This window comes from Mustela putorius, unplaced genomic scaffold (genome assembly GCF_011764305.1).
Source record: "Mustela putorius furo isolate JIRA1106 unplaced genomic scaffold, ASM1176430v1.1 tig00000127_pilon_pilon_pilon, whole genome shotgun sequence".
NCBI classification, from domain to species: domain Eukaryota; kingdom Metazoa; phylum Chordata; class Mammalia; order Carnivora; family Mustelidae; genus Mustela; species Mustela putorius.
The window spans coordinates 1,103,327-1,175,415 of record NW_025421288.1 but is presented as its reverse complement, the minus strand read 5'-3'; the positions used below and the strand labels follow the sequence as shown (position 1 = coordinate 1,175,415).

The following is a 72,089-nucleotide window of genomic DNA, read 5'->3' as shown; positions in this document are numbered from 1 at the left end:
TTTTATTTAAATATTGAATCACAATTATCTGGAGTTATTGTAAAAAGTGGACAAAATGCTCTCCTATTTGAAATTATGTAATATGAGTTTTAAGACCAAGGTAGATGAAATTATTCATTATGTAAGGGACTTTGTGATTGGTATTAGAAGAATACAAACCATCTGCCTGGGAACAGTGCAAATTCCCAAAGAATAGATTGACAGTAAAAAATTCATAATTATGTTAACTAGACAGGTTCTAAACCAGATTTTCTGAGATGCAGCTATTATAAAGAAGAGCAGAGAGGTAGGTGAGCTCCTCTGTTAGCACCTAGTGCATAGAGGCTGAAGCCAGACAGCCTAGATTCATACCCCATCCAACTGCCCACTATGGTTCTATGTTGAACAAGTCCCTTGATATCTCTGAGCTTCATTTTCTTCACCTGTAAACACTAAAAGTAAAATAACCTATTCCATAGGGTTTTTAATGGAGGCTAAATCAGTATGCATAAAGCATGGGAGATGCAGGTCTATACTCCCTGCAATTGAAATGGTTACTTGTATTATGATTATTAGTATCAATTTTCCACTATGATTATTAATATTTACTTTCAAAATTGTTAATCTACCTTGCTCATTTACCTGTAATAGAGCTTCACAATGGTTTTACACACAAATTTCCTTTGCTTGATGGCTGAAATCATATCGTTACTGTGGATCATGCCAATTGGCTCATGGTGGTCAGAGCCTGGGAATGATGTCTCCAAATGCCTTGAATAAAAACAAACAAACAAACAAACAAACAAAAAACATAGAAAAGGGATATAACAGCTTCATTATGTGGGATCCATGATGAGAAGAAAGTAGAAATAAAATAGGCCCTTACTTGTAAAGAGTTTGTGATGCAAAGATATGATATGAAAAACAGAGGGGAGAGTATTTGAGATGAAAGAAATCAAATCAAAGTATTAGTAGAGATAATAGGGAAGAGAGTCAATATAAACCTCAAAATTCTACCCATTTTCTAAAGTCATAGTGGAAGAACTTGGAAAATCAAGTTTTCCTCAGCCAAAGGCCATGTAAACCAGGTTATGAAGTTTTAATATATTCTTGTGGTCAAGTATACAATTTGGAGACACAGAGAATATGAGAGCTGATTTTATTATGATTTATTCAGCACCTAAGAACAAAATTACTCAGTTTGTTTTTAAAAAACAAACAAAAAAACAAACTATTTATTTATTTGACACACAGAGAAAAAGAGAGAGAGAAAGACTTCAAGTAGGGGGAACAGCCGGCAGAGAAATAGAAGCCCGACACAGGGCTGGATTCCAGGAACCTGAGTTTAAAACCTGACCAAAAGGCACCACTTAACCCGCTGAGTCACTCAAGTGCCCCGTAAAAACCATTTAGTTGTTTAACAAAATTTAATCATCTTTTTTTTTTTTTTTTTACAAATGTAGTCCCATTGGAATTTGAGCTTTTCTGTAATGCAGTGCTTACGTCCTTTAAGATGTTTGAGTTGCACTAAAGACATCCATCTTTGTATCCCCTGAACTAAGAAACTCAGGGAAAATGAAACAGGTGCATTTGCTGTACCCCAACAAAATGAATCTGTGGTGACTTCAGGATTGTCACATCCCCTCATAGTGAAGGACCAGAAGTGCTCATTCTCAGCTGTCTCTGGGGCAGGATGGGTGCCAAGCATAGACAGCAGCCTTCAGTGTTATTAACAATCATTCTGTTTTTTTTGGCTTGTTTTGTTGTTGCTGTCAAGCCTCTTTTTTTAGAGCAGTGTTAGATTCACTGCAAAGCCTAAGAAGGTACAGAGTCCCCATATAGTCCTGCCTCCACACAGATATCACTCCCTGCCATGATCAGCATCTCCCACCAAAATGGCACATTTGTCACAACTGATCATTTAACCATGACACATCACCATCACCCAGAGGCCAGAGTTTACCCCAGGGTTCACTCTTGGTGTGGTACATTCTACGGAATTGGAATAATGTTAATGCCCTGCATCCATCATTATATATCATGCAGAGTATTTTCGCTGCCCTAAAAGCAGGGTCATCTCAGATTCCCAAAACATAGAAGATAAAAATTATTTTCACACAATGTCTAGTATTTGTTAAATTCTAAATAAAATGTCTTGCATTATTTTGTGTAAGAAAAAAAGAACACACTGAGTGAGAAATCTATGTGAGATTTCATTATGAGAATTATCAGTTCATAGACACCACAGAAGCAGGTTGGTATTTCATAGACATGAGTATTATAAATGGCCAATTCTAGTCCATTAAGTGGACTTCCTAAGTTTCTAAACAGAATGAAAAAACGTCAGATATTCCCTCTCCTTCTCCTTTCTACCCTCTCCCTGTTTTTAGCTCCTTGGTATAACTTGGAAAAGGAATCATTTTAAAAATATGATGAATCATAAAAATGATAAAATAGCTACTATTATTTTTCAAAAGCAATGGCTGAAAGACTCACCATGACTTTCACAGACCTCAAATGCCATGTCAGAATTTTTCTTACCACCTTTCCTCTCATGGCCTCTGGATATGCATGCTCCAGCCACGCCTGACACTTGATATCCCTCATAAATATGCCCATACCATCTCATTCGATGAGAATTCAAACTCATCAAATTTTCATTATTCTTTAGTGCATAAATGACCTGCCTCTGAAACAATCTCCAGTCTCCATCATTACTTGTGCCCAGAGTACCAGTTGCAGATACAGTGTCCTCAGCAAAGCCTTCCAAGATTTCCCAAACCACTTTCTTGCTAAAGAACTTAAACTGGTAAAATGTATGTGTGTATATGTGTTTAATGAATCATGCAACCCTTAATTATAGCCTTCTTTCTTTTGTTTTCATATCTTTGTTCACTTGAATTTATATCTCCTAAGGCAAGTTCACACTAATCTATTTTGTGCAATATAGGATAGGCTGGCAGGCAGTTTAGCAGAGAGCAGTCAAAAAGAAACCAGTACCAGATCTGTAGCTTTTGTGCTCCATGGCAACTTCTCCATCTTGTACACTCCACCCTCCAACACCATACAAAACATCAGACTACAACCATAACAGTGTAGCCAGTATAAAGTCAGAAACCATAAACAGGTAAGGAAGAAAGCCATTGGTGTGTCCAGTACATGACCTGACTATCAAATGGATGGAAATTTTAAGATGTGTCAAAAAAAGAGACCAACACTTACATTTATACTTAAATACAAAACCCCAGTGCAAGGCTAAGTAAAGAACCTTGCTAGAGATGAAGAATGCTTCCTCCTAGGAATTTCCTAAAGACTTTGCTTCTCATTCATCCTCTCCATATATCATTCCTTACTCCAAAACCAGTAAGAGAATGTAATTCATAGGTGCCAGTGGGTTTTGGCAGTCAACAGTATCATTAATATCAGAACAACCAGGATCATAGTGTCATAGAATCATGGTATCAACAGTATCAGTGCATACCGATTGCATGTGGTTAGTACACATCCTTTCTTTCTCCTGACCTTCAACTTTGCAAATAAGAAATCTACCAGCAGAGGAGACTATATCTGCCACTTCAATGGGCCCTGTTTTCCATAAGAATTTCTCCTGAGGCAGTGCTGCATCAAGCAGAGGCCAGTGAAAGCCAGGAACCCTGACACATCAGAATCTTCTCATCAATGAGAGAAATATGTTTCTGGAACTTCATGCTTCTCAGGAGACAGAACTACAAAATGGCAACTGCCCGAAATACCCAGTCCCTAATGAGACTAAAGGACAAGATAAGGGACATTATTTAGTTGGGCTTGAAAACATACCTTATTTCTTAGACAGAAGGAGATGAGGTCCAATAGAGAGATCATAGTTTTTGCTCTTACAATTCTGATTTATTTTGAAGATGAATCATGTGCAATGTGTTTGCAACATGTAAACTGTACCTCAAATACGTCTACTTGGCTTTCCATTGCAGGATCTATGGGGAGAGAAGATACTCCACAGCAACCAGTCTTTTCTAGAAGGCTTGAGTTACACTCTTCTGAAGGGTCTGTAATACCAGCAGAAAGTTTATTACTGCTACTCTTAGAACTTTCTAGAATAAAAAGTAAATATCCTCACTGCTCTGTGACAGAAACATCTCTAAAGCCAGCTGTATTACCCCAGAACAATTCCCTGGCAGAACACATGGATGAAACATTTCTTCCTCAATCAGATAGTTATAGAGACTTTAGAGAGGTTCACAAATACCCAGTCGTTTTTGTTTTTAATTTTTTTCTATTAACATATAATGTATTATTAGCCCCAGGGTTACAGGTCTGTGAATCACCAAGTTTACACACTTCATAGTACTCACCATAGCACATACCTTCTCCAATGTCCATAACCCAACAATCCTCTCCCTACCCCCTCCCCCAATGACCATTAGTTTGTTTTGTGAAATTGAGAGTTTCTTATGGTTTGTATCCCTCCTGATCCCATCTTGTTTTGTTTTTTCCTTCCCTAACCCCCAACCCTCCCACCTTGCCTCTCAACTTTCTCATATCAGGGAAATCCTATGACAAATACCCAGTCTTTGGAGGGATAAGAACTCTGTCCCTCCCACCCAACCCTAAATGATATGCTCTATAAACTACTTAGCTCAGGCAATGCTGAATCCCAGCAAACCATGGTGCCAAGGAATCCTGGACAAACCTGTCAACAGGCTGATTCTGTCCCCAGAGCCCTTCTCCTCTCCTAGTCCCGCGAAGGGAACCCGCTCATTTCATTTACCAACTGCTCCACTCATGTCCCTGCTCTAAGGAAAAAGGACACCTTTAAAGTCATTCTGAGGTATAGACTACTAAAATTTTCTAAAGACTCTGCTCTTTCTAAATAAACTGTCCAGACTTTTCTAAATAAACACAAATCTCTTAGCCCTAAAAAAAAAAAAAAAAAAAGCCCTAGTATATTTCAACAAAAGTGACAACATTCAATTCTAGTTTCATGATTTATGTCTCTGTGACTTTAGGGAAGTTTTTTAACTTCTCCCAGCTTCCTATTCTAGAAAATCTTACTACAGATATAATAATTATTATCCATTTTAATGATGCTAATAAAACATAGATTATTACAATGGAAACTACTAATTAAAATTTCTGTATGTTCTAAAATATTTTGAAGTCATTAAGTTAGTAAGTAAGGAAAAAAGGTAAAGAAAGGGGAAATAAAAATTCTTTTAAATTTTTTCTATTTTAAAATGAAGTTGTTAAATGTAGTGATCCGAAGGGACACGAGCACCCATATGTTTATAGCAGCAATGTCCACAATAGCCAAACTATGGGAAGAACATAGATGTCCATCAACAGATGAATGGATAAAGAAGAGGTGGTATATATATGCAATGGAATACTATGCAGCCATCAAAAGTAATGAAATATTGCCATTTGCAATGACATGGATGGAACTAGAGGGTATTGTGCTTAGCAAAATAAGTCAGTTGGAGAAAGACAACTATCATATGATCTCTATTGATGATAAATATAAACTATAATGTGATCTGATATGAGGAAGTAGAGATGCAATGGGTGGGGTGAGGTGGGGGTTAGGAAAAGAATAAATGAAACAAAATGGGATCGGGAGAGAGACAAACCAAAAGAGACTCTTAATGTCACAAAAGAAACTGAGGGGGCCAGGGGAGGGGTGCAGGGGGAGGGTGGTGGGCTTATGGACATCGGGGAGTATATGTGCTATGGTGAGTGCTGTGAAGTGTGTAAACCTGGTGATTCACAGACCTGTATCCCTGGGGCTAATAATACATTATATGTTTATTAAAAAAAAAAATGAAGTTGTTATAGTTTAAATACAATAAAATGCACCTTTTTTTTTTTTTTTGGATTGAACAATTATATAGATTGCTCAGTGCTTGCCATGACTGGTTTATTCTCAAACCTTTCAATGTTTCACCCATTATCCACCTTGATGCCCTACACCAAGTCTTATCTCTTCTCTGATCAGTGCTCTCCAGCGGTACTCCATTGTTGCTCTCATCAAAAATGAAGTCATTAAATGTAACCTACAAGACTCTGCATGATCTGGACTCACCAATAATTCTCTGACCTCATCTAATACTCTCTGTGTTCCCATCTCACTGGATTCAAACCTTCTAACACATTTCTGCTGTGTATATCCACACGGGTGACGTACTCCCCTTATTCAACTATCTATTCAAATGTGATGTCCTCCATGAAGACTACTCTGACCACATCTGTAAAGCTGCAGATTGGAGATAGAGTTAAGACGGTGGAGGAATAGGGGACCCTAATTTCATCTGGTCCCAGGAAATCAGCTAAATAGATATCAAATCATTCTGAACACCTGCAAAATCACCTGGAGACCTGAGAAAAGAAATGTTACAATTCTACAAGTGGAAAAGTGACAGTGTTTTGCAGGGTAGGAGCTGCAGAGACATAAATCCAAGGTAATCTCTGGGAAGATAAACCCTGGGAGGAGGAAGCCTCTGTAAGCTGGGTGCTGGAAAATGGTATAAGCAACAGAGCACAAAATTAAAACCTTTAGAAGTTTGCCTGAAAGGCGCTCAAGTGGTGAAGTGGGGCAAAATCCCTTGTGGGACAATGTGGTCTCAGGATCCCCAGGGTCACAAAAAGAACGGGGATGCCTTACTGCACCTGAGTTCCCAGGTAGTAGCAAACAATGAGCCCAGGCACCAGCTTTCTGCTCAGTATTGCCATATACTGCAAACTGCAGCACATTCTGGTGACCAGTCTCTTGTCAGGGGTCCAGCAAGTGGGAGAACCATGGAGATATTTCCCCTCTCCCCTCCCTGGTAGAAACAGCAGTGGTGGCTCCTGCTGCTGTCCCTAATGTTTGGAAACTAGAAATGGGGTTTGGTGCCTGAGATAGAAATTCTTGGTCACAGACTAGATGAACACAGTATGTGGACTGAAACCAGGCAGACAGGAGTGATTGAGTGTTCTTCTCTGAGGACTCACTAAAGGGTGAAAAGCATGAACTTTTTTCAGGCTTCTGCCATTTCATTCTCATCTTCTAAAGCCGTGGGAAAGTCTTCATGGAACAAAACCCACATAGAGCAATCTGGTGCCACTTAAACTGAGCCTAAACCCCTGGCAAACTTGGTGCAATTCCACCCTGGACAAAGACATCTGAGAGTCAGAATAACTTGACTTCCCCCAGAAGACCAGCAGGATTATCCAACTAACATCAAGTTTCTTGATCAACCAGAAATGCAAAAACCCAGTGCTAGAGGAAAAACATATATAGGATTTGTGGTATTTTCTCATGATTCTTTAGACCTTTGATTTTTTTTTTCTTTTCAACTAATTTCTTGTTTTATCCACACTTTTTAAAAGTATTTTTTAATCTTTATTTCCATATGTATAGTTTATCTTTTCATTGTATTTTATTTTATTTTTATTTATTTTATTTTATTTATATATATATGCATATATATATATATATATATATATATATATATATAAGTTTTCCTTTCCTGAAAATATGAGGATCTAGTTTCTTCTAACATACAGACCAAAATACACCCAGAATGCAGTGTATTGATTTGTTCTGTTCAACCATCTCATTCTCTTTTCTTTCTCTCTCTTTCTCTCTCTCTCTCTGTTTTTTTCTCTCTCTTTTTCCAGTTTCTGTCTCTTCTGAACAGGTGAATAGTTTAGTGTACATTTCTCTGGGGTTATTGCTCTTTTAGTATGCTGTTCTTTCATTAATCTATCCTACTTTGGACAGACTGATAAAATGGAAGAACTAACCCCAGAAAAGAGAACAAGAGGCATACTGACAGCCAGGAACCAGATCAGAGTCTACATAAGTAGGATGCTGGAAGTAGGGTTCAGAACAATGAATATAAAGATACTAGCTGGGGGATTCCAGGAGGCTTAGTCATTAAGTGTCTGCCTTCCACTCAGATCATGATCCCAAGGTCCTGAGATTGATTCCTGCATTGGCTCCCTGCTCAGCAGGAAGCCAGTTTCTGTCTCTCCCACTCCCTCTGCTTGTATTCTCTCTCTTGCTGTCTCTGCCTCTGTCAAATAAAAGTAAATAAAATCTTAAAAAGAAAAGATACTATCTGGGCTTGAAAAAAAGCATAGAAGATACAAGATTATCCCTTTCTGGTGAAATAAAAGAACAAAAATCTAACCAGGTATAAATTAAAAAGGCTATTCATGAGATGAAATAAAAAAAATGGAGACTCTAGCTGCTAGGGTAAATGAGGCAGAAGACAGAATCAGTGATATAAAAAACTAAATGATAAAAAATAAAGAAACTGAGAAAAAGAGGGATAAACTACTACTGAATCACAAGGAAAAAAATCGAAAGAAAAGTCATATCATAGAGCAAAACCATATTAGAAGAATGGGGTCCCAGAAGAAGAGGAAAGAAAAAGAGGGGCAGTAGGTATTTAGGAGCAAAGTATATGAGATATCATTCCTACTCTGGGGAAGGAACAGACTTTCAAGTCCAGGAGAGAAAGAGAACCCCCCTCAAAATCAATAAAATAGGTCAACACACCACGCTATATGTAATAGTGAAATTTGCAAATTTCAGAGACAAAGCAAAAGTCCTGAAACCAGCTCAGAACAAGACTTCCTTAACCTACATGGATAGAAACTTCAGAGATGGGCAACAGACCTATCCACAGACACCTGGCAGGCCAGAAAAGGTCTGGCATGATATATTCAGGGTGCTACATGAAAAACTATGCAGCCGAGACTACTTTATCCAGCAAGGCTGTCATAGAAGCAGAATAAGATAGGAGAGATAAAGAGAAGGAGAGATAAAGGGCTTTCAAGACAAACAGAAACTAAAAGAATTTGTGACACTAAACCAGCCCTTCAAGAAATATTAAAGGAGATCCTTTGTGTGAAGAGAGAGCCCAAGAGTAACATAGACTGGAAAGAAATAGAGACAATATACAGAAACAACAAGGGGCATGGAACCTGCTTAACATTTTCTCTCTCCCTCTGCCCCAAATCACTACCGCTCTGAAAGGGGGGGGGGGGAGGAAAGGTAAAAAAGAATAAAAAGATCATGGGGTTATGGACATTGGGAAGGGTATGTTCTATGGTGAGTGCTGTGAAGTGTGTAAACCTGGCGATTCACAGACCTGTATTCCTGGGAATAAAAACACATTATATGTTTATAAAAAAATAAAAATTTTAAAAAAGAATAAAAAGATCAGGCATGCTAATAAGAATTTGGTATTAAATAACCATAAGAAAGACCTCACTGAGGAGAAATTAGAATAATGTCATACGTAGATGAAGCTATTGGGCAATCTCCCATATCTTAAGTAAGGAAAGTCTGCCTGATGTCCTAGAAATTGCAAGAAAGCCAACCAGTATGTCTGTAGCTAAGGGAGCAAGTATCGAAACACCAGAAGGTTCAAAGGGGCAATAGAAGGTCAAATCATTGTAAAAATTTGGTCTTTTTCTATGAGCAAAATGGAATCACTGCAGGGTGGAAGGAAGGAGAATTCTGAGTTCATGACTATGATGGAAGTGAGAGATGATGGCAGCTCACAATAGATGGAAGGAGACGTGATGGTAAAAGAGATCATATTCTGCATATATTTTGAAGGCAAACAAATGTTTTTCTAACAGGTTAGGTGTGAGCTGTGATATTCTCAATTGTTTGGACTTCCATGATTTTGGCCTGAGAAACTAGAAGGATGGAATTTTCTGGGGAAGGCCACAGGTGTTTGACTGCAACAACAATCAGTCACTGTTGATCTCCCTGGCTGGGATGCGGCCAGTAGATGTGCTCAGCCTGGTGGTGGTTCCTGGGGAGGGGTCCTGGAGACACAGGGAGTCTAGGACCTGGAAGGGACACAGGGGCCATCACTGCACCTCTTCCCCTGCAACACCATGTCTACTAAAAGTTTAGTAACTATTCACAGATGACCTGGGCCTTATTTCCAAGTGGACTCCACCATGGCTGGGAATCTGGCAGACATGATTTTCACCGTTGTGATACCCCTAACAGACCTGATCAAAACCAGGGTAATCGTGTAGAATGTGCTGGAACTATCTTACGGGGGGATCCTCTATGCTTTAAGCCCTTCTCAGAGAGGGGTCTACTTCTCCCCTTCCTCTACCCTTTACCCCCTGCTTTGCTCACTGTCCCTCTCTCCCCTACATAAATAAATAAAATCTTTTTAAAAGATTTTATTAAAAATAATTGTTACTTATTAATATTACTATTAATATAAAGTTATTTATTAATATAAACATTAATATAAATTAATATTAATAATAATTTTTTTAATTTAAAGAAAAGAAGTGGGGGGCACCTGGGTGGCTTAGTCAGCTAGTCATCTGCCTTCCATTCTGGTCATGGTCCCAGGATCCTGGAAAAGAGTTCTGATTCAAGCTCCCTGCTCAGTGGGGAGCCAGGTACTCCTTATCCCACTCCCCCCTTTTGTGTGTTCTCTCTCCCTCAAATAAATAAATAAAATCTTAAAAAAAAGAAAAGGAACAGAAAAAAAAAGGAAAGAACAAAAAGATGTGTACTGAAGGCATGCTACAGTCACAGGTAGATGTTGCATTATAGGACACACATGGAGTGATGAGAGGATACTGATTTCTCCTGCTCTTGGAAATGTAAAGATTCAGCAATACACCACCTCAGAACAATACACCACCTCAGAGCAATACACCATCTCAGAGCTCAAACCACCTATGAACACCTGCTCTTCAGGAAGCTTCCCCAACATGACTGTCTCATGAAAGAATTTCACCAGATTTGATAGCAAAACCTAGCAGTAATGAAATGTGCATTTTCATTCTGAATGTAAATTTGCAATTTACACAACACTAAAGAAAGGTAATCACCCAGAGCACCAGGGTGGCTCAATCATAAGTGCCTGCCTTTAGCTCAGATCATGATTTCAGGGTCCTGATTTCCAGCCACACCTCAGGATCCCTGCTCCAAGGGAAGCCCAACTTCTCCCTCTCCCACTCCCTCTGCCTGTGTTCCCTTTCTTGCTGTGTCCCCCTCTGTCAAATAAATAAATAAAATCTTTAAAAAAAAAAGAAAGAAAAAAGAAAAGAAAGGTAATTGCCCTGACACCTCAAAGCAACAAACAGTTGATGTGGCTGAGCAGATACCACATCATGAGCCCAGCCAAGGGTCACAGCTTGCACTAAACCACATCAGCCTAGTTTTGCTCAATTTGACCTAAGACTCCTCAGTACAGTCACTCTGGAATTCATCATCTTTGCTGTCTTCTGAGTACACACACCACAGTATAAATTATGCCTTAAAGAAACTAAATGAAAATAGTTAACATTTTAAAATTACATTATTCTGGCACCAGGGTGGCTCGGTGGGTTAAGCCGCTGCCTTCGGCTCAGGTCATGATCTCAGGGTCCTGGGATCGAGTCCTGCATCGGGCTCTCTGCTCAGCAGGGAGCCTGCTTCCCTCTCTCTCTCTCTCTGCCTGCCTCTCCATCTACTTGTGATTTCTCTCTGTCAAATAAATAAATAAAAATCTTTAAAAAAAATAAATAAAATAAAATAAAATAAAATAAAAATTATCATTATTCTAGTAGAACCATGCTTCTTTATGTGAAAGTGTAACAGCCCAGGCTCAGATGTTTCAGGAATCTTGTGTTTCAGGAAGGCAGTTTTTACCATGACTGTTTAATTATGCTAAAAAGATCTTCCAGGTGAAGTCATATACAACTTAAGTGGACTAAATACTATGCCATTTAATATATATATATATATATATATTTATTTAAGAAAGGGAAAATGAGAGAGAGCATGAGAGGGGAAAAGGTCCGAGGGAGAAGCACAATCTCCTTGGAGCTGGGAGCCTGATATGGGACTCAATCCTGGGACTCCAGGATCATGACCTGAGCTGAAGGCAGTCACCCAACCAACTAAGGCACACAGGCACCTGAATACTACGCCTTTTCAACATGCTTTACATGTCTACTCTAAAAATAAATTGTTTAGTCAAGTTGCTAGAAAGAATCAAATAGAACATTTAACACAAATCAGAAAGAAAAATGTAACCTGACAGAAAAACTTTAGGCTAATCATCTTTACTAGATTTTTTAAAAATCAGAGTTTAGATAGTTCCACCCAGAGGGACTGTATGTCAAGATTATATAACTGTCCTTTCAAAGAGTGCCTATCTGTGAATTTAAAATATCTAATATTGAGTTGTTAATTTATACACACACAGGTTTCTAGAATATTAAACTGACTTTTGAAAGGGAAAAAAATCAGTCATTAAATATAAAGATATCTATAAATATATGAAAGCAAGTATCAAGCAAGTGGTTGAGTGTACAAGTCTGGCATTCAAGGAGGAGGTCTGTAGTGGAAATGCAAATTTGTGAGTCATCAGCATAGAGACAGTATGTAAAGTCACAAAGACCCTTGATTTTATTTTACTTTTAATATAACATAAGGAAATGAAAATTTTCCTCTGAGCTTTAGTTTCCTAAATAAAGGTACTTTCAGAGAAATCTCAGATAAAGAGAACTGATTAAAAAAAGAAAAAGAAAAAAAAATGCTTCCTGATTATCAGTGATCTTCCACAAACATTCACCTAATGAAGTTCCTAAAACTGAAGCTGAAAAGCCTTCTCTCCTTCAGAATCTCACTTTCATCACTACTTGTTCCTTCTCCTCTTTTCTGTTCTTCCTCTCTGTTTCTATAGCAATACCAAAATATAGCAATTAATAGCAAAGCTAAATTTGTGGCAAATGTGGTAAGGCAAGTAGCTTATTGATGCCTTATGTTACCAATCAAGAAATTCCTGTCTCATCATCTACAGGATTTGTACTTTTCTAAGATTTATTTATTTATTTGAGAGAGAGAGAGCAAGCATGAGAGCAGGGGAAAGGACAGAGCTAGAAAATCTTCAAGCAGACTCCCCACTGAGCATGGAGCCCTAAAAGGGGCTAGGTCTCACAACCCATGAGAAAATGACCTGAGCAGAAACCAAGAGTCAGATGCTTAACTGACTCAGTTACCCAGGAACCTCTATAGAATTTGTACATTGAGAGATTTTCCAGTACAGGAGATGAACTTTAAGTAAGTCTTCCAAACTTTCATTGTCAGAGTATGAAATTTGACCTTTCTCCTCAAGGAGGCTTATTTAACCAAAGCCTCTCAGAATGGATTTATATGGATTCATCTGCCATACTTCAAGCTCCATCTGTAGCTTCTTTGCTACAGATCTGTAGCAAAATAGTCTTGATTATATTTATTCTCAGAGAGATACTCATTGCCCACTCTCACAGGAAATGACTATAGTTGTCCCTACTCATTCATTAACAGTACCTGAAATAGAATGTAAGTCTAATGACATACATGAAAAATATAAATTAAAACACTAATGTTCTTATTCTAGTCATTAGTCAAGACTTTTCTCTCCAAAGAGGGAAATCTCTATAGAAAGTCAAATTACCATGCAAACTTTGCTTAATAAAGGTAGAATTCAAGAAACCATAACCTGAAACATCTCTCTCAACCCAGAAATGTGCATGCCATGCCAGGCAACCAAGTAATCTTATCCACTAGTTATGAAACAATCCCTTGTATATTCCTTTTTTGGATGAAATATTGTAACATTAGCTCTATTTTCTCTGTCAGCTGTTGCTTTTCTCATATGTGTGCTCATCTGTTTTTATAATATAACACTCAGAATTGGATAAAATTGTCCCCAATTCACCAACCAACAATTAGGAAAATGCTTGTGGACTTATATGAGAAATGTATATGACATTAAAATTTGAATAAATAATGGTAAGCATGAAGAACAAAGAAAAATGATATTAAAGTACATAGAAATTGTGGATCAACACAATGAATTTATTTGTTATAGCCAGAATTATACTATTTGAATAGAAGGCCATGAGTTATATCCTCAAACATGCTCAAGAGACAAGAAAAAGAAAAGGCCAATTTTACAGAAGTTACAACAGGAAGACAAGGGCCAAATAGCTTAATTAGTTGATATGTATGGTCCTGTGGCATCATTAGCTTCTAGTACTGACTTGAGGATATTCATCATTGAGCCAGAAAAGAAAAGATCAAGATTTAGTAGTGTCAAAATAGATTTCCAACAAAATAGGCCAGTCAAAATTAGGGACCAGTCTTTCAACCCAGCTCAGAACCATGGAAAAGAGAAACACAACCAAGAATAATGTACAAAGGAGGGAGCTAAGGTGATAGATGAAACAAGGGCTACCTCACAATCTGCTGTGCAGACAGCAGAAAGGTGAATTGGGCTTATCTCCCACAAATACTACTGTATTTGGTAGTGTGGCAGTGTATGATGCTGACTCAAAATGAAATGGGTCTGTGCTCTGTAGTCATTCTACAATTTCTACAAAGAACCTACTGGGAGAAGATTCAATTATCCACACTGGGATGAAAACATAGAAATGATTTCTATTAGCCCAATTTTATTTAAGCTGTTACAGAATTAGAAATTGGAGTCCTCTGTTTTGTTGTGTTTTGTTTGTTTGTTTTTCCATTTCAAGTCAGAGTTTGTTGCACCATAACTTCCTCATTGCATTTTTCACTTCTGCATTTCTCAGAGTGTAAATCAGAGGGTTGAGCAAGGGTGTCCCAATAGTGTAGAACACAGCCACCATCTTGTCCATTGGAAATGTAGTTACAGGACGATCATATGTGAATATACATGGGACAAAGAATAAGATGACAACGATAATGTGGGAGGTGCAGGTAGAGAGGGCTTTCTTTCTTCCTTCTGCACTCTGGTTATTCAGAGAATGTAAGATAAAAATGTAAGAGGTAAGCAGGACAATGAAACTTACCATGCAGATAGCCCCACTATTAAAAACTATGTGTAAATTAATTAAATGAGTGTCCATGCATGCAAGTTTCAACAAAGTTGGCATATCACAGAAATAATTATTGATAACATTGGGTCCACAGAATGGTAGTTCCAAAGCCAAGAAAATCTGTGAAGAAGAATGGATAAAAGATACCACCCAGGCCAGATTCACCATTGTACCACAGACACGGTGGCTCATGATAGTTGTGTACCGCAGGGGCTTACAAATAGCCACATAGCGATCTAAGGACATGAGGACGAGCACCAAGATCTCCATGCACCCAAAGAAGTGAAATGCAAAAATCTGGGTCATGCACTCATTGTAGGAGATGACTTTCTTCTCAGATACAGAGTCTACTATCAACCTCGGAGCAGTGGTTGTTGAGAAGCAGGTATCAGCAAAGGATAAGTAGAAAAGGAAGAAGTACATGGGGCTCCCAAGTGTCCGGCTGTATCTTATGGTCATCATAATCAGTAAATTTGCCATTAGAGTTGCAAGGTATAGAAAGAAGAAGACCACAAACACGACTTTCTCTTTCAGAACATTCTGGGTTAGCCCAAGCAGAATGAATTCACTCACATTGCTATTCAATTTCATGGTTACAGCGAATGTAGAAACTGTTTATCTGCAGAGAAAATTGGGGAAATAGTGACCTGGCTATGGTGATGAAATTGTACTCAAATTGCACTTATATAGTTCTAATTCCATCAACACATAAATCAGTGGCTCTCAGTTTTTCATATATTGAAATCACTTGGGAAACTTGGTTTTTGTTTTTTAATGCTATGTCCATGCTTTAACCATGAGCATTAACTGAAGGTCTTCTTATGTGGACCAAGATTTTCAGGGGTAACAAAGCTCTCACGTAATGGTTAGTTCTGCCAAGTTCTGAGAACTAATGACTTTGCTGTATGATTTTGATCAGGTCACTTCAAGGTCTTGAAGCTTTATCTTCATTTGACAATTAGATACCCTAATAGATACTTTATTAAGTATATAACTATGTGTATGATGTGCTTACAATGTAAATGCAGCTGAATTACTGAAAAAGATTATCCCTTTTAATTTTAAAATATATACAATTGGAGACTCTCTCTTAAAATAAACATTTCTTGATTTGGTCAACAGTTTGCCTTTATTATTCCTGACCTCTTGAGTACCTTGCTTGGATTATGCTTTAAGAAGAAATTACTTCCTAATTCAGCTTCATGGCAGCCATAATTATACCTTCTTCTATTGCTTCCATTTAGGAAATTAGCACAATTTATTTTCATTCTGTCTACAATGTTTCTGTACATTTTAATATTGGTGAAAAATAATGTAGTATTTATTTTAGTATAAATTTTGAGAAGCTCTTTCTGATAAATCAACAATCCTTCAATGAATCAATAACAAAACAAAGTAGTTACCAATATATACTAAGTACATACTAATATCTTCAATCTATGTAAGGGGGCATATAAATATTTCTTCAGCCTCTTTTCAACCAAGTCAGAAGGATAACACACCTTTAGATAAGACCATTACTGATATAAGAATTACATAAAACCATATGTGATAATACCAATTGAATTTTGGTTTCAAAAGAACAATGGTCACTTAATTATCAATTGGCTGGTCAGTGAAGTTTCAAAAATGATAAAGAAGTGAAGTATTGGCCTTAAATATGTAAACTGGATTTTCCAGCACATTTCTCTGAAGTTCAAGTATGCTATAAGTTTGTTCTCAATTTCTCTAAGTAGAATATAAACTTCCCATTTACCCTAATAAAATTCCATATCTAAATAAAATTTAAAATTAATTTGCCATCTAGCTAAAATAATACTAGAGTTGTATGATAAACTAGAGATGTTTTAACTATATGCTGTGATCAATAGTTCCAATGGTCTCTGACACCATTAGAAAAGAATGAAAATAATGATTGTTTTGTTTTAAAACACTAGATTCCTGGGGATCTGGTTGACTTTAAAAGGTTGTAATAGAGAGGATCAGGGGCAAATAATGGACAATCAGTAAATCCAAGTGATGTAGCTCTATTTGTTCTCGTTTAAATAATCAAAAAGAAGATTTGGGGCATTAAAACAAGAAAGTAGCATTTATAAGATATGTACATTATATGAGATCAACACCACCACTCATAGTTCTATCACTGAATTCAATCACTATCCCTTCACACTCCCAGACTATCTTCTCTCTCAGATTTTGGGTGACTTCACAGTAATAGAGCATGCTTCTTATTCTCCTTAATCCTAATTTTAACTTTTTAACCTGTTTAAATTTTACATTTCAAATTATATTGCTACCAATATAATTTTGGTTTTCTCAGGTCAATAGACTTCTACCTCTATCTCTTCTATTAATAAATACTTCTTATTAAATACATACATATGTTTAATATATATACTTAATATTTAGATTATACACACAATTGAATTATGCAATCCCAGATTATATATGTTTCTTGTTCTGTAATGTTCAAACATCACTGAAACAATATTCCTCTTTTATTAGTATTTTTGACATTCACATTTTCTTGCAATTTTGGTGTGGCCCCTTGCTTTATGTACAGAAAAATCTGTATGCAGAGTTTCACCTGTGATCCAGAAAGTTTCTGTGGTACAGAACAGTCAGGCTAAAGCAGGAATGGGATGCTATAGGTAGCATTTTCTGTCCCTAGTATTCACCCTCCACAGCATATAAAACATCAAATCCCTATCATCATTGCATGCAAGAGAAGGTAAATCCTGAAAGATCAGAGAAGGGTGCCATCTGATACCTTAACTTCCAGTTCTGTAAAAATCGGGTTCTATAAACTGCATGGTGAGGAATAGGGAAAACTAGATACCCAAATGAATAATGGTGAAGAGGAAGATAGGGCAAGGAGAGCATAGAGTCAGAGCAGGAGAGAGGAGAATGAGAGTGAGGAGACACCAGGAAGAGAAGGGTTAGGGGAGAAGATAGAAAAGGCATACAAAAGAGGGGAGGTGAGCAAACCACATTGGAGAGGGTCGTTTGACCTGAGTTTTCATTGGAGACTTCAATTCTTTCCTTCTGACCCACCACATGGTCCCTCACCCCAAAACCAGACAGAAGTTGCAGGGGTGAGTCATAAGCAGAGTCTTAAAAACCCAAGTGTGTAGAAAGTGCACTCTTAGTTACACCCAGCCCAAAAGCATCGTGACTGACCCAAAACTTTTCAAATCAGGGGCCTCCCCAAGAGAGAAATTTCTCCCAAGTTGGCCGCAATGCCATGCTGAAGTTTCTTGCTCTACCCCACCCCTACATTAAACAGAGATGATTTGAAAGTAGGAAATCCTTGCACTGAGGCCAGCAAAGATTTGGGAAGCCTTAACTACCTCAGCACCCCATGGGTAGAAATAGTGTCCAGGAACTTCACCATTTGTTAGAAGACCCTCGGAATATAGATTCCATCAGATCAGGCTTGACAAGGGAATGTGAGGAAATGATCTCAGACAGACTAAAAAGCTTACCTCTTTGCTTATGAGGAAATAGATGACTTCCAGTAGAGCAAATTTTTTCATATCTTCACCTTCAATTTACTTAGAGGCTGAATCATATGAAGCTTGAATAAAACATGCAAACTATACTTCATTAAGATTTGTCAATGTTTTTATCACAAGAGGTGATGGAATATAGAGTCTATGCAGAAAAGGGACTCTGCATGTGGCCCTACATTACACAGTTCCACCCCCAAAACACGAATTTAGACAAAAACAACAAGCTCTAGATTGGAGTAGGGGAGATGTTCATAAAAAAGAGAAATTTCTTAATTCAGTTCCTCAAAACTTTGTGAAGGAACCTTATCCCTGCACTCTGAGAGAGAAATTCCTTTGAGGCTGCCTCTCTTCCCAGAGTTGCTCCTTTGGAAAACATATGAGTAACTGGTTTCTTCCACAGCACTGCATATTTATGGCAACTCTCACACAAGTTAACAAATGCCTAAGGCAGGCATCCAGCCTCAGGAACCCCAGGAAAACCATTACTCCCAACCGTCCCAAAGGATGTCCAATGTGTCAACTTGTTCAGACGGTCCATGGGCAAACACATGCTTTGGGGCCAATTAGTTAGCTTCAACTCACTGTGAACTGCAGGAGAGGAAAATCTGTTCACTTCTCCGTAAACTTTGCTTCAGCCCATCTCTTCTAGAAGCGTGAAAGTTGTTGAAGCCACCTAAAGGTTTAGATACATGAACTATGTCAGATAGACAGACATGAGTCCTAGCCTCACCATTATTTGCTATGTGATGTTAAGCAAGTTTCTTACCTTCTTTAATTTCCATTTTCTCTTAGGAAAAGTCAACCAGTAATAAAAATTTCTCTTTCTTTTTTTCTTTCTTTCAACTTTCTTTCTTCTTTTGAATACTTTTTTTAGAGAGAGAGAGAGCACAGGAGTTGTTGGGGAGAAGGCAAAGGGAAAGAAAGAATTTTAAGCAGGCTCTACACCCAGTGAAGAACCCCACACAGGGCTCAATCTCTTAACTATGAGATCATGACCTGACCTGAAATCAAGAGTCAGAAACTCAACTGACTGAGCCATCTAGGTGTCCCAAATATATATATATATAATTTTTAACATTAATATTCAGTACTCCCTTTCCAAATCTTAACTACGCTTCTAAGTCAATGTAGAGAGGAAGAAAGGAAAGAAGGAATGGGAAGGAATTTTTGAATACATGTCTTCTGTGTTTTCTTTTTAAATGTGTGTGCCATCCATGGGGTACTGGGTGGTTCAATCAGTTAAGTCTCTAACTCTTAATTTGGGCTCAGGTCATGGTCTTGGGGTCATGAGGTCGAGCCCTGTGTCAGACTCTGCATTTAGCACAGAGTCTGCTTGTCCTCCTACTGTCCCCCTCACTCTGCTCCTCCCCCTACTTTTTTCTCTCTTCTCCCTCTCAAATACATACATACATTCATACATATATACATACATCCATACATAATGTATACACAAGTCTTTAAAAAAAGATGTGTGCTGTTCCACATAGCGACACAGAAATATGTGCCATTCTTCCTATCCACACAGAAAGTTGTCTGAGAAAAGTTATAAGCTATCAAAGATGATATAGATTGCATTAAAAATTACTTTTCCCATGGAAAATCATGTTACTACCCAGCACTCTGGAGGATAGTTTGCAAGGAGATCCTGAAGTGGCCAAAGGCAAGAAGCTGAGTCAACAATCTCATGAAAATTCTTCAATCTCTGAGTAAAAAGGCCTTTAGTGATCATTAAATTTCTTGTACACCATAAGACTGGATGACATTGAGGTTCCAAATTCTGTCAAAACAATGCCAGAGGAGTGCCTGGGTGGCTTAGCGGGTTAAAACCACTGCCTTCAGCCCAGGTCATGGTCCCAGGGTCCTGGGATCGAGCCCCGCATCAGACTCTCTGCTTAGTGCAGAGCCTGCTTCTCTCTCTCTCTCTCTCTCTCTGCCTGCCTCTCTGCCTACTTGTGTTCTCTGTCAAATAAATAAATAAATAAAATCTTAAAAAAAAAAATGCCAGGATTTCCTGAAATCACTTGACTATGCTCATCCCATCAAGAAACTGTGTGGAAATAGAACAAATGCCAACTGAGGTTTGTCTTTTTTTTTTTTTTTTCAGCATAACAGTATTCATTATTTTTGCACCACTCCCAGTGCTCTATGCAATCTGTGCCGTCTCTAATACCCACCACTTGGTACCCCAACCTCCCACCCCCGGCCCCTTCAAAACCCTCAGATTGTTTTTCAGAGTCCATAGTCTCTCATGGTTCACCTCCCCTTCCAATTTACCCCAACTCCCTTCTCCTCTCTAACTCCCCTTGTCCTCCATGCTATTTGTTATGCTCCACAAATAAGTGAAACCATATGATAATTGACTCTCTCTGCTTGACTTATTTCACTCAGCATAATCTCTTCCAGTCCCATCCATGTTGCTACAAAAGTTGGGTATTCATCCTTTCTGATGAAGGCATAATACTCCGTAGTGTATATGGACCACATCTTCCTTATCTATTTGTCTGTTGAAGGGCATCTTGGTTTCTTCCACAGTTTGGCGACTGTGGCCATTGTTGCTATAAACATTGGGGTACAGATGGCCCTTCTTTTAACTACATCTATATCTTTGAGGTAAATACCCAGTAGTGCAATTGCAGGATTCCCAACTGAGGTTTGTCTTAGTTTAAGCCCCCTCTGTCCTCATCTTAATATCAATCAGGGCACTGATTTAAACTCTGCTTATTTAAAGTTGTATCTTACAAAGGAAGGTTTCCAATGAATAATTCAGAAATGCTGGCTATATAAACCCAACTGATACAATGAAAATTTGAGGAGAGAAATTATTTTAATTGGATCAGTAATAGTTCAGGGGTGCCTGGGTGGTTCAGTGGGTTAAAGCCTCTGCCTTCGGCTCAGGTCATGATCCCAGAGTCCTTGGATCGAGCCCCACATCAGGCTCTCTACTCAGCAGGGAGCCTTCTTCCTCCTCTCTTTCTGCCTGCTTCTCTACCTACTTGTGATCTCTGTCAAATAAATAAAATCTTTTTTTTTAATAAAGAGATAGTTCACAATTAAAGTTCAGATCACTGGGAGCAAGACTTATTGTTTTCAGAGAGTGGAAGAGGGAACAGAGTGTGAAAAATGAGAAAGTGCATAGACAGCAGTGGCTTTATTTTCTACTTGAATTTTGTATATACATTTAATTATATTTTATATAAAAGATTATAAAATATAATTATATATATTATAAAAAATTTATCTATATAAATATATAGTATAAATATATATAAAAATATATACATGTAGGGCACCTGGGTGGCTAAGAGGGTTAAGCCACTGCCTTCAGCTCAGGTCATGATCTCAGGGTCCTGGGATCAAGTCCCGCATCAGCAGGGAGCCTGCTTCCTCCTCTCTCTCTGCCTGCCTCTCTGCCTACTTGTGAACTCTCTCTGTCAAATAAATAATAAATAAAATCTTAAAAAAATATATATATATATACATGTATGTACATATATACATATAATTGTATTTTATATAAAATTATATAAAATTTAATTTTATACATATTATATAAAATTTTATATATAGAGAGAGAGATACCATTACCAAGATCTAATATCAGCAATAACTACATTCCTTTGCCAAACTTTACTTTGATGTCTTAATGTTACAGATATACTTAAAGGGGCATATGGGAAGATACCTCATTTATGCACTTATTCAACAGTTATTCACTGAACTCCTACATAAGGATGTTCTAGATTATTATGATACATAATGAACAAAAAAAAATTCCCTGCCTCAACTAGAGCATACAGTCCATGAGAGGAAACTGACAAAAAAAAAATAAAATAAGAAAATTAAATTATATCAGCATATCAGAAAGCAATAACTTTTCTTGAAACATAAAAAAATAAAATAAAATAAATAAGAGTAGATGGGGAAGTGAGGTCATAAAATCCAAGGTATGAGTTCCTCTTTCAGAACATAGTCATATGATGTACGATCTCCTATACTGCTCAGTTTATGAGAATTCTTGATCTCTTCCACCCTTGAGTCCTGACTATTGTCTTCATTGATCACAGAGATCAATATCCTACACATAAGTTTCTTTTAACTTGAAATAGTTTAAGTTTGTTTCTAATCTCTCAGATGTTTTTTATCATTCCTCCACAAAGATTTACCAAAACATGGGATGAGTGGCAAGAGTTTTGATGGGTAATTTCTCTTCCTAATCTTTCACTGAATCTTACATATTAAGTAAACATAATCTCCAACACTTTTTAATTTACTATGAATACTGAATTACCAAATCAGAATTGGTAAGTGATCTAAGTGTGAAAATATTTTTCCTGGCACCATATTACTGGCTTTTTGTCTTTTTCTTTTTCTTTTTCTCTCTTTTTTTTTTTCCCCAATATATAAGCTCCTATTAAAGAGGACAAAACACACAAAGATTTTGTTTGGAATATCTGATTTTTATTCTTCACAATTTTTTGAACTTCAATGTTTCATTTGTCTCTACAAACCACCATTAGTCTGTTTCATATTTTCTTTATGGCATTTTTCATTTCCCTATTCCTGAAAGTGTAAATAAAAGGATTGAGCAAAGAAGTTAGGATGGTGTAAAAGACAGTCACCATTTGGTCAAAGGAGAAAACAGGTGCAGATCATGCATATACAAATATGCAGAGGACAAAGAAGAAAACCACAATAGAGACATGAGATCCACAGGGGGAGAGAGCTTTCCACTACCCTTCATGGGTTCTCAGAGAAAGCAAGATGACAACATAGGAGACAAGCAACAAAAAGAGTATTATGATGCAGATAGACCCACTGTTAGCAACCACCAAAAGGCCAAAGATGTGTCAGTGCAGGCAAGCTCCAGTAATGAGTACAAATCACACATGAAGTGATCAATGGTATTGGGGCCACAGAAGGGCAGGTGGAGAGTGAAGAAAAATTTTATCATGGAATGCAGAAAACTCGCCATCCAGTCTATACCATCAGAATGCCACAGAGCCTATAGTTCATGATGGTTGTGTAGTGTAGGGGCTTACAGATGGCCACATAGTCATAAGCAATGGCTCTGAGGACAATCACCTCCACCCCAGCAAAGAAGTGTTCAGCAAAGAGCTGGGTCAAGCAACCTCCAAAGGAGATGGTTTTCCTCTCATAGAGAGAGTCCACAATCATCTTGTGGGGCCATGACAGTGGAGAAGCAGGCATCCAGGAAGGACAGGAATGCCAAGAAGAAGTACGTGGGGGAGCCAAGGAGTGCTGGGCTGTTGCTGATGGTCACCACAATTAGCAAGTTGCCCCTGACAGTTGCAATATATCCAAACAAAAATACAACAAATACTGTTTTCTGAACTAGGATTTTGTGAAAGCCCCAGGAAGACAAACTCAAGTTACAAAGTTTTGGTTTTGCATGATTTCCAAGGGAAAGCTCAAAGCTGCCAGAAGGACCATGTAGAGGCTACAATTATGAGAAAGAAAAATGTGTTTCAGTCCAGTGTAAAGTGATATAGTCATCATTAAGAAGTTGGTGCATCTACATGAAAAATTATCTTCTGTGTTTCTAGCATCACTGTGAACTCAAAATTCAAATTTGTTGAAGGTGGTAGTGGAAGCTCAGGAAGAACTGAGGAGGAGAAAAAGGATTATTAAATACTTTAAAATAGCCAGAGCTCTAGTAGGGGGGAAAGGAGGTACCCCCACGTGTGGAGAAATAGTTTATCTCAATTACCAACTCTAGTTACTTAGCAGTGGCTTCCTGGAGTGAACTGCTGAGAAGGATTCTAAGGAAAGGAGCATGACACTGGAGTTATCATGTCCACCCCTGAGCACAGAATAAGAGCAGAGTACATTTACATGCTATCCCTGCTAGAAGTTTGCCTGATCTGCAAACAGAAGAATAACATTCAGGTTAAGAAGCACTTGCAAATCATGGCTACTCTCAAATATTTCTTTGAACATCTGAAATGAACATAGCCTTTAAGGTGAGTTCATTCATTCCTTATAAAAGAGAAAGATACATGGGAAAGTTCCATACAAACACAGAGCAAGCATCCATGTGTTGAGTTGCTTGGTGGTTGTTTTTGTTTTTGTTTTTTGTTTTCTTCATCATTTTAAAATAAGAACTGGAATTTAGAAGGGGGGGGGAAAACCTATACCAGAGTGTTGCCATGTTTATTAAGTTAAATAATACCAAAACAAAACAAACAAACAAAAAAAAGTTCTAGGCCTAGTGCCTTGGATACAGTCCATGTTAGGTCTTATCCTCATTGTACTGGTATGAAACTCATGCATACAAAGATAAATTTGAGAATAGATGTTAGATCTGGGATGTTAATAGAGAAAATTTAGTTCTAATACCCAAGTCTTTCCCACTGTGTCAACAGAAAGGAACAAGACCTTTCCTCTCCTTGCAAGAATGAAGAGCAGGTTGGCCTTTCAATTCTCCATCCAGCTGTAGAGGTTTAAGCCTTCTGATTCCCTTGTTCATGTTTGGATGAGGCCTTTTGATGAAGAACACAGAATAAATGAATTTAGAATCAGAAGATAGTGCCCAATTACTTAAAGATACGATCTATCAACAATTTGGCATTATTTTTAAGCACTGTCTACACACACAGTAAGCTTCAAATATTAGATCATCATAAGGTAAAATATGTGGTTTTATTTTAAATCATGCGTTTTAAAAATATACTAATTCTAAAGTTGCAGTGAAAATGCTTTATTCATGCAATCATTTGCAAAATTCCTTTCATTATTTCCAGAATGACAAACATGTTTGTGTTCCTTATAGTAGTAACTCCCACACTAAAGGTTATTCTAAAAGTGAAATAGGGTGTTAACTTTTATAACAGAAGATGATGTCATGTAATTTATAATAGTGAAAATTTAGAAATACCTAACGTGGTCAACAATAGGAGGATGCTTCTGCAATTCAGGCTATGACAAATTGATAGCACCTGATGCTGACAGTGAAACACTAATTAATAGTGTGAGGACATGAATGGTGAAGCATTTTTATAATGTGAAAAGAGAAAAACAACAAATGCATAATAACTCTACAGATGTGTTAATATAATCAAAATCAAGATGTGAACATACAAAAATAATAAACTTTTATTTTTAGTAAGTATCTAGAGAGAACTTTATGAAATTTAAAATCAAAAATCAAATTTATTTAAGATGATTTATTTATTCTCGAGACAGATTATGAGCGGGAGGGGCAGAGGGAGAGGGAGAGAAAATCTGAAGCAGACTCCAGGCTGAATGCAGAGTTGGAGGCAGAGCACAATCTCAAGACACTAGATCAGTCACCTGAGTTAAAAGCAATAATCAGATGCTTAAGCCAATGGATCACCCAGACATCCCTAAAAATCTTCAAATCCACAACACCATCATTTTCCATCAACTTAGCAGTTCGGGGAAAAAAAAAAAGGAGAGGGGGCTTGAGAAACATTTTATCAAGTGTCCAGTATAATTAATTTGTGCAGGTGGAACTCACATAACATAACATAGTTTCTTAAACTAAAATTGTTAAACTGTTATAAGCTTTTCACCAATAGAGGTATCATGGCCAAAACTTTCCCAAAGATTCAAAGTTCTATCCTTTCTCAATAGCCATACTCTTCAATACACTGGAGGTGCACCAGAGATTGCTCAAGGATCCTCCTAGCTGTAAACGGAACTGTGAACCATCTCCTGGGCTGTGACCTGGGAAATTTTGCCTCCCCACTCTCCCCTTTGCTCACTATTTCCTTCCCACTCATTTTGGCACAAAGCTAATTCTAGCATCAATCATTCTGAAAATAATAGAAATTCTTGTTTCAATTTTCAAGTATGTTTATAAAACTATATGAGAATCCTAAGAATTCTGACATTGGAACGTTTAATGTCTTCATTAATCTCTCCAACCCTTTCCTCATGTGCTTCTAGATGCCTCTCTCTGTTTTACTCAACTCCCTTCTTTTCCCTCAGCTTATCTTCTAGATCACTGATTCTCTTTCTGTTTCATTTACCCAGACTGTTAGAGTATCCAGTTTAGAATGCAACTCATTTTTTTCTTTTGATTAAAGATTTTGTTTATTTATTTGACAGAGGGAGATCACAAGTAGAAGGAGAGGCAGGCAGAGAGAGAGGGGGAAGCAGGCACCCTGCTGAGCAGAATTTCTCCCAGGATCCTGAGATCATGACCTGAGCCAAAGGCAGAGGCTTACCCCATTGAGCCACCCCCCTGCCCCTAGACTGCAACTCATTCATAGCATTTTTTTTAATCTGACCTGATTGGATGTCATCTCTGTCCTTAGAGATTCTATTGTGACTAATACTTTATTCAAGCCTAGCTCTTGACTTTATGATTGCTCTCCTGAATTATTTCTCTGACATCTTGCTTATACCCATATCCATTAGTTCTGTGTCAGAGGACATTAAGGAAAAAAGAAACAAACAAGCAAAACTATATGAGGAATTAATAGTATGGTCACCATTGTAAGTAATATTCTATAATCCTATTTGAGGCTAAATTTAAGATTTTATGCACTTATTAGTATATTTTAGCCACATATGGATGTCTTTTTTTTTTTTTAAGATTTTATTTATTTATTTGACATACAGAGATCACAAGCAGGCAAAAAAGCAGGCAGATAGAGAGAAGGGAGGAATCAGGCTCCCTGCAGAGCAGAGAGCACGATGAGGGGCTCGATCCCAGGACCCTGGGATCATGACCCGAGCAGAAGGCAGAGGCCTAACCCACTGAGCCACCCAGGGGCCCGGAAAGAATAAAAAATAGGATTACATGACTAGGACGTAAATAGGTATATGTTGCATTACATCAGCATTTGGATTTAACCTGAAGATGAAAAACTAAATAAGTTCTAATTTCATTAGCCTTGAGGTATTAGGTACTCCTAAACCTCTGAAAAATGTTTGCATTCTAACAGCTGCTTATTTATTGATAACATATTATTGTGTCAAGTGCTGTCCTGTGAACACCACGTGAATTATTTTGTTTCCAAATCCTTTGAGATGTTTTATATATGATCTACATTAAAAATGAAGATTTAGGGTGAAAAAAAGTTATACAGCTGGCCCAGCGGTGCACAGCTAAGTGATAGACTAATGCTTGCATTAAACTTGGTAGCTGGACAACAGCACCATTCTTTTAAGTACTATCTCACACTTTAAAATCCTCTCTGAAAATGCAAAAATATGCATTATAAATCTCACCATTTTTCAGTTTCTTGAAAATTCTGGTGATGGTAATCTCTTATACCGCACAGAGAAAAGCCCCTTCAATGGCTACCCAACATGTGAAGTGTGTCCCAAGTCTTACTTGTACATATAAGAGGGAGAGGAAGAGTAACTCTGGCTGACAAGGTAGAGAATGTTCCCCACTACTTATCAATCTTCAACATGGTCTCCAGGAAAAAAGTAAAGAAGCAAAAGTTTCCTTCTTGGGGCACCTGGGTAGCTCAGTGGGTTAAAGCCTCTGCCTTCTGCTTGGGTCATGATCCAAGGGTCCTGGGATCCAGCCCCACATTTGGCTCTATGCTCCGCAGGGAGCCTGCTTCCTCCTCCTCTATCTCTTTGAATGCCTCTTGCCTACTTGTGATCTCCGTCAAATAAATAAATAAAAATCTTAAAAAAAAAAAAAAAAGAAAGAAAGAAAGAAAGAAAGAAAGAAAGAAAGAAAAGTTTTCTCCTTGGTTTCCAACTGCAATTTAAGTTTCCCTGAAAGGTCATGACCCTATGGAATTGCTTCTCTGTTCTCACCAGGGTTTGGCAATTTCACATCAGTATGATTTTTCAAGATGCAGTTTCCTGTGGTTTGATTTAATCAAGTATTTGCAAAACTTTAATGTCTCCAACAAATTAAAGTTTTTTCTTTTCTCCTTTTCCAAATTCTTCTGGGTTTCCATTTGAAGACGCTTTCCAATCCCTTCATATTCAGGAATACAAAACTGTGCACTGGGATAAAATACAAGATCTCTGTGCAGCATTAAGACAATGTGCACATGTGCTTACTAAATACAAGAGCTGAGTCCTGGGATGAAGTACAACATAATCCACAAGGACCTGTAATGTGTTGGAAGTAGAGTAGCAACAGGTGCTTGTTAAAGATTAACACATTTTATGAATAATGTGCAAAGATGTATAGTCTAATCTGAAATCTACTTTTTATTCCTCAGTACTTAAGCTATATATGTCATCATTTTAAAACTAAAGGACACAATTTTTAAAGATTAAAGAACTTTTTCTCTTTTCCATTTTTTTGTTAAAAGAGAAGGAAAGGCAGGTCTGTATACTCTGAATCTAGGTAGCCCTGGGGTTGAAGCTTGAGGGAAACTTATACTTAGTTCATGATGTCCCTTCAGAGAGGGCACATACCCAGGAATCTGTTGTTCTACACACTCCTGTATCCTACCTATTTTTTTTTATTTTTTTTAAAGATTTTATTTATTTATTTGGCAGAGAGAGAGATCACAAGTAGGCAGAGAGGCAGGCAGAGAGAGAGAGAGGAGGAAGCAGGCTCCCTGCTGAGCAGAGAGTCCGACGCGGGGCTCGATCCCAGGACCCTGGGACCACGACCCGAGCCGAAGGCAGCGGCTTAACCCACTGAGCCACCCAGGCGCCCCTATCCTACCTATTTTTATGTCTATTCACATCTGACAAAAAGAAGCAGCATTGAATTGATTCATCAGAAAAATGAACCTGCAGAAGCACTTTGACCGGTGGTATTGAGGGACAGGTGTTATTCCCCTGTGGTGTTAAGGAACAAGTATTATTATCTTTTCACCAGCAGTTTAGAGAGATTCCCTGAGCAGAAGAACCATCTGACCAGGACCACATTCCTAGAGAAGCTGATCCTCTAAACACATGACTCAACAGCAGGACTCCAGCAATTATTTCTGGAACTCTGGACCCTACTTCAAACCACACTTGGCATCTTCCGCTTTATTCCATGCCCTGTTTTCTCCATCACTAATTACTTGATTCTGTTAGAGGAAATGAGAGCTGTAACACTGAAATAATAGTGTGAAGGTGGGGGAGACAGATAATATAACAAACATGCTATTTGTTCAAATATTAGGTGAAATTTCAAAAAACAGACTTACAAATCAAAAATGAGAGAGGATAGAGATAGAGACAGGCACAAAGAAATGTATGAAATGAGGGGAATTGGTCCAATTGGTCCAAATGTATGAAATGAGGGGAATTGATCCAATAAACCATTCTACCCTCAGATTTAAAATCTTGCCTTCATCATTTATTAATATACAAAATCTATACCAAGTTGCCAAAGATAGATGGCTTAATCTCTGGGCCATTTCTTCCATTCGTTAAAGTTCTTTATTAACAGGCCTACAGAAAAATGTTTACAAAGCAGAGCTTTATGGTATGTTCTGGTTTGTAGAAGATCCTGTCCCCTATCTCTATGTCCCTCACACTGGTTTTATTGCCAAGGATGTTCAAACATAGCTACACATACATACAAATTTAAGAATCAAGTTTATCAATTTTAATGAAAATATACTTTGTCATTCTGGTGAAGGGGTGTTATTAATTCATTATAGAAAATGGTATCTCAAAATCAGGGCCTTACTGGGCAGAGCCAGTCAAATTTACCAAAGGTCCACTACCTAGGTGAATATCCAGGGTGAGATAGAGTGAGTTACTGCTGGAGTTCTAGAATTTCAGGGAAAGAGGAGGTACTTTTGTATTTGCTTATTGTCTGATTAGAACACAGAAAGATTCTTCAGTCTTCTGACTGGGATTAATGATGGAGTCCATAAGATAAGAAATGAGGAAAGACTACTCAAACTTGGGACACAGATGTCACTGGTGACCTTGAAATGAGCATTTTCAGTGTTAGGTACTGAAGTATCCCTGGAAAATGTTTAAAGAGAATAGAAAGAATTGGATAACAGGCATCAAAGAGCCTCTTAGGTTTTGCTACAAAGAGGAGGAAATGAAATGGAGTAGTATGTGATAAAGGAAATAAGATCAAGGGAAGATTTCATTTTAAAAATAAAAGAATTGACAGACTGCTTCTTTGCTGAAGCAAATGATCCATCAGTAAGGAAAATACAGGTGAAATAAGAGATGCCTTTATGTAAGTAAAATGGAGGTGAGGCTCAGAACACAGATTGTAAAGTGATTGGTTGCCTTTGGATAGGAGGAAGGATTATGTGTTTATTGGAGATGGTAAGAAGGTGGTATATAATTGAACAGATGCTGGTAGATTGATAGTCATGACTGTGGAAATGTTCTTCTGATGATTTAATATTTCTCAGTGAAATAGGAAGCAAGTTCATCTAATGTTTTTCCATTAATTTCATGCTTGCAATAGTTTTTTAAGAAGATATTTTCTCCAAACTATGACACCATTTTACTCTATTTTGCTATGCAATTGTATCATGAATAGTACTGAAATGTTCAGTTCTTATAGAGAGAGAATCATATGATTTATAAGCTAACATTAGTAACAGCAAGTTCCTATAAAAAGGGAGTAAGATCAAAACTTGTTTCAGATGTTACTGTTAAGAAGTCAATCTGAGGGCTTTTAAGGGGCAAGGGGTGGGAGGTTGGGGGAACCAGTTGGTGGGTATTAGAGAGGGCAGGGATTGCATGGAGTACTGGGTGTGGTGCAAAAACAATTAATACTGTTATGCTGAAAATAAATAAATAAATAGATAAATTTAAAAAAAAGAAGAAGAAGAAGTCAGGCACTGGGGGTTCCTGGGTGGCTCAGTGAGTTAAAGCCTCTGCCTTAGACTCAGGTCATGATTCCAGGGTCCTGAGATTGAGCCCTACATTGGGTTCTCTGCTCCCCAGGGAACCTGATTCCTCCTCTCTCTCTCTCTCTCTCTGCTTGCCTCTCTGCCTAATTTTGATATCTATATATCTTTCTGTCAAATAAATAAATAAAAATCTTTTAAAAAATTGTTAAAAAAAAAAGAATACAGGCCCTGAACTCCGAAGTAATATGATTAACAAGAAAGCTATTTAATATGAATGAACTTATAAGAGTTAAGAGAAGAAATTTGCATTCAAACTGACAGGTACTAATTTCAACATAAATGGTAAAAACAGCTCTTACCTATTTAATAGAAGATGGAGCTTTTGGACCTACTTTTGACAGTAGAAAAATTCCCAAACAGAGTACAAACATTTGAGGCTAGGAATATCATTAAGATCCTTCCAGTTCTGTAATTCTAAAATTAAAACAGAAACATCATAATCCTAAATTTTTTACTTATAACCAGTTATTTATGCTGCCGTGGGCTTTTTGTTCTCTTTTGACATTAGGCAAAATGAAAACAAGTAAGATGAATCAAGGAATGAAGAGGCAGAGAATAACTAAGGGGAATGACCAGGGAAAAACATCAGGAGAGACTTGTTTACAAAGATGTGGAAACTTCACCTTAAGGAAGTAAAAATAGGAAAAAAAAAAAAATGAGATGGAGCCAGCCAAGCAATAGCTCTGGGAAAGAGAAGTTCAGCAGCAAGCAGAGTAAGAACAAACAAAAACATCAAACCAGGACTGGAATTATTGAAAATCAGACTTGAATTAATTGAAAAAAAAAAAGGAAGAGGAAAAATGGTTCCCAGAGTCTTCTAAAAACAAGGTTGGAGCAAATGTACTAGAGAATTAGGAAAAAACTTGATTATAGTATCTTAATCTGAATGGCACACATAAAAGATGCCATTGACTCTAGGGCGCCCAATGATTTGGAATGAATGGGACTTGCAGGAACTCATTATCCTTGTAGGAAAAATCTTTCCTTAGCACATAAGCCAATGACATCCAGTGCCACTCGTTTCATCAATTTCCTCATGGCATTTTTTACCTCAGCATTCCTCAGGGTGTAGATCAATGGATTTAACATGGGCACAACAATGGTAAAGGACACAGCCATTGCCTTGTCTATGGGGTAAGAGGCCACAGGCCGCACATATAGGAAAATGCATGGCACAAAGAACAAGATGACCACAGTGAGGTGGGAGCCACAGGTGGAAAGGGCTTTGTGCCGCCCTTCAGAGCTACAAGACCTCAGGGAGCAGAGGATGACCACATAGGAGGTGATGAGGATAAGGAAGATGGTCACACACATCACCCCACTGTTGAGGATGACTAAGAGACCGAGGGTGTGCGTGTCCATGCAGGCCAGTTTCAACAAGGGAAACAAATCACACATAAAGTGATCAATGACATTGGGGCCACAGAAGGGTATCTGATACATGAAGAGAAGCTGTATTGCTGCGTGGAAAACTCCCCCCAGCCCGGCCCCTCCCAGCAGCAGATAGCACATGCGAGAGGTCATGATGGTCATGTAGTGCAGGGGCTTACAGATGGCCACATAGCGGTCATAGGCCATCACGATGAGAAGGATGATCCCCACACCACCAAAGAAATGTTCCGCAAAGAGCTGAGTCAGGCAGCCTTCTAATGAGATGGTAGTGGTCTTGGAGAGAGAGTCTACAATCATCTTCGGGGCAATGACAGAAGAGTAGGTGGCATCCATGAGGGACAAGCAAGTAAGAAAGAAATACATAGGTGATCTCAGACTCTGATTTGTGATCACAGTTACCACAATGAGTAGGTTTCCCAACACTGTGGACACATACATGGTTAGAAACACAGCAGAGAGTATTTTCCGCAGCTCTGGGTTCTCTGTAATGCCCAAAAGAATGAATTCAGTCACATTGTTTGGATTCTTCATTTACTATGGGCTGATATAAGCACACCACTCTGAGATAGAAAATCTACAAAAGAATATTGTTTTTAATTAGTAATCACTAAGTGTGTTGGACAAGTTTTACACTGTGTCTCAGACCCTCTTGACCTGCTTTTTTTCTCCAGCCACTAATATGGCCACCAGTTGCTAACAGTATAATCTCATAACAGCTCCATTTTATTTGATCCCAAATGATACAGGGAAAGTACCCCTCCAGTAGTAAAGTTCTTCTGGCTCTGGATACTTAGCAGAGGCTGTCTGCCCTTGGGTGGAAACACATTGGAGACAACTTTAAATGGGAATATAAAATAAGGTTCTCTTAGGCTCCTCTAAAACCCAAAGACACACTCTTCATATTATCCCTTTTACTAAACTAGGTACACAGCTTCCAGGACACTGTTTGCAGTCTACAATATAGGCTAACCCCAATCTATAGCCCAAGAACTTCGATACAATTTTAGTAGCTCTAATAAAGTAGAAGGAACATAGTCTCAGAATCAGGAGAGCTGGGTTTTATTTCAAATTATTCCTCTAAGTCCTAGAGTGTGTTGTGACACTGTTCAGCATTCCAGGCCTCCATTTCCTCATCTAGAGAAGAGACATTTATGGTAGATGACTGGTAAGTTGGGGGTTCAAAGAAGCCAACTAACGGACTCTGTCCCTCTCAAAGACAACAGTTCAGAAATACCTGCATGAAATTTTCACACTTCCAAACAGATGTCCAATGAGCCATCTTAGGACTTAAGGTATTAAAAATCACAATACATTATTATAGATAATAATGCTTGTTCTGTCTAAAGTCTATAAATTCATCACAGTTCTTATCGGCCACTAATACATACCTCAATCAGACATTCAAGACTTTACCCATAGAAATCACCTCACTTTATATTGAAGCCGAATGAAAACTTCCAGACTATCTTTATGAAGCCAGCATTACCCTGAACCCCAAACCAGGCAAAGATCCTACCAAAAAGGAGGCTTTCAGACCAGTATCACTGATGAATATGGATACTAAAATTCTCAACAAGATCCTAGCAAACAGGATCCAACAGCACATTAAAACTACATTAAAAAAAAAAAAAAAAACTTCATTGAGATATCATCTTACACCAGTTAGAATGGCCCAAATTAGCAAGACAGGAAACAACATGTGTTGGAGAGGATGTGGAGAAAGGGGAACCCTCTTACACTGTTGGTGGGAATGCAAGTTGGTGCAGCCTCTTTGGATAACAATTTGGGTATTCCTCAAGAAATTAAAAATAGAACTTCCCTATGACGCTGTCATTGCACTCCTGGGTATTTACTCCAAAGATACAGATGTAGTGAAAAGAAGCCCCATCTGTACCCCAATGTTTATAGCAGCAATGGCCACGGTCGCCAAACTGTGGAAAGAGCCAAGATGCCCTTCAACAGATGAATGGATAAGGAAGATGTGGTCCATATACACTATGGAGTATTATGCCTCCATCAGAAAGGACGAATACCCAACTTTTGTAGCAACATGGACGGGACGAAGAGATTATGCTGAGTGAAATCAGTTAAGCAGAAACAGTCAATTATCATCTGGTTTCACTTATTTGTGGAGCATAACAAATAGCATGGAGGACATGGGGAGTTAGAGAGAAGGTAATTGGGGTAAATTGGAAGGGGAGGTGAATCATGAGAGACGATGGATTCTGAAAAACAATCTGAGGGGTTTAAAGTCGTGGGAGGGTGGGAGGTCGGGGTACCAGGTGTTGGGCATTATAAAGGGCATGGATTGCATGGAGCACTGGGTGTGGTGAAAAAATAATGATACTGTTATGCTGAAAATAAATAAATAAATGAAAATGACCTAGAAAACTAAAAAAACAAACAAACAAACAAACAAACAAAAAAGATTACTCACCATGACCAGGTGGGATTCATACCTGGGTTAGAAGGATGGTTCAATATTCACAAATCAATCAATGTGATAGAACAAATTAATAAGAAGATAGAAAAACCACATGGTCCTCTCAATTGATGCAGAAAAAACTCAATTGATGCAGAAAAAAATCAAAATCCAGTATCCGTTCCTGATTAAAATGCTTCAAAGTATAGGGATAGAGGAAACATTCCTGAACTTTATCAAATCTATCATGAAAGGCCCACAGAAAATATCATAGTCAATGGGAAAAAGCTTGCATCCTTCCTATTGAGATCAGAAACATGACAAGGATGCCCACTCTCACAACTCTTGTTCAACATAGTACTAGAAGTCCTAGCAACAGCAATCAGACAACGAAGAGAAATAAAGGTATCCAAATTCGCAATGAACAAGTCAAACTCTCTCTATTCGCAGACAACATGATTCTTTATATTGAAAATCCAAAAACTCCACCCCCAAACTACTAGAACTCATACAGCAATTCAGCAATGTGGCAGGATACAAAGTCAATATACAGAAATCAGTGGCTTTCTTACACACTAACAATGAAAATACAAAAAGGGAAATTAGAGAATTGATTCCATTTCCTATAGCACCAAGAACCATAAGATACCGGGGAATAAACCTAACCAAAGAGGTAAGGGAACTGTACTCAAAGAGCTACAGAACACTCATGAAAGAAATTGAAGAAGACACAAAAAGATGGAAGACCATTCCATGCTCTCGGATCGCAGGAATAAACATTGTCAAAATGTCTATACTGCCTAGAGCAATCTATACTTTTAATGCCATTCCGATCAAAATTCCACCTGTATTTTTCAAAAGCTGGAGCAAATAATCCTAAAATTTGTATGGAATCAGAAGAGACCCTGAATCACTAAAGAAATGTTGAAAAAGAAAAATAAAACTGGGAGCATCACGTTACCTGATTTCAAGCTTTACTACAAAGCTGTGATCACCAAGACAGCATGGTAATGGCATTAAAACAGACACATAGACCAGTGGAACAGAGTAGAGAGTCCAGATATGGACCCTCAACTTTATGGGCAAATAATCTTTGACAAAACAGGAAAAAATATACAGTGGAAAAAAGACAGTCTCTTCAATAAATGGTGCTGGGAAAACTGGATAGCTATATGTAAAAGAATGAAACTCGACCATTCTCTTATACCATACACAAAGATAAACTCAAAATGGATAAAAGACCTCAACGTGAGACAGGAATCCATCAGAATCCTAGAGGAGAACATAGGCAGTAACCTCTTCGATTTCAGCCACAGCAACTTCTTTCAAGATATGTCTCCAAAGGCAAAGGAAACAAAAGTGAAAATAAACTTTTGGGACTTCATCAAGATCAAAAGGTTCTGCACATCAAAGGAAACAGTCAAGAAAACAAAGAGGCAACCCACGGAATGGGAGAAGATATTTGCAAATGACAGTACAGACAAAAGGTGTATTATATCCAGGATCTATAAAGAACTCCTCAAACTCAACACACACAAAACAGACAATCATAAAAAAAAAAAAAAAAATGGGCAGAAGATTTGAACAGACACTTCTCCAATGAAGACATACAAATGGCTATCAGACACATGAAAAAATGTTCATCATCACTAGCCATCAGGGAGATTCAAATTAAAAGCACATTGAGATACACCAGTTAGTATGGTCAAAATTAGCAAGACAGAAAACACCATGTGTTGGAGTGGATGTGGAGAAGGGGAACCCTCTTACACTGTTGATGGGAATGCAAGCTGGTGAGTCACTTTTGAAAACAGTGTGGAGTTTCCTCAAGAAATTAAAAATAGAGCTTCCCTATGACCCTGCAATTGCACTCCTGGGTATTTACCCCAAAGATACAGATGTAGTGAAAAGAAGGGCCATCTGTACTCCAGTGTTCATAGCAGCAATGGCCATGGTCGCCAAACTGTGGAAAGAACCAAGATGCCCTTCAACGGACAAATGGATAAGGAAGATGTGGTGCATATACACTATGGTGTATTATGCCTCCATCAGAAAGGATGGATACCCAACTTTTGTATCAACATAAACGGGACTGCAAGAGATTATGCTGAGTGAAATAAGTCAAGCAGAGAGAGTCAATTATCATCTGGTTTCACTTATTTGTGGAGCATAACAAATGGCATGGAGGACAAGGGGAGATGGAGAGGAGAAGGGAGTTGAGGGAAATTGGAAGGGGAGGTGAACCATGAGAGAATATGGACTCTCGAGAACAATCATAGGGTTTTGAAGGTGCGGGGGGGGTGGGAGGTTGGAGGAACCAGGTGGTGGGTACTAGAGAGGGCAGGGATTGCATGGAGCACTGGGTGTGCAAAAACAATGAATACTGTTACTCTAAAAAGAAATTTTAAAAAATTAAAAAAAAAAAAGAAATCACCTCACTTTTTTTTTATATGTTCCTTCACAGCCATCAAATCCACTTCTTACTACCAGAGCACACACCCTGTTCTCTCTAGTACAGTGAGAAGCCATGGGTTCAGAGCAAGTAGACTTCACTCTCTGTCCCACTTATGATACTTACTTCAATCCTGCAAAAATTAAACAGTGTAATAGTGGTTAAAGTTAGTATGTGTTGTAAAGTTATTTTCAGATACTGTGCTAAGAGCTTCATGATTTCCTCTTTTATGTCCCACTAAAGACTTATGAGACGTGGAATGGTATTATCTTGATTCTCTGATGCGGTGGATAATGCTAGGAGAGCTTGTGAACTTTGGGTGAGTCTGTGAGCAAATCCATAGCACAAGCTACTAACCATCATCTTCTACAGCCTCTCTAAGAATTATATACCCTGCCTCACAATAGTTTCATGAGCATCAAAAGAAGTACCAGCATGAGAATATTTGGGAAAGACTAACAAAATTTTCATGATTATTTTCTATTCTTCTAAACTCCTGACTTCCTCCTGCCTCTGTGTATGCCATCTGTTGTCAAGAAATCCATTCTACTTCCTCCAGCCTTACTTCCTTTCCAGTGTCCCTTTCACCATCACCATCCTAGATATTTGTAACGATAAACATAGGGTACATATCAGCAATAATTCAATTGGCTTCCTAGCCATTTTTAAAATTTCAGGTTGGTTCTATCTCCTTATGTGGATGCTTAAGAATAGCTAATTTATCTATTTTCACAAATTCCTAATGCTGCACTGTGCACATACAGGTCATTTAATTAAATTTAATTAAACCAGGAAATGGAATTCATCCAAGGAAAGCAGTATTGAACCTTGGGCCCAGGCAATGGTGGTACCAATCCTGCATCCAGAAATGAGAGATTGCCATTGCCAGAGCCTGACTGCTATTCCTCCAACATCCAGGCTCACATATCCACATATTTATTGTCTTTCAGCTCTCTCTTTTCTACTCATAGACAGGCTTTAACCAAACCCAAGAGCCATATGGAAGAGCCATACCTTGGACTCCCAGTTCAATGTTGAATCACTGCCTTCAAACACACACTTATAGTTGTTAAGCTCATGACCTGCATTAGGAAGACATTTAAATTTTGATAATTTGCAAAGAGTGATTAAAGTAAATCCAGCCCAAAAGTGTTGATAGCTTAAGGCTTTCTATCCAAAGGCAGAGTTTGTGAGTACAGACAAAACAGATGAACTACTGATACATTTTAAGTATAATCATACTTAATAAAAGTACATATGTAATTATGTATATATGTAAAGTGATTTTATTGTTTCAATAATTTCAAAAATAGTAATTCAAATTAATAAGAAGATGTTTAATACTCAAGTAACTTGTTCAGGTTACCTCCAGAAGTCAACCTGATGTCATCCTTGCGACCTCCAAAAGGCAGTTAAGTTAACTGACAGTCCCAGGAAGTAGAAGGCAGACAGAATACAATAAATATTCCAGGATAATGTCAAGGTAACCAAAGTTCTGGCCCCATCCAGGATCTACTTACATGAACTTTCATCAACAAAAGAGCTATACGTTTTTACTTATTAGAGTTTCAACTTAGCAGATCCAAGTAAATCAGGACCTGCTCTGGAAACAAATCACATAAACATGTAATGGGAATTTGTTTTGATAGGTTCAGAGTTTCTAATAATTTTTAAAGAAATATTTAAAACAGTTGCTTTAAGTGTCCAAGGGCTTAAATAGGTAACAAACCTTGTAGATGGCAGAAGAATTCAAATTTCACCGAAATGGGAAAGGTTGTGGGGTGGGTGGGGGCAGATAATCTATTTACAAACAATTTATGGAACTGTGCCCACCATTTGGCTGTATTTTGAGCTTATTTTGTAAGCCGTTTCCAACTCACATCTTAGAAGAAACACCATTTAATAAGATGTTTTCCTTCACGTAATAAATTTGAGCTAAAAAGAGGGCAGGGTGACATTTTCAAATGGCACAGAATTTCAAAATGTGCAGACTTGCATCATTCCAAGTGCATGCCCTGGAGGCTGTGTCTCTACTGACAGGAGCTAATCACCATACCACTGAATTCCTATCCCATCCCTGCAGTGATCTGTTTTTCCCAGGGCAGAGCTTCACTGGATCCAGGCCAGGCTGATGCTCCACAAACACATCACCAGATCCTGGCATTACCATTAACCATTCAATTATCTGCTCCACAAGTAAACTCTCTTCTTCAGTAACAGAATGGCCATACAACAATCCATCTGCCTAATGACACAGATAAAGAAAGGTCAATATACCAGGCAAGTCCTGGGACCAAATTGTTCTCACTTAGCCTGGTGTCGCCTTCATCTTTTAAGACTACAATTAAAAATGTGTCTTATCTTACTGCAGGAGTCATGCCGTTATTAAGGATTAAATAATGTACCTCAGCTAGAAAAAATAAGGACTCAGTTCTTTCTTGCTCCATAACAATTAGTATTCTAAAATAACATGTTTTCCATTTAGAAATATTTGGGGTTATAAACTTCATTCTTTTTTCACCTTCAATAGTGAAAAATATTAATATGCAACATTTACAGCATGGTTCACAGTGCCCACTGCAAACTCGTGTGTTAGATAACCTATTTATAAGAAGAACAGGGTTGGGGGAAATAATGTGATTAAACTTGAGCTTAAGCAAAATTCTAGCTGGGCTTCAAACAACTACACACATCCATTTCCAATTTTTCTCTTCTGCAACGCCCCCTGAACAAAATGTTGTTCATCATACTTACTACTAGCACAATTACATTTTTCACTCATGAGTTAACTTGCTTATTAACCATCTGTTCCTCATGGGAATTTAAGTTCCATATAAACACAGCCTCTGTTTGTATTATTCAACACCTTATACCAAGCCCCTGGAAGCTCTCTGGCAAACTGCAGGCACTCAACAGAATTATTTGAATGAATGAAGTAAGAATTTCCTACACTTAATTGATCTTGGAGACACCATTTTCAAGTAATAAATATTAAGACTATGGACTAGCAATAGAAAAAGCCCTATAGAAATGACAGTTAGCTCTTCATAATGCGACCCTCATACCCAGACTGTCAGTCTCCTCAACAATTGGGTTATTTATTTTTCCTGCAAATATCTCTCATCCATATGTCACTATCTTTCAAATGTGACCTTTTGAATTGCATTTCCTGAGCCCATTACATCCCACTTTACATGACATCCATGAAGGGAATTACATCGGTAGAAATCAGATCAAGTGGCTTTCCTCTGACCCAAGAAGAATCAGGAAAGTACAAAAGCCGGGGAAGCAGAACTCAGGGGAGAGCTGAACAGAAGAAAGTGAACCTTAAAATAAGGACAGAATACCTCAAGGACAATCTTCACATTGCAGCCAATGAATAGTTCTATGTTTGGGTGTTTCTACATTATGCTAGCAAAGATTATTGTGAAGTGGGATGAGGAAAGAAGGCAGAGTCTAAAAGACTTGCTATTGTGGCTTAACCTTTATTCATTCTTTTTTTTTTTTATCAAAGGCATAGAGATCTATCTATTAAAACTTATTACATTAAGAGACTTAAAGATATGAAGCCCTATCAAAATGTATGCATCATAGCCTTCAATAAGGGTTAGACCATTCCTTCACTTTTTCCTGAAATTTTCACAGAACTGGTGCCCATATAAGCTATTCCATGCTTGCTGTGCAGCCTGCTTAAGATTCTCTCCCTCTCCGTTGCCCCTTCCCCAAATCATGTATACACACACATGTGCACTCTCTCTCTCTAAAAAAAAAATTAATAAAAAAATTAAAACTTCAACGGATGAATGGATAAGGAAGATGTGGTCCATATACACTATGGAGTATTATGCCTCCATCAGAAAGGATGAATACCCAACTTTTGTAGCAACATGGATGGGACTGGAAGAGATTATGCTGAGTGAAATAAGTCAAGCAGAGACAGTCAATTATCATATGGTTTCACTTATTTGGGGAGCATAACAAATATCATGGAGGACAAGGGGTGTTAGAGAGGAGAAGGGAGTTGGAGTAAATTGGAAGGGGAGGTGAATCACGAGAGACTATGGACTCTGAAAAACAATCTGAGGGGTTTGAAGTGGCGGGGGTGTGGGAGGTTGGGGTACCAGGTGGTGGGTATTATAGAGGGCATGGATTGCATGGAGCACTGGGTGTGGTGAAAAAATAATGAATACTGTTTTTCTGAAAATAAATAAATTGAAAAAAATTAAAAAAAAATTAAAGTCCTTATAAGGCAAAGTATCTTTGTACAATAGATCCAAATATTATTTATCTCATTAATTTCCAGGGTAAATATACTTCCATTTTGTTTTAAATCTGAGAAATAATCAGATGGCATTTAACCTTCATGAGAGAATCTAGATGATGAGATCTTTTACAAAGGAATATCTTAACATTTCTTAAAATTATTCACAAATCAGCCAGACTCCATCTACTGAGAACATCAGACTGCCTTACATTTCTCCTTTTCCTTATGCCTTCCACGTTTGCTGTTGACAGTTTATAATCTGTGTCCTTTTCATCTTCTCACATCAGTTACCCTAAGGCACAATTGTTGGCCCTAGCTTCCCTCTTCAAATCCCCCCTTTGGTCTTAAACTAGAAATAATATTTGCTCAATACTTTTCCTATCCTTATCCCTGGCTTAGCCTTAGCTCCTATCCAACTGTCAAAATAAACCACACATTATTTCATCTGGATTCTGTTGAAATGTTTAATTCTCACCAGCACATGCCAACTTGATCATCTTTGGTATACTAAGTGTTGTTAAATCATCTTCCAGGCCTGGACATTGTGGGACAAGTTTCTCTGTCTTAGGATTTGAGATAGCCATGCATAAGCTAGGACACAGAGTCACCCCCAAGAACAGGTATACCATGCTCTGGCATTACTATATGGTCAGTTAAGAAATAGCTCCAGATGACAAGTGAGTTTGAGAAAGGGGTATTTGTGAGAAGTAACACGGGCTGGAGTGTTATAGTCAGAGTCTCATAAAGTGTTGTATAGTCATGGAGAATGACCTGATCTTTCCCATGTGCAGAGAGGAGCATTGTTGCTTAAATATGTCTCTACATGTGAGACAAGGTTTTAGCAAATTTGACACCATATTTCTTAAAAAACAGAGAGAATCATTAAGACTGAAGAAGAAGGGGCACCTGTGTGGCTCAGCTGGTTAAGTGATTGCCTTCAGCTCAGGTCATGATCCTGGAGTCACGGGATCAAGTCCCGCATCAGGGTCCCAGCTCCATGGGGAGTCTGCTTCTCCCTCTGACCTTCTCCCCTCTTATGTTCTCTCACTCTATATCTCTCTCTCTCAAATAAATAAATAAAATCTTAAAAAAATAAAAGACTGAAGAAGAATTAATTATCTATAGACATAAATATATAATATAGACATAAATATATATATATATACATATATATATGTATATATATATATATATGTAAATATTCCAGGCAACTGTGTTTTATTTGAAAGAAAGTAGGACTGAGATCTGGAAGACCTGGACTTGATTTTTTTTTCCCAAGTAAGATATTTTATTTATTTTTTAATTTTTTTTATTTTTTATAAACATATAATATATTTTTATCCCCAGGGGTACAGGTCTGTGAATCACCAGGTTTACACACTTCACAGCACTCACCGAAGCACATACCCTCCCCAATGCTGGACTTGAATTTTATACCTGTAAATCGTATACGTTTGACCTGAGGCAAGTGACTTAGTAAGCCTCTCTTGTTACCTATTTGTTTCTCTGTAAAATGAGGACAGTAATATTGGAATTATCAGCTTTCCACATGGATAAATCACCTGAGCTGTATATGCCTGACAAATAATAACATGTTCATGTAACATAAATGTAGGTGTCAAACCTCCAGAGCAAAACTTTTAAAACTTAACCATATGCCCTTTTGTTGAGGTTAAATAAAACAATGTTTACTGTTGTTGCTTCAAATGGTTCAAGTCTTGGTAAGGAAAAAGAAAAGGTTTCCTTTATAGTAAAAAAACAAACAAACAAAACAAAAACAATAAAAACTGTGACTTATAAGAACATTTAAAAATAAAAAGACCAAATTGAGAATAATTTCAAGATTTCTAGTTTATTTTTTTGTGCCAAAAAATAAAACAAAACAAACAGAAAGAGGTTGTGAATTAGTCTACTCCTTTCGTTGGTGTCCTCTTCACTTTGGTACATTCATCGGGCTAAAAAAAAAAATCAGGAGTCATTCTTTTATTCCCCAACTGCTCCCTCTGATATATCTACTTAAGAATTTTTATTCTCTTGTTGACTTAACCATAGGTCAAGAAAAAAAGAAGTCACATGGAATAAAAAATTTCAGTCAAGTAACCAATGGGAAAAATTTAGTAAAGTAACATAAGACCTTGGAGAAAAAAAAAATACTCTAGAATAAACAAACTAGGGATTTATAGTTGTTCTTTCTATTCTTTTTTTGCATCTGTGAACACTGTGGCTTTGATAAAGTACATTAAAAGCTATCAAAAGCACCTATCAAAAGGCCTAGCCACTGTTAAGTGCTTCATCAGTGTTAGAATATGGGAATTTTTTTTTACACTATTGATCTGCAAAATCTTCCATTCTCTTTCACACTGTACAACAGATAGAATCCTCCCTATTAAATAAACCATCCCTTCCTTGGCATTAGGAACAGACTAAGTTATCCTCCTCTTCAACAGACTCCTCATGGCATTTTTCACTTCTGTGTTTCTCACTGTGTAAATGATAGGATTCAACATGGGAGTGAGGATTGCAAAGAACACAGTCACCAACTTGTCCACAGGGTAGGTGACTACAGGATGCATGTAGGTGAATCTGCAAGGCACAAAAAAGAGCACAACTACAGTAAAGTGGGAGCCACACGCTGAGAGGGCTTTGTGCCGACCTTCGGAGCCATGGGATTTCAGGGAGCTCAGGATGACTATGTAGGAGAGGAGTAGCATGGAAAAAATGAGCAAGCACATGGCCCCACTATTGGCTGCCACCACCATTCTCAGCATGTAGGTGTCACTGCAGGCAAGTTTCAGCAGAGGGAAGAGATCACACATGAAGTGGTCAATCACATTGGGACCACAGAAGGGCAATTTGACCATGAAAAGGATCTGCACAGTGGCATGCAGGATACTCCCTATCCACACCACCAGGAGGTGGCAGAGCCCCGGTCGCATGATGGTCATGTAGTGCAGGGGCTTGCAGATAGCTACATAGCGATCATAGGCCATGACAATGAGGAGGATGATCTCTGATCCTCCCAGAAAGTGTTCCATGAAGAGCTGAGTCAGGTAGCCGCCCAAGGAGATGGTTCTCCTCTGGTACAGCAGGTCGATGATCATTTTGGGGGTGGTCACAGAGGTGTAGGATGCATCTATAAAGGACCAGTATATGAGAAAGAAATACATGGGAGCCGAAAGTGTGGGGCTGAGGGAGATGGTAATAACAATGAGCAGATTGGCCAGCACAGTAAATAGAAAAATGAACAAAAAGAGCACAAACAGTATTTTCTGCAAGTGTGGATTCTGCGTGAGTCCCAAGAGAATAAATCCAGTCATAATGTTGGGAGGTGTGAGGTGATTCATTCAGGAAGAAACACCTTCCTGGGGCCTGAATTCCCTCCAAAGGGATAAAGAGAGACACCTATTATCCCTGAAAGGATTGTAGTCAGATTTCATAGTACAAAAACAGTGACTAACTGTAGAGCATTCTCTGGGCACTCTTTGCATCAACATTTGTTTCAATTCTTTCTTACTTTCTCTACAATGCATTCCGTGTCCACAGATACCTCATACTTGTGACCTGTAAACACCCATAGCACAACCTGGGATGAGTAAATTTACTGAAAAAACACTGGGCTATAAACATGACATTGGGATTTTCCTGATTCCCACTCTCCATGACTTTGCTAAGTCATGTCAGTGTCCCATGCTTCTGAGCCCTCCTCTGTGTCTGTGAGCTTACAAATTGTTAACTCTCACATGTATTTTGTAAAGTATGAATTATTCCCTCTTCTGAGGGAATTTACATTCCCTCACATGTGGAAAGAAAGACATGGTCATAAGTATCAATCATAAGCAGGTGATTTAAAATGGAAGATGTACAATCTATTGGTGACATGTCTTCCCTGGTACCTACCATAAAATATATAGTGTTCCTGTGTTTCTTCACTGTGCCTACCACAGTGTCAGGCACAATGTCTACAGTGTCTGCTCCCTGTTAGGTAATGAATAAATGCTTGGTGAATTACCACATTCCTGTATCTCCACGGGTAAGAATGCACTCACTTCCCCATCCCATAAACATAGATATCCAAGCTCTCTTGTCCTCCCACTCTGTTTCTACTCTTTATTTTATGATACATAAATAGACTTCTGAAGAAAAAAGTTGTATTCTAGCTTAATAGTTTCTGACAAAATTTATAAAGTGAGTATGAAAATACAACTTGCTTCTAAGAAAGAATATGTTCTCGGGTCATTTTACTTTCAAGATTATTACAGTGTTTGTTAGTTAATATTTTTTATTCTTCAACATGCTGTTCCACATACAATTTAACATAACCACATTCAGTAAATGGGCAGCTTCAGTAGAACAGGATAAAAACTCCTAGATGGGTGTTCATTACATGATGCTCTATCAAGCAAAGGAAACCCTTATTTAAAAGTTTTGAAAATAGAAATTTAATCAGAGAACAGAAAGAAATGTTCTGTTAGGTAAGATAGATCACATACTATCTATACACATACATATATACAAACACACACACAAATATGTAATATCTACTATTTACTGTAAGTGCCCATTAAATGTTCACTCATTCAAAAAACATTTATTTGCACTTCCTATGTATATAAATGTATGTTTGTCCACAGAATGTCATAAAAAGTGTCCCAGGTTAAATGCCTTTGATAATTCCTCCCCAACATTTTATCACCAAATGGCAGCAGGGCTATCATTCATGAGATCCCTCCACTCCTTTACATATCTCCTATGTGCCTTCTCATGGCTTCTTTTCCCATCCTCCTATAATGTCCATCATCCATCATTCCTGGTTGCAGGGTATTGCAATACTAATACAATGAGGAAATTTGGGGACATATAGTTCCCAAAGGAAACAGAGGAGAAAATGTAAATATAATGAAATGTATTTTTTTAATTTATTTTCAGCATAACAGTATTCATTGTTTTTGCACCACACCCAGTGCTCCACGCAATCTATGCCCTCTCTAATACCCACACCTAGTACCCCAAACTCCCCACCCCACCACCACTTCAAACCCATCAGATTGTTTCTCAGAGTCCATAGTCTCTCCTGGTTTACCTCCCCTTCCAATTTCCCCCAACTCCCTTCTCCTCTCTAACTCACCATGTCCTCCATGCTATTTGATATGCTCCACAAATAAGTGAAACCAGATGATAATTGACTCTCTCTGATTGACTTATTTCACTCAGCATAATCTCTCCCAGTCCCGACCATGTGGCTACAAAAGTTGGGTGTTCATCCTTTCTGATGGAGGCATAATACTCCATAGTGTATATGGACCATATCTTCCTTATCTATTCGTCCGTTGAAGGGCATCTTGGTTCTTTCCACAGTTTAGCAACCATGGCCATTGCTGCTATAAACATTGGGGTACAGGTGGCCCTTCTTTTCATTATAGCTGTATCTTTGGGGTAAATACCCAGTAGTGCAATGGCAGGGTCATAGGGAGGTTCTATTTTTAATTTCTTGAGGAATCTCCACACTGTTCTCCAAAGAGGCTGCACAAACTTGCATTCCCACAACAGTGGAAGAGTGTTCCCCTTTCTCCACATCCCCTCCAACACATGTTGTTCCCTGTCTTGATAATTTTGGCCATTCTAACTAGTATAAGGTGATATCGCAATGTGGTTTTAATTTGAATCTCCCTGACGAACATTTTTTCATGTGTCCGATAGCCATTTGTATGTCTTCATTGAGAAGTGTCTGTCCCTATCTTCTGCCCATTTTTTTGATATGATTGTCTGTTTTGTGTGCATTGAGTTTGAGGAGTTCTTTATGGATCCTGGATATCAACCTTTTGTCTGTACTGTCATTTGCAAATATCTTCTCCCATTCTGTGGGTTGCCTCTTTTGTTTTCTTGACTCTTTCCTTTGCTGTGCAGAAGCTTTTGATCTTGATGAAGTCCCAAAAGTTTATTTTCGCTTTTGTTTCCTGTGCCTTTGGAGACATATTTTGAAAGAATTTGCTGTGGCTGATATCGAAGAGGTTACTGCATATGTTTTCCTCTATGATTCTGATCGATACCTGTCTCACATTGAGGTCTTTTATCCATTTCGAGTTTATCTTTGTGCATAGTATAAGAGAATGGTCGAGTTTCATTCTTTTACATATAGCTGTCCAGTTTTCCCAGCACCATTTATTGAAGAGACTGTGTTTTTTCCACTGTATATTTTTTCCTGTTTTGTCAAAGATTATTTGCCCATAGCGTTGAGGGTCCATATCTGGGCTCTCTACTCTGTTCCACTGGTCTATGTGTCTGTTTTTATGCCAGTACCATGCTGTCTTGGTGACCACAGCTTTGTAATAAAGCTTGAAATCATGTAGCTTGATGCCCCGATTTTATTTTTGTTTTTCAACATTTCCTTAGGGATTCGGGGTCTTTTCTGATTCCAGACACATTTTAGGATTATTTGCTCCAGCTCTTTGAAGAATGCCAGTGGAATTTTGATCAGAATGACATTAAAAGTATAGATTGCTCTAGGCAATATAGACATTTTAACAATTTTTATTCTTCTGATCCAAGAGCATGGAATGGTCTTCCATCTTTTTGTGTCTTCTTCAATTTCTTTCATGAGTGTTTGTAGATCCTCGAGTACAGATCCTTTTCCCCTTTTGTTAGGTTTATTCCCAGGTATCTTATGGTTCCTGGTTCTATAATAAATGGAATCGATTTTCTAATTTCCCTTTCTGTATTTTCATTGTTAGTGTATAAGAAAGCCACTGATTTCTGTACATTGAGTTTGTATCCTGCCACATTACTGAATTGCTGTATAAGTTCTAGTAGTTTGGGGGTGGAGTCTTTTGGGTTTTCCACATAAAGAATCATTTCATCTGTGAATAGAGAGAGTTTGCCTTCTTCATTGCCAATTTGGATACCTTTTATAGCTCTTTGTTGTCTTATTGCTGTTGCTAGGACTTCTAAGACTATGTTGAACAAGAGTGGTGAGAGTGGGTATCTTTGTCATGTTCCTGATCTCAATAGGAAGGCTGTGAGCTTTTTCCGATTGAGGATGATATTTGTTGTGGGTTTTTCAGAGATAGATTTGATGAAGTTCAGGAATCTTCCCTCTATCCCTATACTTTGAGGTGTTCTAATCAGGAATGGATGCTGGAATTTTGTCAAATGTTTTTTTCTGCATCGATTGAGAGGACCATGTGGTTCTTCTCTTTCATATTAATTTGTTCTATCACATTGATTGATTTGCAAATGTCAAACCATCCTTGTAGCCCAGGGATGAATCCCACCTGGTCATGGTGGATAATCTTTTTAATGTGCTGTTGGATCCTGTTTGCTAGGATCTTGTGGAGAATCTTAGCAACCATATTCATCAGTGATATTGGTCTGACATTTTCCTTTTTGGTAGGGTCTTTGCCTGGTTTGGGGATCAGGATAATGCTGGCTTCATAGAAAGAGTCTGGTTTTCCTTCTGCTTCAATTTTTTGAAACAGCTTCAGGAGAATAGGTGTTATTTCTTCTTTGAAAGCTTGGTAGAATTCCCCAGGGAATCTGTCACGTCCTGGGCTCTTGTTTTTTGGGAGGTTTTTGATCACTGCTTCAATCCCGTTACTAGATATTCATCTATTCAGGTTTTCGATTTCTTCCTGGTTCAATTTTGGGAGTTAATAGTTTTCTAGGAATGCATCCATTTCATCTAGGTTGCTTAGCTTATTGGCATATAACTGTTGATAATAACTTCTGATGATTATTTCTACTTCCTTGGTGTTAGTTGTGATCTCTCCCTTTTCATTCATAATTTTAAGAATTTGGGCTTTCTCTCTTTTCTATTGGATTAGTGTGGTCAATGGTTTATAAATCTTATTGATTCTTTCAAAAAACCAGCTTCTAGTTTCATTGATACATTCTACTGTATCTCTAGTTTCTACCTCATTGATCTCAGCTCTAATCTTGATGATTTCCCTTCTTATGTGTGGACTTGGTTTGATTTGTTGTTGATTATCCAGTTTTTTAAGGTGTAGAGACAGCTTGTGTGTTCTATATTTTTCAATTTTTTTGAGGGAGGCATGGATGGCTATGTATTTCACCCTTAGAACCACCTTTGCTGTATCCCATGGGTTTTGGACCAAAGTGTCTTCATTCTCGTTTGTTTCCATGAATTGTTTCAGTTCTTCATTGATCTCCTGGTTGATCCAAGCCTTCTTAAGCAAGGTGGTCTTTAACTTCCGGGTGTTTGAGTTCCTTCTGAACTTTTCCTTGTGATTGAGCTCCAGTTTAAAGCATTGTGATCTGAGAATATTCAGGGAATAATCTCAGTCTTTGGTATTGGTTGAGTCCTGATTTGTGACCCAGTATGTTGTCTATTCTTGAGAAGGTTCCATGTGCACTTGAGAAGAATGAGTATTCTGTTGTTTTAGGGTGGAATGTTCTGTATATATCTATGAGGTCCATCTGGTCCAGTGTGTCATTCAATGCTCTTGTCTCTTTATTGATTTTCTGCTTTAATGATCTGTCTATTTCTGAGAGAGGCGTGTTAAGATCTTCTACTATTAATGTATTCATATCAATATGACTCTTTATCTTGATTATCAGTTTTCTTATGTAATTGGCTGCTCCCATATTGGGGGCATAGATATTTACAATTGTTAGATCATCTTGGTGGATATTCCCTTTTAGAATGATAGAATGATGTAGTGTCCTTCTGTATCTCTGACCATAGTGTTTAGTTTAAAATCTAATCTGTCTGATATGAGAATTGCTACCCCAGCCATCTTTTGAGGCCCATTGGCATGAAAGATGCTTCTCCATCCCTTCACTTTCTGTCTGGGTGTATCTTTAGGTTCAAAATGGGTCTCTTGTAGACAACATATGGATGGGTCCTGTCGTTTTATCCAATCTGCAACCCTGTGCTGTTTTATGGGCACATTTTGGCCATTCACATTGAGAGTGATTATTGATAGATACGTTTCTATTGACATCGTGTTACCTTTGCAATCTCTCTTTCTGTAGATTGTCTCTATATTCGTGTTCAATGCTATTCTTAGGATTTTCCTCTTTTATAGAACCCCCCTTAATATTTCCTGCAGTATCGGCTTGGTGGTTTCATAGTCTTTTAAGCCTTGCTGGTCTTGGAAACTCTTTATCTCTCCATCCATTTTGAATGTCAGTCTTGCTGGACAAAGTATTCTTTACTGCATGTTTTTCTCATTTAATTCCCTGAATATATCTTGCCAGCCCTTTTTGGCTTGCCAGGTCTCTGAGGACAGGTCTCATGTTATTCTGATGGGCTTTCCTCTGTAAGCACGGAGCCTCTTTGTCCTTGCAGCTTTCAAGAGACTATACCTACAATTATGATTCCTCAGTTTGACTATCAGGTGCCTTGATTTTTTTTGGAATCTATAATGTTGGGTGGAGACCATTTGGCCTCTAGTACATGAACGCTGGTTCCATCTGCGAGATTGGGAAAATTTTCATGAAGAACTTGTTGCATTATATCTTCTAGACTTCTTTCTTTCTCTTCCCCTTCAGGGATTTCAATAATTTTGACCTTGGAACATTTCATGGCATCATTTATTTCCCTGATTCTGTTTTTGTGGCTTCTAAGCTGTTTGTTCCAGGCTTCCTCCTTATCCTTTCTCTCTATCTGTTGTCCTCCAGATCACTAATTCTATCTTCTGTCTCAGTTACCCTAGCTTTGAGAGAGTTTAGATTAGATTGGAACTCATTGAGAGCATTGTGAGCCTCCTCCCTGGTAGCTTTAAGCTCTGCCCTAACATTGTGAACATCATCTCTCGTCGCTTTCAGCTCAGCCCTAATCCGTTTGGTCATCCATGGCTTTCTCCAACCTAGCTATTGCCTGGATAATTGTTAGCCTGAATTCTCTTTCCGACATATTGTCTATGTTGATAGCCATAAGCTCTGTTGCAGAAGGTCCATCCTCTGTATTTTTCTTCTGTTGGGCATTCCTCCTCCTAGTCATTTTGGTGAGAGATGACTGAACAGATGTAGCTGGATGTATTGACCATGGTGCAATCAAGGTGTACCCTGGAACACTTCTGAGCAATCAGGATTCCCTACCCAAACGAGAGACAAAAGAACAAGAAAAAAAGAGAGAGAGACAGGAATAAAAAGGAAGATGAAACAGAAGGTTCAGCCCAAATGGGTCCCAAGGTATGATTTATGAAGTATGCATACAAAAACAGACAAACAAAACAACTGATAAAAGTATATGACAAGAGAAAATATATATATATGTGTGTATATATATATATATATATATGTGTGTGTGTGTGTGTGTGTGTGTATGCAAATAAAAGAAGAACCTCATCATAAAGGACCCCAAGTGTAAGATTTATATACTATCAGGACAAACACAAAAACAAAAACAGAAACAGTAGTGGAAGAAAAAGATGGGAGAGTGGTTTTAAATTCTCAGTGTGGGCTAGGAAGGTTGTTTTGATTCTTCCTGGATGTATCTTGATATCTTTGTTAAAGGACTCAACTTTCCTAAGATAAAGGGGGATTAAAAATTGGTTTACTACCAGTACTACCTATAGGGGTAGTATTGTTTGGGGGAAGGGGATTACTTTGAAGTTTAACTCTATATGAATATTAGAAAATAAAAATAAAAAGGAATAAACTAGACTAAACTAAACTAAAATTTAAAAAAAGAAATTCAAAAAATAGAAATGCAAAAGAAAAACACAGATGTATGTATCAAAAAGTTCAGGTTAGAAGGTTAATATGGAATTTGATGTACTGTACAGCTCACTGTGATAGTAAATAGGTTAAAAAATTATCTATATATAAGAAAAAATGAACCAGAATAGTGGGAACTAGTTAAAAATAAAAGTTGTCCTATGAAGTAGTGGTGGTTGTTCTCTTGCAGTCTTTTTATTATTATTATTATTATTATTCTTTCTTGGTTTGTTTTCTGAGGGAGGAAACTGCCATGTGGGTTGTCAGTCAATGATGTTTCCTGACTTAAGTCCTCCCGACCCCCTCAAGAGGGTGGGCTCTGAGGAAACTGATTTTTTTCAGGCTTTTGTTCTCTGGCGGTTTTTATGTTTGTTCACTTTTTTTTCTCTCACCTTGATTGCTTTTGATGCTTTTTGTAGTTTTAGAGGAAAACAAACTGCACCCTGACCTCCCTCTCAGAGAGAAGCCTCAGTCTGGCTGCATAGCCCAAATAAGTTCCCCCTTGGCTGCTGGCAAAGCAGGTTCCAAGTCACAGTCCCTGGGGATGCAGGATCTTTTGCTTGTACCCAAAACCATGGCAGCGGCAGCTGTCTGGGAGCTCCAGACCACCAGAGAGGTTCCAAGCAGCAATCGCACACTGAAATATTTCCGCTGGCCCGGGCTGGGAGTGCCTGGTCTTTCTTGGTCTAAGATTGCACGGCTTGCACGGACCTCTTTCAGGGGAGGCTGTGGGTCACGCACGCATTTCAGGCTCTGAGAATGGGGCACAGGTCTGAAAGCGCCAGACTGGACCTTCACGCACCTCTCTCAGGGGAGAGTTTGGGGCATGTGTCTTAGGCTCTGAAACAATGGCGCGGGTCAAAGAGCGCCGGCTTGGCCTTTGTACCTGTCTCAGGGGAGGATGAGGGGCGCGCGTATCTCAGGCTCTGTAGCAGGGCTCGCGCATTCTGCCATCCCGCGTGGCTCCCATCCCCTCACAGGAGCCAGAACCCACGCATTCTTGGGCTTGCTGGTGTCTTAGGGACCAAGACCTGGTTTCTCCGCCACAATCTCTCTGGCTTAGCTCCAGGGGAGGCTGTCCTGGAACCAGGGACTTAAGCCCCTGTCCCTGGCCGCCCCAATTCCCACAATTGCCACCCCCCTCGTGATCCTTTGCTTTTTTTGAGTGCTTTCAACCAGACTCCAATTAATGCTGGTCCCCAGACACAGGGCACTCTCACTCGTACTGGGTTATTACTTTCCAACCGGTCACCTCTGGTGGCTCCCTCCCCCTTTTGTTTATCTTCTGATATCAGTCCGATGTTCCCACTCTGCTTTACCTGCCCACTGGCGTCTTCCACCCCTGTAGAGATCCAGACGTGTATAATTCTGATCTCAGGCTGATTTCATGGGTGATCGGAGCTCTTTGGTAGGTAATCAGCTCACTTTGGGGTACAGGTTGAAAAGGCGCCTCCTCCTACTTCCCTGCCATCTTATCCCATCCAAAATGTAATTTTTAAGAAAATATTTCCTTTCCTTGCAAAGGTAAGTGGACAAATAAAATTATTTTTTAATTATCCAAAATGAAAATTTTACTCATGTGTAAAAACCAAGTGCAGAAGCTTCATTGCATTCCCTTATTCTGAGGTGCACTCCCTCAACAGATCATAAAATAGTATAGTGGACATAAACTCAGAATAAATACAGTTAATGAGAGATTTAGAAATAGCTGTGAAGAAATAGAAATTATTTGGTCCTTTTGTTTGGCTCCAAAATATTCTTTCTAAGAATGAAACCCAAAGAAAAATGCTTTTAAAAGAGAAAAATCATTATGTAGAAATCTGTTCAACAAAATTATTATGAGCTGTGAAAACTAGAAACTGCATACAATGTCCAACATTAGAGAAGCAGGTAAGTAAAATATAGTGCACCTCTTTGAATAATGTGTCATTTATAAGAAAGATGTTTTTACCCCTGGGGATAAAAATATATGTTTATCTAATTGGAAAAAAAAAAAAAGAAATTAAAATAAAAAAAAAATTGTACAATGCCTAAAGAAAAGTATTAAGTGTAAAAATAGGTGGTCGAAAGTTTGGAACAAATTTGAATATATAACATGATTCTAATTAATTGAAATATAAATGTGTATATATTAGTAAGAATATATGTTTTCACTTCTAAACTGGTGGGATGTAGTTTTTTCTGTTGTGATGTCTGACCTCCAGAAAGGGTTTAATACTCAAATCCATGGAGTGTGAGACATGATTATATGATATGTCAGATGTATTTAAACCTGAGATTCTATAATTATATGAATTTCTGGGGAAAAAAATTATCTCACCTACAGACTTGTCTAGCACAGCTTCATGGCCAGGATCCCATGAAAATCCCTACATAATGATTTTTCTCTTTTAAAAGCTGTTAGTTCACCAAGAAATAAGTTAGGTTGTAAGATTGAAAATACCAACTCACTCAGCTCCATTAAGTGTCTTCGTTGATTTATGAACAGCACGTTTCTCTTGAGCCTCACAGGCACAACCACATACCCTGTTTGTAGGTGCATTCTGTGAAGTTTATTAGCTATGGCTAATTGAACGTCAGGGATATGTCACCGTTACTACTCAATCTTACCAACAACCCAATTATTTCATGTAACTTAACTGAACATGAGAGCAGAAGTTTTATAGTATTCATCTTTAATTTTTAATTATTTTCCTTTAGTCAGTATGAAAACCATAACAAGAGCAAAAACTCCATAACAAGAGCAAAAAACAAAATCGACCACTTACGAATTTATATGCTTGATATAAATGAGCTTAATACAGGGCTTTATATTTGGTATTGTATAAATTAAACACTTACAAGGATAAGAATCTTACCTTTTAAATTTTAATTATAATATTTTGTGTCTTTTGACTGATCTATCATTCCTGGTAATAATTTTTAAATATTATTTAAAGATGTACATTAAGTGATATTTATGAACCTCATTATAATATTGACCCTACAAACCAGCTAAAGCTTACTTCTTCAAAGCAGTTGTTACTTGGGCAGTTGTTACAAAGTTGTTCAAAGAAGTTGTTACAAGTAACAAGTTGTTACTTGTTAGATTAACATAAGAGTGAAAATAATCCCATTCTATGAATCAAGTCACAGATGATAAAATGCATTTATTTCAGCCACTTAAACTTAATCTCTGATATACCTATGAAAGGAAAAAGAAATATGCATCTGAATTCGCAGTTCATGACAAGGAATTATAAGGCAGGAACTGAGAATGCTATTCACTGAGGCAAAGAAAGAAGCCAGGCCTGTAAATCTTGGCTCAGGATCCTAATTCCTAAATTATTGTTTTACAACTAAAGTGTCATAACACGTTTATGCTGTCATCAACTGTGATTTATAATACAATTATATACTAAGAGAAATAAATATTAATTTTTGGAATGATTTTTAAACAAATTTAATTCAATTCAATTCAGAAATATTCCTATATAGAACCACATTCACCCTTGTTCAAATATGTTTCCTTTATTAAAAGAAAAAGAAATTGTACATAAATCTGAATTGGCTCAAGAGAATGTGGTCACTGTGAGCAACACGTATCATGAGGAGAACAGTTTACAATAACTGAGACCAACTAAACCCAGGTTTATTAGGCACTTGAGTATTACAATGCTATGATAATATTTGTGATGGCAGATGCCAAAGAAAGTTTGAATGAGGATGGAAACTTAAAAGCTATAAGGAATACACATTTTACTGAAGTATCATCTGAGAAGATGTCTTAAACTTGTCTTTCAACTCTTGACTGAAAGCCAGAGCCAGATCAGAGAATTAGCATGTATTTAAACAGACATCATACTCAACATCAGGAAAGATTGCAATCCATTCATATTGACCATTAAGTGGTCATCCAGTCTCTACCTAGCTACAGTGCTCGGCAATTGCATTAGAACCTCTACACCTGTCTAGTCTACCCCCCTCAAGGACGAAAGTAGCATGCAATGAAGGTAAATATAAATCAATGAGACTTAGCCATGAAGATAATTGTTCAAAAGATAAGTTATTGGAGCTATCCCAAGAAAGGCTATTTCCAGAATATAAATCCGAAGACAGACTAGGTTGGTAACCCTTGAGAGATAGCAACACAGAGTTTCAATCTAGAATGGTAAACCAGAATGAAAAAGAAATTAAATACAGATCACATCATAGCTGGTGAGAAACTAGTTGAGGTAGGATGTGATGTTTGATGGGCTCGGGGACTAGTTTCATAAAAATCAGATACCTGCCAAAGTATTCTTCTTGTGGGCAGCTTCATACATTTCAGTAGGGAGAAGGACATGTTCTCAAAGAGCAGGACTCATATTGTCTTAGACCAATCCACAGACCCTTTAGCCCAGAAGGACATCTTCTAAGTTGTTTATGAGTAATGGAAAAATTACATGAGATGAGATGTGTTCTCATAACCTTTCCAATTTTACTTCTTCTAACTGAAGTAGAAGCAAATTAACAGTATTTATAATAATAAAAATATTGGCATAAGCAGAATCACAGAACTTGGAAACAGCTTCTGAATTACCTAAGTAAACTACTGGTAGAAATAGGGAGAGCTGTTTTGTGTCACAGAAAAGGATGATGGCATAGTGAGAAATAAGATCATGTCTCCTCATCCTGAAGATAAGGTTTTTGCTCTACATTTTCTTAACCATAATACGCTTGTTAAATATTTTCACATCATGCAATCAACTGATGTTTTTAATAAAAAATGTGGTATCCATGTGAGGTAGGAGTCTGGAACTTTCTGTCAAAAAAAAAAAAAAATTACAGGGGCACCAGGGTGGCTCAGTCATTTGAAGTTCCAAATCTTGATTTGGGCTCAGGTCATGATCTTAGCATCATTAGACTGAGTCTGGCATTGGGCTCCGTGCTCTGTGTGGAGTGTCCTTGAGATTCTCTCTCTGCCTCTGGCCCTCCCCCTGCTCACACTTTCTATCTCAGTTCTAAAATAAATAAATAAAATGTTTCTTTTTTTTTTTTTAAGAGGAAGCTATTAGCACATTTATGACATGCATATACATTTGTATTTAGGTACAGACTTCTTTTAATAGACTTTATTTTTAAAAAGAGCCAAAATCGAGGTGCCTGGGTGGCTCAGTGGGTTAAAGCCTCTGCCTTCTACTCAGGTCATGATCTCAGGGTCCTGGGACTGAGCCTCGCATCAGGCTCTCTGTTCATCGAGGAGTCAGCTTCCCCCCTCTCTCTCTGCCTGTCTCTGCCTGCTTATGATCTCTCTCTCTCTGTTAAATAAATAACAAATCTTTAAAAAAAAAAAAAGAGCCAAAATTGATTCACAACAAAGTCATATAAGTTGTTTTGCTAAAAAATATTTTTTTTCTTTCAATTGTAATGATTCCTGTTTTTTTGTATCCCTTATAAATGACCTTCCAAAGAGGATTCCAGTCTCAAGGAACTAAAAGCCAGTTTTTTAATAGTAAAAGTTTTTTTTTTAAATATATTTTATTGTATGTTTTGAGAAACACTTGCATTTGATTGTACTAATAATTATTACTCTGATAAAGTGTCATAACCTATAGCATATAATAACAAATATTTTTATAGAACAAATCATCAAATACCAGTCCAAGCCCCCTATATAATGAAAAGATCACAGGATGGGGAGTAAGAATATTTGGGCTCAAGGCTGACTTATATGTTCTAGGATCTACTTATTTAAACCTTTTGATTTTCCATTTTTTTTTGTAAAATAAAAACAATAGAAATTCAATTTTATAAGAGGTGACCATGTGAAAACACTTAAACATTTTCACATTGGTTTAAATACCATTAATTTTTATAATTCCTGACAACATTTACTCAACAGAACAAGAAACCCCAAAATAACTTTAAACTTTAGGTATATCAACTGTGGGCCAAAAGGGTCTTGGCAAGTATCCTCTTTCTAAATTATACTCCACACTGTCCCATATGCCAGTAGGCAGTACAGCTTTCTGAGTACCAACTGCTTATATACATAAGCCATTATACAACTCTGTAGCTAGAAAGGCATGTTTTAAATTTGTTACAAAACAAGAACGGTTCTGATGAATTACTGCTTTTCTTCCCCCTAATAGTCTTCGAATGCTTGAAAGATCATCAGATTTGGATTTAGAAAAAAAAGCAGATCCACACACTAGCTCTGTCTGACATTGGGCTACTTATTCAATGTTTTTGAATTTTCTTTTCCTTCATCTGTAAAACAACAATAATCATAATAATACCTATCTTACGGAGGCGTTGTCTCACATGGGAGGTATGGAAAGTGCTTTAAAGTACTATAAAAATGTAAAAATCATGATAGAAATAAAATCTTTGTGTTGGGTCACTTATCATCTGTAATTGTATTCTTGTTTAATAACATTCTAATGGCATTTTTTACCTCTGTATTTCTGACTGTGTAGATGACAGGGTTTAACATGGGAGTAACAAGAGTATAGAATACGGCTATGGCTTTATCCATGGGAAAAGTAGCTACTGGTCGCAGATACATAAAAATACAGGGCACAAAGAACAAGACAACTACTGTGATGTGGGAGCCACAGGTGGAGAGGGCCTTTTTCCTCCCTGCAGAGCTGTGAGTCTTCAAAGAGCACAGGATGACCACATAGGATACCAATAACATGATAAAAGTGATCACAGAGATTACCCCACCATTGGCAGCAACCAAGAGACCAACAAGGAAAGTGTCAGTGCAGGCAAGTTGTATCAGGGGGAAAATGTCACACATGAAGTGATCCATGATATTGGGACCACAGAATGGGAGCCAGAGAGTAACCAGAATCTGTCCAATGGAGTGGAGAAAACCTACTGCCCAACACACACCCACCAGGAGGCAGCATGTGTGGTGGTTCATGATGGACACATAGTGCAGAGGTCTACAGATGGCCACATAGCGGTCATATGCCATGACCACAAGGAGGACAATCTCTGAAGCTCCTAAGAAATGTTCTATAAAGAGCTGTGTCATGCAGCCACTGAAGGAAACAGATTTTGAATCAAAGAGCAGATCGCCTAGCATTTTAGGGATGATGGAAGAGGAATAGCATGCATCTATCAAAGATAAGAAGGCCAGGAAGAAATACATTGGGGAGTCCAAAGCCTGGCTACCAATGATAGTAACCACAATGAGTAGGTTTCCTGTGACAGTGACTATGTAGGTGATAAGTAACACCAGAAATAGAATTCTCTGCATTGGACGATCCTGGGTAAGTCCCATTAGAATGAATTCGGTCACATTCATCCTGTCTTCTTTCATTTCAATCCTGATGATAGATTCTGGAGTGCAGAATTAACCTGCAAAGATAAGATCTCCAAATTCAAATTATGAGAACTTTATATTTTGGATTTTTAGACAAGACCAAAACATTTTAGTAGTATAAGCTATTTTTTCATGGTGTACCAAGAAAAGAAACATCCTTTTTCTATTTTATAAAAAGAGTGAATTTTTGAACTAACTCAGCTTCTTACAAGGTTCATCACCTGATGAACCATCACTGAGGATATGCTAGAGGACATCCAGATACAGGGAACTAACTCACCATATAATTAGCCTGATTGTTTCTCAGCTAATAAGAAATGTTAAGAACTGTTTATTAAATATTTTTTAAAGACTATTTGTACAATTGTTGTACCTGTATATACAGGTTAAGTGCAATTCACCTTTTTCTTTTCATTTAAAAACCCTTCAAGTAAGTGGAAGAGTAGATCTGTATCTGTCTTGTTCACCTCTTTATCCCCAGCACTTGGATGCAGAAAATATGACCCATAGTGGTATTCAACAAGTATTATATAAATAAGTCAGTTGGAAGACTCCTTACTTATTTTTCCTGTGCTTTCTTTTTTCCTCCTAACTCCCCAGATCAAAGTGTTTACTCTCTTACATGGGAGAAAAAGTGGAATTCACAGAACAGGAACTAGATATATTCTTGTATTCTTTCCACCCCTTCAGATCTATTCTCAGTGTGTACACCCTGGGCAGCTGCTTTCCCTGGTCCCCTTCAGCCAGAACTCTCTTAATTCTTACCAACAGGTGGTACCAACTGAATGTAAGACAGGTGGGAAGAAAAGGATTTCAGGGTATTTACTGTCCTGGTTCCCTCTTATAGTCTGTCAACCAATGGGTGACTAATGAGCCAGAACTCTTTGGGACAGAACTTCTGGTTTCCTGTAATCACTCTCTCCCCTTGCTCTCTCAGGTCTAACTGTGATAATGGCTTTATCACCCCTTACTGGTTTCCCATAGTCCTATCTACATCTTGGTAAGTAAACATAATTAAGCTCTTCTAAATCTTTCATTTGAAGTATGTTGTTTCAGGGCTCCAATGGATGCAGAAAATATGTGTTTTTTTCCTTTGTATAAAAAAAAGAAAGAAAGAGTGTTCCTTTTATATAAGTTTATTTTATTTATAAAACATCTGTACTTCTTTTGATGTACAGAGACAAAGTAAGGTTAACTTTTGTCAGATAAAAATATTGTGTAAGAAAGAAATGTAACCTAAGGATTACTGGACATCTTCAGTTGAAGTCTATGTGTTATCTATGACACTCTCTTTGGGATTATATGATTCTATCGGATTTATGCCTTTTGATATCTCGAGCTATTCAACAACTCCTTAAATTTATAAAACTGATAATAACGCTAACAACTCTGGTCCATAGAAATACAAAGGCTACTGGGTGGAACGTTGATTGATTTCGCTGGTCATTACAGATCAAGCCAGTTTTGCATTTATTTGTAAATTATTTACACATCCCTGACTGAATAATGTAAGGGTGCTATTTTGGAATTTCCTTTAGGCTGAGTATAATCATACCAGTTTCCTCATTAGTGAAAGAACTAAATAAAACCTTTGGTATGTGTTCATTTTATATTTCTTTGAGAGTCATGGTTTCACATTTTTAAAAATTACCTTGCCTTTGGATAAGAGAAGAGCAACCACTATATTTAGGAGAGATAAAAAGACTTCTAGAGATCCAGATATTTTTGTCCTCTGTGTTCTTTCACCATGGGTTTTTCTGTTTTATTCTGTTGGAGATTTGTTTCTGCTTAATCAATTTGTAAAAATCTTCTTTAAAACTTGCTTTGAAGTAAAATAGAAACAAAATATGTTATTGAATTTTTTTTTTGTTAGCTTCTCAATTCCAGTCCCAGCCAAACTTAGCTAATATGAGTATCCATAGCAACCACATTGAAAGGACCCTGCTGAAAAAAATCCTATCAATCTGGCCCTGGTGTGTGTGTGTGTGTGTGTGTGTGTGTGTGCACGTGTGTGATATAGGGGAAGATTATATAATGCAATATAATTTAATGGTTTATTTAGTCATTCGCTTATAAGTTCACCTCAAAATACTCAAGGTCTACTATATGCCTAATACTCTAGGGAAAAAAGCAGATAATGTCTCTACTTTCCTGAAGCTTATATTCTAGTACGTAGAGACAGAAAATAGCAATTATATATTATGTCAAAAATATAATACCTGCTAGGAGAAATATAAAGCAGGGTAAATGATACATGATCCCTGAGTAGGATTATTTTCTGTAAGCTAATCAGAGAGGGCTTCTTTGAGAAGGGATGGCATAAGCCAAACTTGAATGGCTGTGGAAGGACAAAGGTATCTGAGCATAGAAGCTTCCAGATAGAGAAACCAGCAAATGAAAAGTCCCTGAGGTGGGAGCATGGTTGGTACCACAGATCAAAGGAGGCTAGCTTAAGAGGAGTGGGATGAATAAAGAGTGGTTGATGACAGATCATGCAGACCACTGTAAGAGGATTATTCTGGCTTTTGTCTAGAGAATGGTTCATAAAGGAGCAAGAGTAGAAGCACACTAGTTAGGAAGTTATTGCAGCCACCTAGCCAAAAAGTGATGGTGGTTTGGACTGTGATGGTAGGAGTAGAGGTGGATGTATTATGAAGGTAGATACAATAGAATTTGCTGAGAGACTTGACAGAGACATAAAGAGAGAAAAGAGTAAAAATTACTCTAAAGCTTTTTGGACAACTTCACCTAAAGACAGTGTTGTCATATACGGAGACCATTTCATGTCTAGATGTGACCACTAACACAGCCAACATTTGCCTGAGTGTTTACAAGTGCCAGACACATTTACTCTTTACATCAACACTGAAGTCAGACCCTGCTATCATCCTTATGTAACAGATGAAATAATGAAGACTTACAAAAGGAAAGGAAGCTGTTCAGTGTAATTCAGTAGGTTGTGACCCTGGCCTTACACTGGAATAAACAGCAAAGATAATTCTATAAAATACATTTAACCTCTGGAACTCTTCACTATTTACTGTAAAATGAAGATACTTGGCTCAAAGGATATCTGTCAGAGCAGAACATTGGCTATTTCTGTAATTGGCACAAAGTAGGTACAAAGGTTGACATGACTATTATATAGTATTCTTTCTATGAAATTCACTGTGCAGTGAATTCCTAAAAAAAAAAAAGAGAGAGAGAGAATATTTATCTATCATTTATCTTCATGGTTCTTAACTATGTAGCATGAATCTTCTCCTTTTCTTTACCAAAGTGGCTGCTTGTAAACTATTTTACACATAGACACACCGACTCCATACACATTAGATTTATTAGTTAGTCTTGGCATTAAATAGACAAAGACAGTTTTTATTACAAGATTACAGTTTGAAAATGAGTGCTAAATATAATATCCCAAGAAAAAGAAATAAATTTCCTGCAAGTGTTGTCATTCACTGATACTCTCCCCTTTAAACTCCTTTTTTCCCTTTTTTTGCTCAGCACCCTCCCTCCCCCACAAAAATGATCCCTGCTCGTTCACTCCTCTCCATGCTATTCTCATGTCTTCAGATTTTGTTTCCCTAGAGTCATCTTTTAACCTATAATGATGAATATTTAGGTAATAAATAATATTACTCCCCTTAGAGTCCAAGAGGGTACTTCTTCAGTCCCTTCTGAAAAAGGACTAGTGAGAGTAATCTAGCAGAAGAATAGCTACCAAGAAGACTGAGGAATGGGAAGACAATTTATCTGTGTCTATCAACACTGCAGGTGATAATGTGGAAACTAGGAAAGCTATTCTGGGAGACTCTAACCAGCCCCCTTTTTCAGCCTCTAGGGTGAAAAATGGAGATCTATTAACAGGTGTTATCAGTATAGACGAGATAAGTTAAGGAAGGATTTTTTTTTTTTTTTTCTGTGTAAGTTGTGTAAGCCAGAGAATCCAGTCCTTAAAAAATCCAATGCTTTATCTCTTGCAAACAGGGTTGTTTGGGTCTCTGGCTTACCCTTGCAATTATATCATCTAAACATTATGGTGAATTAATAGAGAAGCTATTAAATAAGTTGTGGTAATGTCACAACAAGATAAAATCCACTTGTTGCCTTTATGAAAATCATTCCCTTATTTCTCTAAACCCATTACTCATTAATTCATCCTTTCATTCATTGCCTAGTGCCCAGAGTTTCACTGATTCACATGTTAATTCAGTAACCATTTATTACACCTTTAATATGTGTAAGTGGCAGGAAGGCTGTCTCCAGGGGGGAATGCAAAGACAGGAACCTAATTTGAAAGAGTTCCTCCTCTACCATAGGTACAACCAAAATTCTAATGAAAAAGAGAGAAAATGTTAAATGTGTCAGAGGCCAAATAACCACATGTGAATTATTGGAAGATGAAGCATGGATCATGTCTTTGAGACTAGAACACTGAGTTAGACATTTCAACATTTTGTACTGAAGATTAAGTGAATGCCTAAAGTAGGAAATAGAATTCAAAACACCTAATCTTGAAAGAACTGCTTCAGTTTCCTATCATTTCAGGAAGCAATCTGTATAAAGATTAAAAATTTGGAAGCAATGAGGTTCCAGTCATTTCGTATATTTTATCAAAGAGCATCTTACTCTTAGAGAGAAAGAAATCCTTTGCTTCTGTTGCTTTCAATTATCAGAAGCCACATCTTCAACCAATAACCATGATGTTTTCACCAGCCTCTGTCATAGAGTAACACATATGGAACAACCAAGAGTACCTCTCCCAGCAGTACTCTCCCTCATTAAGAACCAAAGGGCATAGGAGTTGAGGAAGGAAAGGTCTACTACACCATCAAGGAATAAAAGCTAAAAATCATTTCAGTGCATCTAAATAAAGCACTCCTTTTGCCTTCAGGAATAGAAGAAATACAAATCCAAATCTTCCAACTCAAAGAAATATGCTGTTACCTTATTGTTAAATGTTAGAATTTCTTGGAAAAGTATAGGTACAAGTATTTAAAATTATGCGTGAAAAATGCAGAAAGTAAATAGAGCAAAACCAGTATTATTTTATAGGTTTATTGTAATGCTGAAACTATAACATTTTTACTTTTTAAACTTATCTGTAATTTATATGTTTCTATCATGACTACATATTATTTTAATTTTAGAGAATATACCTTTTAAAGAAATTTTATTACCATTTCAAATGTCCCAATTGCTCTTTCTTATCTCTCTTCTTATTTCTTTTGGTGTCAGGAATATTAAAGTTCTGAGATGATTAAGGACTAAGAAAGTAAGTTTACTCTCCTCTTAAGAGATAGGAATTATTTGGTAATTATAAAGTTCTGTGTGAGATTAGCCATTATTATTATAAGTAATAATCAAAAATTAGTATTGACTGTTTATATATGCTAGACATCATGCAAAATGTAAATTATCTCCTTTAATATTGTTTAGAGAGAGTTATATGTGGTTGAAAGGTTTCTCCTTCTATTATACAGATAGGAAAACTGAAACATGAAGAAGGAAAGCCTTGTATCCCAGGACATATAGTTAGTGAGAAACAGACCTAAAGGTATAATTCAAGTCTGTCTGGCCTCAAGTCTTGATCTTGACCTTGGCCCCATATTACTTCCTACAGGAACACTCACCGAGGCATATAGCAGGATCCTTAGTTAACATCCATTTTTCAACAAAGGCTTTAAGAAGACTGATTCTCATTCTAAGTTGTGGAGATATTAACAAATAAACTCAAGAAACACTTGGGAATTTGAAATGCATCAACTTCTTCCTCTCAGAACTTCCCATATTTTCTCTCTGGAGAATTTACTTTTTTCCCTCTGGAGAATTTAGAATTACTATTAATTATTTACTTTGTCAAGTCAGTTAATAACATATTACTGTCCCTGTCCACTTCTAATTTGTCCTAAATTCACCATCAAAAGGTAGTATCCTATATCAAGCACTTACTATTTGCAGTCCTTTCATAGTTAATTTAGTATAACCCTAGAAGATGAATACATTATTTCCAACTCATAGTAGAAAAACTGAGGCTTAGAATGATTTATTTCCACTTTTCTGGTATAGTATAACTAGTAAGCGGTAGAACCCAAAGCCAATTTCTATTGTTTCAGTTACACAATATTATCTACCTAATTTAAGAAATCTCCAAAATAAAAAATCCCGGAAAAGTGTTGTATCATGTTTGACTATAAGAAGAATACTAGGGGCGCCTGGGCAGCTCAGTGGGTTAAAGCCTCTGCATTTGGCTAAAAAAAAAAAAAAAAAAAGGAAGAAGAAGAATACTAATCTTGGATTTCATATCATATTATGAGAGTTTTCTGAAAATTCAAGTACATGGAAGCCAGAACTTGATGAATCAATCAGTAATCTTAGGCAGTGGAAATTGAATGAGTTATTGAAGAATACCTAATTCACTTTTTAAAAAATTTTTCATATGAAGAATCTGAGACAAATTAAGAATACAAATTTAGGTTTCTTAAATCCTAACTTATTTATCTTCTTCCTGCATGGAATAGCTGATATTCTCACTTTTTGCAGAGTAATCCAAACAAAAAACATTGTTTTGCTTGCCTAATTGGTCTATATAATTACTTCAGTGAGCCTCCTTGTTTTCCAAGGGAGACCTGTCTAAGGAAATGAGGATGTTGAGAGATCATAACCAAATACATCCTTTTAGAAAAATCCTCTACAGGATTTTCTCATACAAAGGCAAATCACAAAATGTAAATATCAATGATATCAGATTTTATTTTAAGCTTCCATTTTCCATACAGATTGAGCCTGTCTCTCCATTTTGTTCCCAAACCAAGCAAGTAAATTAAGTGGGAAAGTGGTAAGACTCACTCTCTGCATCTATCAAATCTCTTTGGTAGCCAAAAATACGGTACTACTTTTTGCTTAATATTTTGGAATGAAAGATTAGTTTTAAATACTTCTATTGAGTCCTTCTTTCATTCCATGAAACTATACTCCGGCAACCAGGGACCCAAAACAGAAATGTATTCCTATAGAACACATGGAAGTCTAACAATGTATGTGGAACTGCCCCATTATAATAACTTTTGCTCCTTCTTTCACCTTTGGTCTGCTTTCAGACTGCTGGACCACAGGAATGAGCATAGTTTGCAACATATTTCCAGTCATTGCCAGAAATGTTTGACTATTTCTCTTGCCAGAGCACAGTTACCCTGGCAAAATGATCTCAGATACCGTGGAAAATGGTAAAGAGGAAGATATACATCCCTATTTGTGGTGCTATCACAGACTATTCGAGGATACCTATTGATTCCTTCATTCAAAAAATTCAAGCTTTAGGTATTATTCACATATGGTGATTTGATGAGGAGCCATGACCTTTATGAACTGAATTATGGTGATTCAACTCAGGCCTTTATTCACCAAATCTAGATTATTGATCATCATCATCAAAGTCTGCTTGGGTTGTCATAACAAAATACTACAGAGAGGGAGGGTTAAACAGACATTGATTTTTCCCACAGTCTTGGAGGCTGGAAGTCCAAGATCAAGGTAGCAACAGGGCTGGTTTTTGATGAGGCCTCTTTTCCCAGCTTGTAGACTGTCCATCTTCTCACACTGTCCTCACATGGCCTCTCCTCTGTGCACACATTTCAGAAAGAGAACTCTCTCGTCCCTTCCTCTCCCTACAAGGACACCAGTTCTATAGGACTCCACCCTTATGATCTCAAGGAGTACCACTTGTTCTATTTCCCACTGTTCAAGACTTGAAAGTCTAAGTACAAGTCACATGAGTAACGAAACTTTCAGAAGACCTCAGGCTCACCCAGTTTCTGTCTGTAACCTCACAACAGACCCTGAACAAGAATTACCCCCTCAGAAATGCTCCCAAATTCCTGACCCACTGAAACCATCTGAAATGATGAAGTGATTGCTGGCATTTTCAGCTACTAAACATTGGGGGATTTTTTTATATCGCAATGGTATCTGAAACATTGCAGCACTTTAGATACCATATTATTATTCATGGATCAACTAATTGAACTACATAGAAAGCTAAGAAATAGAAGAACAGATATACAGATATTTTAGATATAAAAGTAGAGGTGTTTCAGGGTAGTGGGAAATTCAGTGGTTTTCAATAAGTGTGTTGGGAAATTTATTCCTAAGATAAAAAGGAATGTATTTTTCTACCTCACACCATACCTGAACATTGATGTTCTATATGGGTTAAAGATGTAAATGTAAGAAGCAAAACTTGAAAACTTTTTTTTAATTTTATTTTTAAAATCAGGACAGGGAAGGACTTTGAGAAGTATATGAACACAACTTTCAATATGAGTCCAGCTTCCTCATTTCTGCATAATAACTTTGGTTGTAAATCCTTGATCCCAACTGTATTCAAAACAGTATCCAGGTAGTAGGTCCTCCAATTCTGGTCATTTTGAAGTACTTAATATACTGTACTGGATTTCCTTATGATTAAAACATCTAGGTTAGTTTTTATTTCCTTCATTGAAGAATAAATAAAACTTCATGGCTGGCATTTATTCAATACATTTTAAAAAATGGAAACATTAATATTGCTAAATACACTCACTGGATCAAATTACAAATTGAAAGAAAGATGAGGGCAAAAAATACCAATTTCATAACCAATCTTTGTTGTGAGTTGACCTCTCAGCAAGGTAATGTGTAATGCCAGGGCCTTCAAAAATGACCTTTGTAATACAATAATCAACCTCCAAATTTTCTATAGAGAAATTATAAAGAGAGAAGTCACTTTTGACTTATTATGTAAGTCTAGAACATAAAGTTTACAGAGGAGAAAGGCATTCATATATAAAACAAAACATATTCCCAAAATTCTTAACATATATTATAATTTAAAAAAAGTATACCCAGAGAATTTAATTAAATGTAGGTAGACTCTGACAGTCTACTATCTGAGAGACTAAATGTGTATTCATCTACCAGAAGAGTCATTTGATCTAGATGTACAGAATTCATTGAACAATTTAATTTGTCTGCCCAAAACTTCATTAGGATATAGAAACTCAGCCATATGCTACCATCCCAGTATAAAGTTATGAAGTTCACTTCTCATAGATCTATCCTCAGCTATGAACATGTGCTGTGAAATTTCTAACTATTTAATTTGACCCCTGTTAAATTTATTTCTACTGTTATATTAAAGTTTTTTTTTAACAATGTGAATTTTTAATTTTAAAATCTCACTCTCTTGGACTAAGAATAATTTCTATTAGGTCATATTTTTATGTACCATGGAGGTGCCATACTCTACCAACAAAAACTTGAAGTAAAACCAAAATTTGTTGCTCACTGAAGAAGCTGAGTACAATATGATTATATAGATCAGAGATTAAACTTATACAATTCTCTTGCTCTCTAAGGGTTGTAACATACGCCATTTAGATAAAGATTAATTTATATAGCTATTTCAGAATAAAGAGGCTAACTAACCCAAAGGAGATCATTTTTAAGATGTAATCACTGATAATGGAAGCAGTCCTCGATTCTGTGAAAGAATGAATATCCTGTTCTGCATGAATAGTACAGCCCTCTGTCAGTTGAGGTCACATTTTTACTCCAAAGTTTCCTCATGGCATTTTTTATTTCTGCATTTCTCAGGGTATAGATTAAGGGGTTCAGCATGGGAGTTATGAAGGTCAAAATCATAGTCATGAATTTATCAATAGGAAAGGTAGAATTAGGCCTTGCATACAAGAAGATACAGGGAACAAAGAATAAAATGACCACAGTTATATGGGATGCACAGGTGTGGAAGGCTTTGTGTTTCCCATCAAAACCATGAGTCTTAAGGGAGTGTAATATGACCCCATAGGAAACTAGGAGAATGAAGAAGATGCCAGTGCAAATGGCTCCTCCATTAGCTATCATAGAAACTCCAATGAGGTAGGTATTGGTACAAGCAAGTTTCAGTAAGGGATACATATCACATACGAAGTTGTCAATGACATTGGGGCCACAGAAAGGGAGCTGATAAATAAAGAGAAACTGAACCATAGAGTGCAGAAAGCCTCCAGTCCAGGCCACCAGCAGCATAAGAACACATGTCCTCTGATTCATGATAATTAGATAATGAAGTGGTTTACAGATGGCTACATATCGGTCATAGGCCATCACCACCAGAAGAATGACTTCAGCACCAGCCAATAAGTGATCTAGAAAGACTTGAGTCATACAAGCCTGGAAGGAAATAGTTTTCTTCTCATAGAGCAAATCTACAATCATCTTGGGAGCAATGACAGTAGAATAGATGGCATCTATAAATGATAAATAAGCAAGAAAAAAGTACATGGGAGAATGCAGTGACTGGCTGGCCATAATGGTTACTATGATAAGCAGGTTGCCCACTATTGTCATAACGTAGATGAGTAAGAATGGGACAAAGAGCACTTTCTGCCCCTCAGGATCCTGTGTGAGCCCTAGAAGGACAAACTCTGTCACATTGTTTCTATTTCCCATATATTCTTTGGAAGGCATCGAACTCAGGCATCAGAGGCTGTAAATGAAACGGCCATAATGAATTTGAGAGGATCGCATGCTTTGTGTCAAAAACCATTGCCACACTCAACCACGTTTGCCCCACAGGGCCTCACACAGGGTGACTTTCTAGAGAATGAAAGTTTAGAATCACCACCCACAGTTTCTGCTTTCATTTCCACAAATATCCTGCATCAACTACAGGGAGATGAGTTCTCTGGGAGGTACATGGCAGTGGGCTTATCTGTGACATGACCTACCGAAAAACAAGGAAGCGGCTTTCTCCAGAATCCTGCCTACGAATACTTCATTTTTTATTTTGTATGTCATTTCTTTTTTTCTTGAATGCTCTGGGTTTCTGACATTGACTATGAAAACAGATCATCCTTAATAGCCTTGTTTACATAATAATATCTAGTGCATGGAGCATAAAGTGATTACCTGACATTTAGATAACTGCCTTTCTGAATGACTTCACTATGAACTCCAAATATCAAAAAGTATGTCACCTCCTACGGTGAAAGACCCAGACATACTATGAGTGCCCCTTAAATATTTATTAAACTTTATTTAACCCAGCTAAATTTTAAACATGTAAGAAACCATCTGAGAAGAGATCAATACATTAAATTCTTCCCTTGGACACTTGGGTGGTTCAGCTAGTTAAGGATCTGCCATCAGCCCAGGTCATGATCCCAGAGTCCTAGGATTGAGCCCCACAGCCAGCTCCTAGCTTAGCAGCGAATCTTTTCCCTCTCTCACTCCCGCTACTTGTGTTCTCCCCCTTCTTTTCTCTCTCTCTCTTTCTTTCTAAAAAATAAATAGAATCTTAAAAAAATAAAAATAAAAATAAATTCTTCCCCCTTGTGAAAGTACACTTTGTTTGAAAATACAGACACACACACATACACACACAAATGGAATAGGCATTTATTACAACAGAGGTTATAGAGGAGAGAAATGGATAGTACAAATTTAAGTAAATGGGTACTACCTAGACATTTTCCCTACTTTCCAAAATGGTTTAGAATTGGTTATTGCTAACTGTAACTCAATTCAGAATGCCAACATAAAGATTTTAGGCAGAATCATGGTATAGTAGCATGAATCCCACACTTAATATCTCAAAACATTAATTTTGTTCAGTCGTCCTGGGAAAATCATGTCCCAACTCATGTTCTTATTGGAAAGGTTATAGCCTTCCCAGAGATATGAGTTTCTGAACTCTAGTCATGGAAAACCTTATCTTAAATGACATGTTAGCACTTAACTGCTGGACCATGTTTATACTAATCAGGGTGAATTAGCATGTGTTAAAGGTTATTTGATTATTAAAGTGATAAATAGATTACACCAGATATTCTGTTCATATTGTTAGCTCTTGATTTTCTGAGTCATGTGGAATACAAGACATTCCTTCTCACTTGAGAAAAATAAATTATCCATGAGGCCTACCAGATACAACCCAGGACCAATTGTACATGCAATATGTGCAAATTTGTTTTGGAAAAATTATTTTAGATGTGCTCCATTATAATATCTACATTTGTAAACCATCATTTGTGAAGGAAAACTTATTCTATTCTTTTTACTTCTAGACAAGCCAGAGGGAGAATAAAAATGTAGCAAAGAGATAATAAAAGAAAACAGAAAAGGTAGATAAGAACTAGCAAAGACCATAAACTGAATGAAATAGGCTCTGAATTGATTGAGTTTGGTTTGAGGAAACTGAATTGGAAGTAGAAGAATTTCAGATTTCCTGAGCTTTCAATCCGGAGTTAGACCAGAGGGTGACCTAGCATCAGTACCAGGACTCACTGCTCAGACTTTTTACATTTCCAGAAAACCAAATTCTGAACCTTAAGATATATCAGAAGAGACCAGCTGCTTAAAGGACTTCCATCTTTGGGACTTCCAGCAGGTTATTCACAT

At 37.5% G+C, this 72,089-nt stretch overlaps 5 protein-coding genes and 1 pseudogene across 5 annotated transcripts; all 6 read right to left on the bottom strand.

Annotated features, from left to right (window-relative positions):
- Positions 1-14,511: 14,511 nt before the first annotated feature.
- LOC101690107 (olfactory receptor 4C11-like) lies at positions 14,512-15,426 on the bottom strand. Its single transcript, XM_004781642.2, has one exon. The coding sequence runs from the start codon at positions 15,424-15,426 to the stop codon at positions 14,512-14,514; it is 915 nt and encodes a 304-aa protein (XP_004781699.2).
- Positions 15,427-22,870: 7,444 nt separating this feature from the next.
- Positions 22,871-29,286, bottom strand: LOC101693774 (annotated as a pseudogene).
- A 2,815-nt stretch (positions 29,287-32,101) lies between these two features.
- On the bottom strand, positions 32,102-33,064 carry LOC101690373 (olfactory receptor 4C6-like). Its single transcript, XM_004781643.3, has one exon. It carries the CDS (start codon positions 33,062-33,064, stop codon positions 32,102-32,104), a length of 963 nt encoding a protein of 320 aa, XP_004781700.1.
- Positions 33,065-44,094: 11,030 nt separating this feature from the next.
- LOC101694046 (olfactory receptor 4C46-like) lies at positions 44,095-45,015 on the bottom strand. The gene has a single exon (XM_004781648.2). It carries the CDS (start codon positions 45,013-45,015, stop codon positions 44,095-44,097), a length of 921 nt encoding a protein of 306 aa, XP_004781705.2.
- Positions 45,016-58,709: 13,694 nt separating this feature from the next.
- LOC101694321 (olfactory receptor 4C46-like) lies at positions 58,710-59,642 on the bottom strand. Its single transcript, XM_013050573.1, has one exon. The coding sequence runs from the start codon at positions 59,640-59,642 to the stop codon at positions 58,710-58,712; it is 933 nt and encodes a 310-aa protein (XP_012906027.1).
- A 9,498-nt stretch (positions 59,643-69,140) lies between these two features.
- On the bottom strand, positions 69,141-70,148 carry LOC101694621 (olfactory receptor 4A15-like). Its single transcript, XM_004781650.3, has one exon. The coding sequence runs from the start codon at positions 70,137-70,139 to the stop codon at positions 69,141-69,143; it is 999 nt and encodes a 332-aa protein (XP_004781707.2). The 5' UTR covers positions 70,140-70,148.
- Between the last annotated feature and the right edge of the window lie 1,941 nt (positions 70,149-72,089).

What these genes read in the sequence shown, in the direction of transcription:
- LOC101694321 (XM_013050573.1), bottom strand. Translation starts at nt 59,642, where the DNA reads ATGAAAGAAGACAGGATGAATGTGACCGAATTCATTCTAATGGGACTT.
- LOC101690107 (XM_004781642.2), bottom strand. Translation starts at nt 15,426, where the DNA reads ATGAAATTGAATAGCAATGTGAGTGAATTCATTCTGCTTGGGCTAACC.
- LOC101694046 (XM_004781648.2), bottom strand. Translation starts at nt 45,015, where the DNA reads ATGAATCACCTCACACCTCCCAACATTATGACTGGATTTATTCTCTTG.
- LOC101694621 (XM_004781650.3), bottom strand. Translation starts at nt 70,139, where the DNA reads ATGGGAAATAGAAACAATGTGACAGAGTTTGTCCTTCTAGGGCTCACA.
- LOC101690373 (XM_004781643.3), bottom strand. Translation starts at nt 33,064, where the DNA reads ATGAAGAATCCAAACAATGTGACTGAATTCATTCTTTTGGGCATTACA.